This window comes from Salmo salar, chromosome ssa10 (assembly GCF_905237065.1).
Source record: "Salmo salar chromosome ssa10, Ssal_v3.1, whole genome shotgun sequence".
Lineage (NCBI taxonomy): Eukaryota > Metazoa > Chordata > Actinopteri > Salmoniformes > Salmonidae > Salmo > Salmo salar.
This window is the reverse complement of record NC_059451.1, coordinates 35921692-35993780: the sequence shown is the minus strand read 5'-3', so window position 1 is coordinate 35993780 and position 72089 is coordinate 35921692. Positions and strand designations below refer to the sequence as shown.

Below are 72089 nucleotides of genomic sequence, written 5' to 3'. Positions count from 1 at the left end.
GCCAAATCAGGGTTGTGCAACCCTAAATCTGAGCTCACCTATGTGTTAATCATGGGATGTGTGTGTGTGTGTGTGTGTGTGTGTGTGTGTGTGTGTGTGTGTGTGTGTGTGTGTGTGTGTGTGTGTGTGTGTGTGTGTGTGTGTGTGTGTGTGTGTGTGTGTGTGCGTGCGTGTGTGTAAGGTTACGGCTCTGAGCTCTCTGAGGGGTCTCAGTGGGAAAGAAAGGTCTCAGAGGGAAATAGGGGTCTCAGAGGGAAAGAAAGGTCTCAGAGGGAAATAGGGGTCTCAGTGGGAAAGAAAGGTCTCAGAGGGAAATAGGGGTCTCAGTGGGAAAGAAAGGTCTCAGAGGGAAATAGGGGTCTCAGTGGGAAAGAAAGGTCTCAGAGGGAAATAGGGGTCTCAGAGGGAAAGAAAGGTCTCAGTGGGAAAGAAAGGTCTCAGAGGGAAAGAGAGGTCTCAGTGGGAAAGAGAGGTCTCAGAGGGAAAGAGAGGTCTCTGGGGGAAAGAAAGGTCTCAGAGGGAAAGAGAGATCTCTGGGGGAAATAGGGGTCTCAGAGGGAAAGAAAGGTCTCAGAGGGAAATAGGGGTCTCAGAGGGAAAGAAAGGTCTCAGAGGGAAAGAGAGATCTCTGGGGGAAATAGGGGTCTCAGAGGGAAAGAAAGGTCTCAGAGGGAAAGAGAGATCTCTGGGGGAAATAGGGGTCTCAGAGGGAAAGAAAGGTCTCAGAGGGAAATAGGGGTCTCAGAGGGAAAGAAAGGTCTCAGAGGGAAAGAGAGATCTCTGGGGGACAGAGAGGTCTCAAAGGGAAAAAGGGGTCTCAGTGGGAAAGAGAGGTCTCAGTGGGAAAGCTAGTCTAAATACTATCCTAATTTGAAGTTTAACTGAGTTGAACTGAGATCACGGTTGGTCATGATAAAACTCCAAACCTAGACAACCTCCCTTAATGTCAGAGGCCCAAATAGTCCCAAAATAGAACCCCACTCCCTCTGTAGTGCATTACTTTTGGCCAGGGCCCATGGGGAATAGGGTACCATTTGGAACACAAACAGAGACTTCAGAGACCTCTTCAACTGCCCAGCAAACAATTTCCAGTAAGTCTTCCCTTCCTAAAAACTTGTTTATTTATAGGATCTTTCCTTGGTTTTTGTTATGATGGACAGTGAATGTAATGTGTTTAATGGATGGGTTACTATTGTCGAATTTCTCCTTTTATCAGTCTGGCATCTAGGGAAATGGGTTGGGGTCTGTGTGTGTGTGTGTGTGTGTGTGTGCGTGTGTGCGTGCGTGTGTGTAAGGTTACGGCTCTGAGCTCACTTTCAGCCCTGTCAGGACCCATTGTGATGGGAGACAATACAAGCCACCCTCACTTCTTACATCTCTCTCTGGAATTGAGCTGTTGAGACTGATAACACACACACGCACACACACACATAGAAGCCCAAAAACACACACACACATATATTTTGGTAACTTAATTTTTTTCAAAAAATCGCTTGAGATGTCCTTCCACCCAAAACAGCACTGTACTGAGAATCAGTCACAACTCTACTGTAGGCCTAAAGAGAAAATATAATAGATGTAGCCTTGATTTGAACCAGGGACTGCAATGACACCTCTTGCACTGAGATGCAGTGCCTTAGACCACTGAGCTACTCAGGAGTCCCAATGAACTGACATGAACACATATAACATGTCATATAGGATATAAATAAGTAACTGTTGATATGGCATGTGTCCATCACTCAACATATGCCCAGGTAACTAACCATGCAACTCTTGGACGCCCTTTACTGCAGACTGGACAGAGAGAATCCATTCCAGAAGATTTGTCCATCTACAGCGCCCTCTTGTGGTGATATAGGTGACAAAATGCCACAATTACATGATCACAAAAACATCTATGATTTCATGTACACTTCACTACAATGTCTATGAGAGAAAGTAAGAAAGAAAGGAAAAAACGGTTGTTTCTTAGATGAATTATCATTCTGTCATTAGGTGCTTGATAGTATTTAGGTTGAGAGAGTGATCTCTCCTGCAATAGATGAATCACCTCCCATGTTGTATCATATGGAATGAATATGTTTTCTGTTATCCTTAAGAACTCCATGGTCAGCATGATGCAGAACCTCGATGTGTTTAGTCTTCCAAGAGCGACCAAGATCTCTCTCTCTCTCTCTCTCTCTCTCTCTCTCTCTCTCTCTCTCTCTCTCTCTCTCTCTCTCTCTCTCTCTCTCTCTCTCTGTCACTCTCTCAATTATATTCATATAATATAGTGTAAACATTACACTCACAAAAGTTCCAAAATAATAGAGGCATTTCATATATTATGTCTATATACAGTGTTGTAACAATGTGCAAATAGTTAAAGTACAAAATGGAAAATAAATAAACAGAAATATGGGTTGTATTTACAATGGTGTTTGTTCTTCACTGGTTGCCCTTTTCTTGTGGCAACAGGTCACAAATATTGCTGCTGTGATTGCATACTGTGGTATTTTACCAAATAGACAGGGGAGTTTATCAAAATTTGATTTTTTTTCAAATTATTTCTGGGTCTTTGTAATCTGATTGAAATATGGTCATACATTTGGCAGGAGGTTTGGAAGTGCAGCTCAGTTTCCACCTCATTTTGTGGGCAGTGTGCACATAGCCTGTCTTCTCTTGAGAGCCAGGTCTGCCTACGGTGGCTTCTCTCAGTAGCAAGGCTATGCTCACTGAGTCTGTACATAGTCAAAGCTTTCCTTAATGTTGGGTCAGTCACAGCGGTCATGTATTCTGCCACTATGTACTCTCTGTTTAGGGCCAAATAGCGTTCTAGTTTGCTCAGTTTTTTTGTTGATTCTTTCCAATTTGTCAAGTAATTATCTTTTTGTTTTCTCATGATTTGGTTGGGTCTAATTGTGTTGCTGTCCTGGGGCTCTGTGGGGTCTGTTTGTGTTTGTGAACAGAGCCCCAGGACCAGCTTGCTTAGGGAACTCTTCTCCAGGTTCATCTCTCTGTAGGTGATGGCTTTGTTATCGGAGGTTTGGGAATCACTTTCTTTTAGGTGGTTATAGAATTGAATGTCTCTTTTCTGGAGTTTGATAATTAGCTGGTATCGGCCTAATTCTGCTCTGCATGCATTATTAAGTGTTTTATGTTGTACACAAAGGATATTTTTGCAGAATTCTGCTTGCAGAGTCTCAATTTGGGGTTTGTCCCATTTTGTGAATTCTTGGTTGGTGAGCGGACCCCAGACCTCACAACCATAAAGGGCTGATTCAAGTATGATTCAAGTATTTTTTTGCCAGATCCTAATTGGATACTAATTTGCCAGATCCTAATCCTTTTTATGACGTAAAGCCCCTTCTTGTCTCTCTCTTTCTCTCTCTCGCTCTCTCTCTCTCTAAATGCGGATGACACATTTCAGTTGAATGCATTCAGTTGTACAACAATTGGCTTTATTGGCATGGGAAACATATGTTTACAATACCAACCATTTCAATTGTTATATTATTGGCTATGTACAGTGTTGTAACAATGTGCAAATGGTTGAAGTATGAAAGGGGAGATAAATAAACAGATAAATATAGGTTTTATTTACAATGGTGTTTGTGCTCCACTGGTTGGCCTTTTCTTGTGGCATTAGGTACCAAGCTTGCTGCTATGGTGGCACACTGTGATACTTCACCTAGTACATATGGGAGTTTATCAAGATTGATCTTTCTCTCTCTCATCAGAATCTTGGTGGCTCTGTTATTTTTGACTTGCATCACCAGACAAAAACAGGAACACATTTCTGTTGTTGTCTTCAGAATTCAGAGTGCACTCAAGCAATGTACTAAGTAAAAGGGACCTGTATGTACCAGAAGTTATACACTTATCTGTTTACATTTATCTTAGCACGTAACCGAGGCAAATGAAGGATCTGTTTAACAGTTTTGTTATTTTTGTATATTTTTTTCCTTATTTGGAAAATCGATTCTATATGGTGGTCAGCTAGAATTTACTACTGTTGGATCTATTCTCTTCATAAACCAAACAGCTCTTGAGAAGTCTGGTGTGGTGGCGTAAATGTCTCTTGCAGAAGAGTTTTGTAAGAGTGTGTCAGTGTACTCTATCTTCCACTGGCTGAGAGCCCTCCCAGTCCCATCCACTGCTCTGGCATGGTCCACACAGACACTTGGCCAAGCAACTTCCTGAACAACCAGCTGCAGCAGTAAGTGTGCTCTCCTACTCAGGTCTGTAGTGTGCTGCTATGGAAAATGCATAGGAATGCAGACTTTGGCCCGTGGATGCAGTCTGCAGTCGTCTGGACTCCCCCACACGCGCCCCTCACTCAACAGTTGTGTAGTCTGCGTCTGTGGGGTTCAATTCAGTTGAAATGGCTCATATGGTTTTGAGTGTCCTATTTATTCGCAATGGGAGAGGAGACCGTTAGGATAGAAGTACCGTAGCACTTAGTGGACCGTAACCTCGGAAACAAATTTTTCCTAAGTACAGGTCTGCGTGTGGGCCACCTTATTCCACACAGTGTTTTATAATTCAGTTTTACCTGATGTTGTCACTTCATCCATCAATGTTGTAAGGTGTCCTCAAGATGGCTCTGCGACTCTAGGCCTCTCTTCCACTCAGCCCTGCTTATGTAAGCTACGACCGAGGTTCAAACCTGCTTATCCTGCATTCCACAAGGAAAGGTTACTCATCATCACTAGTTTTGGGCAGAGACAACCACACCAAACAATCAAACAAGCACACAAAGACTTCACTACATGACCAAAAGTGGACACCTGCTTGTCGAACATCGCATTCCAAAATCATATGGACTTGGTCCCCCCTTTGCTGCTATTACAGCCACTCTTCTGGGAAGGTTTTCCACTAGAGGTTGGAACATTGCTGCAGGGACTTGCTTCCATTAGGTGGCAAGCGCATTAGTGAGGTTGGGCACTGATTTTGGGCAATTAGGCCTGGCTCGCAGTCGATGTTCCAATTCATCCCAAAGGTGTTCGATGAGGTTGAGGTTATGGCACTGTGCAGGCCAGTCAAGTTCTTCCACACTGATTTCAACAAACCATTTCTGTATGGACCTCGCTTTGTGCACGGGGGCATTGTCATGCTGAAACAGGAAAGGGCCTTCCCCAAACTGTTGCCACAAAGTTGGAAGCAGAATTGTTTAGAATGTCATTGTATGCTGTAGCGTTAACATTTCCCTTCACAGGAACTAAGGGGCCAAACCCCAACCATGAAAAACAGCCCCAGACCATTATTCCTCCTCAACCAAACTTTACAGTTGGCACTATGCATTGGGGCAGATAGCGTTCTCCTGGCATCCTCCAAACCCAGATTCGTCCGTCGGATTGTCAGATGGTGAAGCGTGATTCATCACTCCAGAGAACACGTTTCCACTGCTCCGGAGTCCAATTGCGGCGAGCTTTACACCACTCCAGCCGACGCTTGGCATCGAGCATGGTGATCTTAGGCTTGTGTGCAGCTGCTCGGCCATGTTAACTAATTTCATGAAGTTCCCGACAAACAGTTTTAGAGCTGACGTTGCTTCCAGAGGCAGTTTGGAACTCGGTAGGGAGTGTTGCAACCGAGGACAGACGATTTTGACGCACTACGTGGTTCAGCACTCGGCTGCCCTGTTTTGTGAGATTGTGTGGCCTACCACTTTGCGGCTGAGCCGTTGTTGCTCCTAGACATTTCCACTTCACAATACCAGCACTTACAGTTGACCGGGGAAGCTCTAGCAAGGCAGACATTTACGAACTGACTTGTTGGAAAGGTGGACTTCTATGATGGTGCCACGTTGAAAGTCACTGAGCTCTTCAGTAAGGCCATTCTACTACCAATGTTTGTCTATGGAGATTGCATAGCTGTGTGCTCGATGTTATACACCTGTCAGCAATGGTTGGGGCTGAAATACCCGAATCCACTCATTTGAAGGGGTGTCCAGATACTTTTGTATATACCATATTGTGTATATTGTATGCACTTTGTTATTTAATGGGGTCACATCAGTATTGTGAAGAGGCAAACTGTTGGAGACAGTTGTCTAACTTCTCATCACTGGGGAGTTATTAGCACAGCCCCATTGCATCATGCTTCACTCATGGTGATGTTCTACTGATTCCCCAATCCTTTTCAATTAAAACAAACGCTCTTAACAGGCACAATAGCACAATCTGACTGCACTAAAGCTAACCAAACGTGTTCTATGATTATCAATCAATCATCCTTTTAGTCAAATATTTTCAAGGATATTTTTTAAGATGCCCCAAAAACATACTGTATATCAAAACAAAAATACCATATAATTACTTCAACCCCCTCAGCTCCACCATCTACCAGAGGACTCAATTTATTTGGACTTAACCACACCATTTCATCAGGAATTGGGGCAAAAGTCTTGTTTGCAATTCAGACTGACTGGGGACAGTGGGTCCCTGGTCCCACCGTAGCCTCAGTCCTATCTATCCACAGCCATCTAGTATTCTTTTGTAATGCTGCATTAACTGGAGAATATGGTGGGTCATCCACAATTCTCTTTATAGAGAGCAATGCATGAGACTGAGGCCCAAATGGGCTTATTGAAATAATGAGTGCATGCATCCAACATCTGACACCCACTCTAAAAAACACAAAACAGAATCACAAGATGTTTCTCGCTTTTGAAGAGAACAAACACATCGGTGATATTTAAAGTATTCTGTTTATTTCTCTTCCTCAGATATCCAGTGAAGAAGAAAACAATATTATTGCAGACTTCCAAAGCGGCCCTTGTCTGAAGTGAGTGAAACTAATCAGGCTGCTGCGTTGCCTGCCCAAGGTCTTCCCAATGTGATTAACATTGTTCAGCCCCCCAAGTCAGGCAACATGAAAGGGAGAGAGCGCAGCAGCTCTAAAGAGAGCTCCTTCGTCTTTGCAATTTACTTCAATCCTGTTTGCTTAAACTTGTTTACAGAAAGATAAATTCCCAAACTCCATGGGCCAACATCACGATCTTGTCCATGATGAATAATTTAATTGGGTGATAACCTTAAACTTTATGTTTTGCCTCTCTAATATATCTCCCCAAACAATGCAGGGAAGATCAAAACTGAATCTGTGTGCTCTTGCTTGGGCAGGGCCAAAAGAAGTAGCAAAATATAGTTAATTGCCAATTCTATGTCTCTCAATGTTTGCAGAACTTTCTAAATTTAAAATCGACTGTAACATTCAAGACACATACCATAACCATGGAGACAAAAAAGACAACAGCACTTTGTGTGTTGCTTTCGCAATTGAGAAAAACAAAAATTTGAGAAATACTGTAACTGATATGACCTTTTCATAGTGAAACCAACATGCACCCACATTTAAACTGGTTAATTGACATTATACTGTGATACTGCAGCCTATTTGTTAATGGGTGTCATTATATGTGAGAATGACTTGCCAAATGCGATGTATACCAACTTTCAGTCTGTACAGTATGTGCTCACCTCAACAAAGGCCTAGTACACGCTCAGGTTGTACAACTGATATACAACCCATTTGACACAGCTGTGATACAACAGATATTGTGTACGAGTTTATCTGCACACAAACGTTTACACAAACGTTTACACAAACGTTGGGAAGACAGTTGTCCCTAGAACGATCCCAGACATCCATACCTTAGAACTCTGAGACAGGAAGAAATAGGAGCAGAGATAGTGAGCAAAATAACAAATTGTTTTCTGATTTCTATAACTGAATTGTATTAATGACAGTTTTAAAGCATATAAAATACAGATATGAGTCTATGGTTCTACACCACTCATCAATGAATCATGCCCCTTGGTCTACTTTCCAACGGATACCAGCACCAGACGCAGAGTTTTGCCCAGGCTGTGCGAAATTAAGTAACATCAAAGAAATCTTCTTAAAAGAGCAAGTTTAGAAGAATTAATATTTGATAAAGCTGAATCCCTGCATAAGCACACAGGCAATGAGTGGCTGGTGGTTAATCTCTGAAGAGTATTAAAGACTCTAATATACCATATTTACTGATATTAGGAATTAAAACAGCATATAATATGTATTTAAAAAATCGTTTTACATATTAAAATATGATTTTCATATTGCTGATGTAACAGTGTTTAATAGGTCTAATTTGAGACGGCACCATTCAAAGTGCTACAGGAAGAGATCATATACCACCTTGTGGCTATATCCCTCCACTGCACAGAGAGGAAAAGTTCCTATAAAATATGTAGAAATATTATCTATTATCTATTATTTAATGTATTGTAATTTCACACATGATGCCCTCACGATATAAACAATTGGCAATATGAATCAAGAGGAGAAGAAGAGAATAGAGCTAGATATTCAAGTATATAATGAACAAAGGAAGGTCAGCTCAGCTGATTTGAGAATTAACTCTCTCCTAATAGTTTTTAGTGAGTGGCTGTGGATCCGAATTCTCTGGAACCCTCTTCCTAACAGCTAGAAGTCTGAAGCTTCTGCGCATGTGCCGGATTCTCTACTTTACGCGCAGTCTCTGCTCAGTCTCTGATCTACTTGTTCGGCTGTCCAGAGAACAGGCCACTCTGGCAAATTTCAGTGATGAATGGAGAATGGTGCAGTGCTCGTTTAATAAAATCAGATCAAAGCTGAATGAATGCAAGATCACATAATGATAGAATTCTACATAACAGAACCGAATATAATATCATAATATTACTTTACTGCAAGACTGAAAACAGCACCTAATTTCTTGTGAGATTTAAGAATGATTGCACAAATGGTCACATTTTTCTCTCATGCCAAAACTCAACAGCACGCACCACTTGGCAAAATATGTGCTTTGAGTGAAACAGGTATGCTACTCTTAGAAAAAAGGTTCCTTATAAAAACAAAAAGGGTTCTATTGCTTGCTTCATATATGACATCCCTAAACGTTCTATATACTGTAGAACCCTTTTATAGGGTTCTTTGATCAGCACCCTAGAAGGTTCCTCACTGAACCTAAATGGTTCCATATAGAACCCTGCATGGTGCCATTTATTAATTATGTCTACTACTATTAAATAGCAATATTTCTTAGCTAAGAATATAATTTAATAAACAATTAAATAATGGACAAAACAATACCAGCATAGTTTTTAGAATTTATTGTCATTATATGCAAACATAGATCACGTCAACTCTGGCTGACTTCTTTACAATACAATACAATGCAACGTTGTCCGAACAACAAAAATGTGTCTTCTTGTTCGCAACACCCACAAACATAGAGTTGAGATTAGCACAGGTTCAAGCTGCAGCGCAGCGCCCCTGGATGAAGAACATGCTGTGGGGTTAGGGCCTTACTCAAGGGCCCAACAGTAGGGGAATGTTTTGAGGATGTGAACCCAGCGGCCCTCCAGTTGTCAGATCAATTCCGCCTGTTTTTTTCCCAGCGCCTGGCCCAGGATTCAAACCGTCAACCTTTTGACCACGGGTCTAACTCCCTAGCCTGTCATAATCCGTGAATGTAGGTGGCAGGGAAGTCAGGCGCAGGAGAAACCAAAGTGGTTAAAAAATTGAGTATTTATTAAAAGAACTAACTCCAAAACCAACGTAGAAAAATTCTCCGGGTAAACAATAACCCGTCGCACACCGATACATCAACAACACGTACATAACATAACAAACAATCACCGACAAGGATATGAGGAGAAACAGAGGGTTAAATACACAACATGTAATTACTGGGATAAGAAACAGGTGTGTAAGGAGACCAGACAAAACCAATGGAAAATGAAAAACTGATCAATGGTGGCTAGAAGACCGGTGACGTCGATCGCCGAGCACCACCCGAACAAGGAGGGGCATCAACTTTGGTAGAAGTCGTGACATAGCCGCTGGGCCAGTACAGTATGGGTTGTCGCCTGACTGGTTCCAGAGAAGAACAAAAAAGGAGCAAAAACATGAGTTGATCTTCAGAAATAAGCATGAGTTAATCTTCCAAAATTAAGACAAAATGTTATACAGACATAATTATTATGATGTAGAAGAACAACTTACATGCAGTTGTCATCAGCAGCAGCCGAAAGAGAGATCCTTTTATAGTTTTGGGTTAGCCTACTGCAAGACTGAGAAAAACATACATAGTGTGTTAAAAGTCATGTAATGATTAACTAGGCTATTGAATCACCAAGACTTATTATACATTATGTATTATAAATCATTTATACATACCTCCTCTCAGTCAGCAACAGCCTTCTAATGGCTTCATGACACATAGTCCCCTCAGTTGACACCACTGAAATATAAGTAAAAATTAGCTAATTGCCAATATCAGGCTGGGTCTGTAGCTCTATTTGGCACATACCATAATAAGTTATGTTTATTTGAAAGAGTTAGCTGGCTAGCTTGTAAAGTGGTGAATTAAAGTAGCCTAGATGTTTCCTAGTAGCCTAGCTAGCTTACAAATGTGCTCAAATTCAAATAACATTTCAACTTTGTGGTTAGAGCGTTGGGCCAGTAACCGAAAGGTTGCTAGATCGAATCCCTGAGCTGAAAATCTGTCGTTTTGCCCCTGAACAAGGCAGTTAACCCACTGTTCCTAGGCTGTCATTCTAAATAAGAATTTGTTCTTAACGGACTTGCCTAGTTAAATAAAAAAATCTAAAAATCTAGCTTATAGTTTATCATATGACTTTGGCTTCATACATTCGAATTAAATAATAAACTTTGCTTACCTTTATACATGGAAAAATAACATGCATATTGGTAGGATACTTGCAAATTGGTTCAACCACCATCCTCTGTCTGTCTTGCGTGGTCATGCTGGAATGCCAGTTGGTTTTTGAATTGGAATGGCAGTTACATTATGAATAGACCAAAAGGTTCTACATAGAACCATTTTTTTGAGTGCATGCTTTTATTAAACAGATTATTTCCTCTTGCTTCGAGCTAGCATTTAGTTTCCAACAGCACAGGTTTATATGAACCTTGCCATTTGCCACTCAGACCTTGGCAAAAATGTTGCGAAATATGAATTCGATCTTCCCCCTGCCATATATATATAACCTTTTTTAGTAGGGCTCTTTAATCTCATCCAAAGAATCAAAAGGTTCTTTATAAACTGGGTGGTTTGAGCCCTCAATGCTGATTGGCTGAAAGCTGTGGTATATCAGACCGTATACCACGGTTATGATCCCAAAAATATTTTTACTGTTCTAATTACGTTGGTAACCAGTTTATAATAGCAATAAGGCACCTCTGGGGTTTGTGGTGTACGGCCAATATACCACAGCTAACGGCTGTATCCAGGCACTCCTTGTTGCATCGTGTGGAAGAACAGCCCTTGGCCCTGATATATTGGCCATATACCACACCCCCTCATGACATATTGCTTAAATATAGAACCCCAAAGAACTCTTTTTTCTAAGAGTGTACAGCTTGTTAACACCATCTGCTCGAAAATTCTCTCACTGTATGTCAATTAAACAACACTGTACATAACTCAAGATATTCTCATGAAACTGATTGAGATCAAATTGTTGTCAAAACGTTTCACCGGTAAACCTTGAGGAATTATCATTCACGATTGACAGTAAGAATTGTGAAGGGAGGGTGACCACAATATTTTTTTGTGTAAAGTAGAGGTAAAGAAACGACTGCGCAGAAGGTGACCTGGATCTTCAGCTCCGGAGAAGAGACTTCCAGGGGGGCGTGACGGGGGCAGAACGGGGTGGTTACCTTCGCATCCACAACCTTCTTTTTATTGTTAAAATGTCTATCATGACAATAAAAGTCTACTGTTTCCCCCTTTGGCAGTGTCAGAGGGAAGTCTAGAAATGCTAAAACGGGACAGTAAAGGTGATTTCATTAGGCCAGAGAGATTCAGGCTAACACCTCTATAACACACCAAGGTCACTGTCCAATTAACATGCTAAAACGGCTAGAGGACTCCAGCCTGACTGAAGCTGCTATTGCCAACCTTTCTGAATAAAACATGGACAAAAACACAGGAAAACATGGTGATACCGGAGGGATTCGTCAAATAGATTCTACATTTTGAGCAACAGTCTTTAAGACAGGTGGCTGAACACACAGGTGACCTTGAGTTTATGGTTGATGCGTGTGTTGAGGCCTGAAACAGCTTTCATTAGTGACTCAGAATCCCTGTGCAGCAGGAGAGATAGGGTGTGACCCATATGGCACCCATTTTCCTATTTAGTACACTACTATAGGCCCTAGTCAAAAGTAGTGCAGTATATTGGGAATATGGTGCCATTTGGGATGCAACCCTTCAGTACAGGGGATGAAACACAGGCAAGAGCCTCCTCTCTCCTCTCCATGCTCCACGTTAGAGGCAAATCTCCTCCCTCTTGTCCTCCCTCTCGTCCTCCCTCTCGTCCTCCCTCTCGTCCTCCCTCCCTCCCTCCCTCCCTCCCTCCCTCCCTCCCTCCCTCCCTCCCTCCCTCCCTCCCTCCCTCCCTCCCTCCCTCCCTCCCTCCCTCCCTCCCTCCCTCCCTCCCTCTCATCCTGCCTCACTCACTCTTGTCCTGCCTTCCTCCCTCTCGTCCTCCCTCCCGTCCTACATCCCTCCCTCCCGTCTTCCCTCTCGTCCTACCTCCCTCCAGTCCTGCCTCCCTCCCTCTCATCCTGCCTCCCTCCCTGCTGCCCTCCCATCCTCCGGTGAAATGGTGAACTCTGTAATCTTATGTATTCTATCTCTTGCCCCATGTTTTAGACTGGTTCTCTGCCTCTCTCTTTGTTAACTGGCTTCAGTATAATGGTGTAGTTTTCTGTGATGTTCTGACACCATGGCTGGAGGCAGGAGTCTGCAGCACCCAGGATCACAAAAAAAAGTGAGCCACTGAAAAATTGAGAAAATGGCTCACAGTACCCCAAGGTAGGGAATAAATTGCAGAGGATAACTAGTAGTGTGAGGCACAAACAGCATAATAAATTGTCAGAGGTTTTTGAGCTACTCGTTTTGCAGACCAAAATCAAACTTTGGGAATGTGCGTACACTTGGCAGGCCATTAAAATAATGATTTCATGTTCTGAAAACAGAGGCCTTGTGTCAATTCTGATATCTCTCACAAAGAGACAACACTCTTTGGGAGGGATTACTACAGTACCATTGTGCTCTCTCTTCCATCTGAGTGCATACAATGATACATTATGGGTGGCAGGTAGCCTAGCAGTTAGAGCGTTTGGCCGGTAACCGAAAGGTCCCTTGTTTAAATCCTCAAGGTGAAAAACCTGTTGAGCTCCAGGGTCAGCATTGATCATTTCAGACCCTGGCCATGACCCCACTATCTGAGGGTGTCACAGTGGGAGTTGGGATATGCAAAACACACATTCCTAATACACACTTGTACATGTGTAAGATTTGACATGACCCACCTAATTATTATTGTATGTGGGTAATAGAGAGTCTGAGTCCAAAAAAACCTCTCATCTTATGTGAATGTATCTTTAAATACATACAGTATGATGAATCTCTGAACTCCATTCATCCCTTAAATAAAGAACTGTGCCTAAAAAATAAATTGGTATTGCTTTGCAAATATTCCTCATTTTCAGCATTAATGATTAATGATCCACACATTTAATAATTTAATCAAAATATTTTGCACTTCCTATTAATATTCAATAGGCGAAATACTTTAGACATTTCAGAATCTGTGTCCACACACTGTTATTGGTAGATAATGGCTGTTGCTCCCAATATAATTATCTCCATACTTTACATACAGTACAGAAATGTTGCTCTAAACATTTGCTTCATTTAATTAATATTTCATAATGTAACAAATGCGAGAGATTTAGTGAGCTTGCTATGCCCACCTAAGGGTAAAAGGGTGTACAAGGCTTGAGATGTTTCCATATTTTGGTATTACTTTTTTAAATCAAGGTATAATCTATCAAGGTTGACAATATGATAGATGACAACTACATATTTTTGTGTCAAAGGTCACCTAAGGTCATGTGATATACAGTAGTGTATTCTAAGATTTACCTTGCTTTCATCAGATGGGGAAATTAGTTTTTAAATGGGGCATGCAAGATCCAGTATTAGATTCACATTGGTAGTGCGGCAGGACAGCCATAAAACCTTTAGGGATAAAAACATAATTACTACTGAAGAACAAGCCCCTGATTCATCGATACAAAATGTTCACTATTGTTACCATTGCACAGTTAGCCATTCCTTGATATACATTTAAATGACTAGTATTATTAGATTAGACTAGATTAGAACGAAGGACAGGGATTGGCTAAATCAAGTCTGACCTGAGAGAAGGTGGAAAGAAGAACAAGCAATTTCCCAGGTATTACTGCTATAATTGCTCATGGCAGAGGCTATTATCCAGAAGGTACTGTTTAACTGTAATTGAGGCTCTGTCAGCAATATCATTTGGGAAAAAAATTCAACAAAGGTCTTTAAAATGAAACCATTTATCGCCAGCTTGTCCCTGATAGTGGTATTTATCTTATGATGAAATATAAATGAAGTCTCATGCTGGAGTAAACAAGACCCTAAAGATAAACAATTTAACAGGAAATGAAAATGATCCAGATTGCAGGATAAGAAAAATAAACATTTGAGTCAAAATGGTAGCAATCCATATGGGTTAACCATATGGAGGACTGTGCAGAGGTGCCAATTGGAATATGTGTTATCCATGCTGTACAGTATGTAGTAAAATGGTATATTATGACTCTCATGTGTAGCTTGAAATGCCCAACTTGAACCATATAGTAGCAGTCTACACATTTACTCTGCAACTTTGTCCCTAATATCATTTGAGCAGAGATACACTATAATGTTGCAGATGATCAACAGTAATAATATTGATGTCAAAGAACGTCCACCGTTGGTTCAGTGTGAATCTAACTAGCCTGTTGAAAACCCACTGCCTATCTGACACAAGAGGATTGAAACATATTGAAAAGCTTTATTGTGGAAGCATTTGATATGCTGTTTACTTATACATAACATAACAACAGCAACGGTAATGGGATGGATGGTTGGGGTCATGTGCTCGGTCAAATAAATAATGTAATCACATCAATAATGTACACTCAGTCTGTTATCATCATTATACAATTTAAATGAGGGTTAAAGCTGACTGGTTTACTTGTGTGAGAGCAGCGAGGCATTAAAAATATAATAGTAGCACATTTTCACCAGTAAAATATTTAATATGGAATATTCTAGAATTCACTTATATTCTAGAATGATTATCTCATTAGGCAAATGTAATGTATTCCCCATTTTATCCAACAGCCCAGTGGTTCCCGAACTTTGGGGCACGCCCCAGAGGGGTCGGCAGGGGGTGCTCGGGGTCCCACATTTATATATATATATATATATATATATATATATATATATATATATAAGGAACTCAGTCCGGCTATAAAATTACTATAATAGTAATAGTAGAATACACAAGGTGCAATTTCAAAATTGGGTAGTGCATTATCTGTTCCTCTTGTCATCTAAGTCATTGCATACCTTAAAGAGCTATTTATAACTTGTCAGAAATGTCCAGATCAACTAGCCCATGTCAGCTAACGTTTTTATTTATGTTTTTTACCCCATAGATATTGCTGTACATTTTTTGTCACTCAAATATTATTTGAATACACATTTGACATGGCATAATGTATAGAATTGCAAGAAATTTCATTTTAACACTGCTAAATGTTATTTGCACCCCATGACAAAATGGGTAGAATTGCAAGAAATAAGCTTTAGACCTGCAAAATTCTCTCCACCAACAAGAAGGGTGTGAACAGTTTGTGTCATGAACAGTGCTTGTGCCCATAGAAATAGACATGGTGCGTGCGAGCGCATGCAGTGGGGGTGCAGGATGTTCCCCAATGCTGGAAGGGGGACACTGAGTGAAAAGGTTTGGGAACCCCTGCAACAGCTGGCTTCGACAGCATAGTCATAATCAGGTGATATAACGGCATACATATCAAAGTCATCAGCCTTGTAGTCCCATACAAGATGATTTTATACACTATAATGCTGTGCTGGCTGGCAGCTAACTTTACTGTCTTTTGGATCCCCTTGAACTTAATAGATCAGTCAAGATAGGCTAGAATAGGCCTTCCTGTGCTTTGTCAAGGATTAGCCTGCTAAATTGCAGACCCTGCTGAATCTTGTATGCCACTGCAATAAGGCTGTGGCAACTCACAAATACATTGGTTTGAAAATCTATCTACACTAGCCTTGTTACCAATGACTCTATAAAGAGCTTAATGTATTTTCCTGATTTATATAGTCACGCAGGAATGGATACCTAGAATAGAATAGATTTCAGAACATTTTAGCAGACACTTATCCAGAGAGGCTTACAGGAGCAATTAGGGTTAAGTGCCTTGCTCAAGGGCACATCAACAGATTTTTCACCTAGTTCGCTCTGGGATTCAAACAAGCAACCTTTCGTTTACTGGCCTAACACTCTTAATTACTAGGCTACCTGCCGCCCCAGTCACTTGTAAAGTACTGCATAAAGAAATGGTAGTGTTCAAAGTAAAAATATGCTACTACAATAAAACAATATAGTATGATGTCACATTTCAATTTGAGAGGAGAAGGGGTAGAATCAGGAAGCTAAAGGTGTGTGTATACAGTAATGTCATTTCCCCCACCCTTCCAATAAAATATTGAGTGAAATCCATGTACAGCACAATTAATTTAACATTTGATGGTGTCTGGCTACAATGTAACATTCCACTGTCTAGCAAACATTTGACCGTGTGTGTTGGACAACATTATCACTCTACCCCTACAGTTTTTGCCATCTTCCAAGCTCCATTTAACCCAACGACTTTTCTACAGTGGGTCTGGGATGGTCCATATTTTGAATAGGGGACCGTTAGTTTTGTCGTGAAGACCATTGCCATAAATCGAACATGAATGGAATAAAATACCGTTTCTATTACATTATGTTCATTGCCTTTTGCAGTATCGGCGAAAGAGAAGAAGTCCTATGCGCTGTGCTATTCAGCTAACGTTAGCATGTATTTCCCTTCGCTGCAAACATCCCTCTCAGAATTATAGTTTAACCTGCAGATTTTTAAGCAAAATGGCGACACTGTAATGGATGGAGGACGAAAAACGTACAGTGTCAAGTGTAATGACAAACTTGCTAATTGTTATTGTTTCCTGCATTGGGAAGGTAGGTCTCATGCTTCGATACACGCGTCTATAGACAATATATTATTATTTGGGGAATCTTGTGTTGACATGTTTAGAGGTTCGTGGTAGCCCTTGGTTTTATTGAGCACGGAACACAGCGGACACACTGGCACCATACTGGCATAGAGATGAGATAACGCAAGACGTTGGCTCGACATGCATAATGGTCAGTATGGACTGATGGACTTGACTTCCATTCACCAATTTGTGCACTGTCAAGTTACCCGATACTCACTAAGCACTCCATTGTCCTGTATGTTGTAGTTAAGCACCGTTCCAAAAGTTCTTAGCTTTCAGCTACTCAATAGACTCTTTGTTGTTTCTTTAGCTACGCAATGGGGCTGTAGCCTACCTGTACCAAATAACTTAACACAGAGGGCTATACCTTTTAAAAGGGGTGATGTCAAACTCCAGACAGAGCTATACGTGTCACATCTGTAGCCAGTCTGAGACTTGAGTCATTTGACACTTCAAGTATTCAAACGAGCATTGAGCAATGCATTCCTCAACTAATTAGGTCAGATTTGTAGCCACTACCCTCGGCTACCTCCTCAACTTTTTAGAAGACTTACACGAATCATGCACTTGACCTATTTCAAACTTAGACCAATTGTTTCAAAGTATTAAGTACTATTAGAATCTATTCCTACATTTATTGGGGGGGTTCTGCTGTCATGGAATGCCTTTCCCATACTAAAGATAGACTCATAGAATCAAGTGCTATTTGCGTGTATAAATATCACTTTGCTCCATTCCATTCAAACATGAAAATAATATGTGAAATGCATTATATGGGTACCATGTCTCTGCATTCCCTACTGTTAACTGTAAACCATTGTTCTAGAAACAGATTCCTGCAGTAGCCTACTTTAAAGGCAATGGGATCTTTGCACTTTGAAGGTAATCTGCCACAACAACTGCTAATGAAGTATGCCCACATTAATAGAACATTAATAACACCTTTCAGTTATGGGAGTCACTCACCCCAGTTACACTGTACCTGGAATTCATGCAAACTCCGAAGCAATTATAACATATTATGATCATCTATGATTATGACCTAACTCAAATAATATTGACCTTATATGAAAGTTGATCTACAGTTGAAGTTGGAAGTTTACATACACTTAGGTTGGAGTCATTAAAACTTGTTTTTCAACCACTCTACAAATTTCTTGTTAACAATCTATAGTTTTGTCAAGTCAGTTAGTGTATGACACAAGTAATTTTTCCAACAATTGTTTACAGACAGATTATTTCACTTATAATTCACTGTATCACAATTCCAGTGGGTCAGAAGTTTACATACGCTAAGTTGACTGTGCCTTTAAACAGCTTGGAAAATTCAATTGGAGGTATACCTGTGGATGTATTTCAAGGCCTACCTTCAAACTCAGTGCCTCTTTGCTTGACATCATGGGAAAATCAAAAGAAATCAGCCAAGACATCAGAAAAAAATGGTCCACAGGTCTGGTTCATCCTTGGGAGCAATTTCCAAACGCCTGAAGGTACCACGTTCGTCTGTACAAACAATAGTACGCAAGTATAAACACCATGGGACCACGCAGCCGTCATACCACTCAGGAAGGAGACGCGTTCTGTCTCCTAGAGATGAATGTACTTTGGAGTGAAAAGTGCAAATCAATCCCAGAACAATAGCAAAGGACCTTGTGAAGATGTTGGAGGAAACAGGTACAAAAGTATCTATATCCACAGTAAAACGAGTCATATATCGACATAACCTGAAAGGCAGCTCAGCAAGGAAGAAGCCACTGCTCCAAAACCGCCATAAAACAGCCAGACTACGGTTTGAAACTGCACATGGGGACAAAGATCGTACTTTTTGGAGAAATATCCTCTGGTCTGATTAAACAAAAATAAAACTGTTTGGCCATAATAACCATCGTTATGTTTGGAGGAAAAAGGGGGAGGCTTGCAAGCCGAAGAACACCATCCCAACCGTGAAGCATGGGGGTGGCAGCATCATGTTGTGGGGATGCTTTGCTGCAGGAGGGACTGGTGCACTTCACAAAATCGATGGCATCATGAGGTAGGAAAATTATGTGGATATATTGAAGCAACATCTCAAGACATCAGTCAGGAAGTTAAAGCTTGGTCACAAATGGGTGTTACAAATGGACAATGACCCCAAGCATACTTCCAAAGTTGTGACAAAATGGCTTAAGGACAACAAAGTCAAGGTATTGGAGTGGCCATCACAAAGACTTGACCTCAATCCCATAGAAAATCTGTGGGTAGAACTGAAAACGCGTGTTTGAGCAAGGAGGCCTACAAACCTGACTCAGTTGCACCAGCTCTGTCAGGAGGAATGGGCCAAAATTCACCCAACTTATTGTGGGAAGCTTGTGGAAGGATACCCGGAACGTTTGACCCAAGTTAAACAATTTAAAGGCAATGCTACCAAATCCTAATTTAGTGTATGTAAACTTCTGACCCACTGGTGAATGTGATGAAAGAAATGAAAGTTGAAATAAATAATTCTCTCTACTATTATTCTGACATTTCACATTCTTAAAATAAAGTGGTGATCCTAACTGATCTACGACAGGACATTTTTTATGAGGATTAAATGTCAGGAATTGTGAAAAACAGAGTTTAAATGTATTTGACTAAGGTGTATGTTAACTTCCAACTTCAACTGTACACTCTGGCTTCACGGACACGCACGCACGCACACACACACACACACACACACACACACACACACACACACACACACACACACACACACACACACACACACACACACACACACACACGCACACACACACACACACACACACACACACAGAGTAAATTCCTTGTAAACCGATTTCCAAGTTTGACTTAATAAATGAGATGGACTAGGCAAGTTATCCTCAAATTGATTATATGTAACTTGACAAGGTCAAATATAAGATGCCAGAATTCGCAGAATGCACCGCATAGCAAAACATCATGTGTACAGCATTGCCTCCCAAATGGCACCCTATTCCCTATATAGTGCACTACTCTTGGCCAGGGCCCATAGGGCGCTCTGGTCAAATGTAGTGTACTATGTAGGGAATAGGGTGCCATTTGGAATACAACTTGAGTCTGCTGTCTTGACTCGCTCATACTGCTATAAATGAAGACGCCAGGGACTACTGTAACGGGAGTACACTGCCCTGAATTATCAACTCAGATGAGCAGCTGCAGAGAGAGATGAGATATTTTAGTAATCCTTAGGAAGGATATAGTACCAAGGACCACATATCTTTTAGTCAAAAGGAAATAAGGGCAGAATGATCGGATGATGTGGCATACATTGACATTATCCTCTTAGTATAAACCATTGAATCTATAGGAAATGTCCTATTGAAGCTACTTCGGTAGCCAACACTGCCATTGGACCATTGCCATTGAAGGGAACATTTGTGTATCACTTTTAAAACTCAAGTTTTGATACTGTATGCTACACTATACTAACGTGTGGATACATAAAGACCATTTTTATTTCTTTATTACAGGTGGGTTTTCAGAAGACCATAGAGTGGAACCAATGGTTTGGAACAGATTGGTAAGGAATGACTGCTTTGGAATCATCTATTAGTAAACCACAAGCATTAGTAACATGTCTACAATTGTATTTTGTGCTGAACCATATTAACCATAACCTTTTACTGCAGTGTGCTAAATCAGGGTTTTGGTAAGTCTTAAACAAATCTAATTTGAAACCAAAGTATACACTTCACACACATGGTTATGGGCTTAAGAAAAATACACCTGTACCATGTCAGATATGTCATATGTATGTTGAAATGTATTCAATTTTGAGTTTGCGTCCCAATATTACACTTTATATCACAAAAGACTGAAATATAACAAAACCATTTGACAAAGAAACACAAGATTTTAAGCTGTTTTAAAAAATATGTATGTTTATTAATTATGAAATTATAAAAATATTAACAACATTCCACCCATGAGGCGGCTAGTCATTTGACTGCAGGAAAGGGCTACCTAACTTTGTATACTTCAATAAATGTATTTTAAATTCAATATTTAAGAAGATGTCATGCATGACTGATAATATTTTTCAGGTTATATTGAAGGAAAGGGATTTCAACGCACAATAATGTGAATGTATGTTGTTGAGGTGTGATGATTGTGAGACGCAGTTGTGTTTCTCCATACATACTGCCATAACACCTGAAACTGTAGCTCAGAGCTGTGATCTGCTTTGAAACTATAGCTAGGTGTGATTAGATTAAGCAGAGTCAAATTCAATCTCAGATGTCACTTCCGTGGCTGCATACCAAATTGCACCCTATTCCCTACAGTATATAGTCCACTAATTTTGACCAAGAGCCACAGGGAATAGGGTACCATTTGGGATGCACACCATTTGTCACTGCCTTCTCCAACACTACATTACACTACACTTGGCAGGTCATAGGCAGTGTTAGGTCTATTTCCTTTTACTCTGATTATACCTCCAGTCATACACAGACCAAGAAGAGATTGACGCAAAACAATATGAGTGTGATTTTAAGTGTTGTTATGTGATCTAGTAATATTGTAATATTGAAATTAATATTCTATTTTCTTGAATGACATACTTTTATGGTACATTTGATCTATATCCCAGGTAACAGGGGACGTCCTCAAGACAATCACAACGTTCACTGTTGGTCCCTTACTGGGACTATATAGTGCATCATGTGTAGAGAGAGTGAGAGGGTTCTAGCCCCTTGCAGGTCTCCTGGGGTTTTGACCCCTAAACACATTGGGCACTCCAGTAACACAGGCTTGTTGAAGTGGCTCTACAGTGTCAGTCAATCTGTCTGTTCTCCTCAAACATGTCTGTCAGGTTACAGAGCATTCCCACCACTAAGGGGCACGATATAATCACTAATGCCTTAACCCCCCCATTCAGGAGTTGAGTTACAGGTCTAGATGAACAATGGCACATAACAATAGGCAATCATTACAGTGATTAATTACTATTTTTGATTTGTCATTGCAGTCTATAATTTTTAAAGAAGTATTTGTAGTCTGACAACAGTGAAGGCAGTCGTTATAAGACAATCACAAAAAAAAAGCAATATTTCAGGGGAAGAAAAGGATTGAAACGTTTTCATTGTGTTCCATACTAAATTAAACTACATTTCTAAGATGCTAACTGTATACAAGATTTACTTATGACTGAAATAGATACGTCCACACCAAGTCTACAGTATGTTGAATGCACATATAAATACAGGTACGTTTAGTGATATTCAAAAGAAATAGAAAGTATTTGTATTTCCATTCTGTAGCTCTGTAGTAATAATATAATCATCCTAATGTGACCACATAATGTCATCCAAATTAACCACATGCTAGACCACAGACAAGAAGGCCCAATCGGAAAAGACGTTTGAAAATTCTTGTGCAGATTCCAGGATCAATACAACCAAGGCCGGAAGAATGTTCTATTGATGTGGAAGCTATTCACTCATTGAGCGCCAGTTAACCAAAAATGTAAGCCCTGTGTTTGTATTGATTGAGAGGGTAACAGCAGAAGTTTGCCACTACATTAGTAACAAGGCAGCTGGACCTTTCTGTGATATCTATCAAGGTTGTGGCCATCCTAATTAAATTTCCCATTTATTCTCAGAGTTGGATGTGACATTTGCACAGGCTAGACTTGGCGCTCCGGTACCGCTTGCCGTGTGGTAGCAGAGAGAACAGTCTATAACTAGGGTAGGTGGAGTCTTTGACAATTTGTAGAGCCTTCCTCTGACACCGCCTGGTATAGAGGTCCTGGATGGCAGGAAGCTTGGCCATTCACACTACCCTCTGTAGTGCCTTGCGGTCGGAGGCTGAGCAGTTGCTATACCAGGCAGTGATGCAACCAGTCAGGATGCTCTCGATGGTGCAGCTGTAGAACCTTTTGAGGATCTGAGGACCCATGCAAAATCTTTTCAGTCTCCTGAGGGGAATAAGTTTTGTCGTGCCCTCTTCACGACTGTCTTGGTGTGCTTGGACATGTTCGTTTGTTGGTGATGTGGACACCAAAGAACTTGAAGCTCTCAACCTGCTTCACTGCAGCCCCGTCGATGAGAATGGGGGCGTGCTCGGTCCTCTTTTTCCTGTAGTCCACAATCATCTCCTTTGTCTGGATCACGTTGAGGGAGAGGTTGTTGCCCTGGCACCACATGGCCAGGTCTCTAACCTCCTCTCGTGTCTTTGGGCATCATTAAAACCGAAGACTTATTTTTATCAAATAACTCTCTGTAATTATTATTACGCGATTAACTGATTAATCATGTAACTGTAATTAACTAGGAGGTCGGGGCACCAAGGAAAATATTCAGATTACACAGTTATAATTTTCCTAATATAACTTTCAGATATTATATCTGATCAATGAGTCTTCTGATTTAATGACTTATTTTTACCTCGCGTCAGTCTCATTCCAAACGTCGTAAATTGTTGTTATCTGCACGAACCCAGTCTTCACTAAGTCATCCATACATCAATTGTCTTAAAATCATTTATTTACTAAACTAAGTAATTCACAGAAAGCATACAAAACAGTAGGTATCGTTACAAAGCAATGGTAGAGGAATGTGCCCTAGTGGGCTAAACCGGCATGGCGGCTTGTTAAACAAAGGGTGATAAGGGTCAGCTGAAAAGACCCTACAGAGTTGATAAATATGAACAATTGATATGCTAATCCTTTGCACATGAACGCTCACTCATTCGGGACGAATTGCAATCAATATATATTTATGCTCAGTGTGTCGTCGGGATCCTTGTTGGAGAGTTTGGTGCTGTTGGAGAGTTTTGTCCGCGTTCTCTCTCTCTCGGTTAGAATGGATCTTTCAAAGCGACATTCGTTCATGTCGTTATAGAATGGATGTTTCGTCGGTCTTCGCGTTCAATGATACCGAATTTCTAGCTGCAGACTAGTAATTAATATCAAAGACTTGTTATTATTCTGTATTGATAGTTTAACCACGTGGTATGGTTAAAATTCAGTAGAGGAATGCATGGTCAAACCTTGGCTCTCTCTTCTCGAGGTAAGCTGGTCTAAAGAAAGAAACCCTGGGTGGGGGTTCATATACTGAACGTAGAAAAGGCTGTCACATGATGCCTTGTCCTGTCTGTGTCCCTGGGGGCGTGCCGGTGACTTAGTTAAGCTTTGAACAGAAATACAATTCTCTCACATTAACATCAGTACATAGCATCTCAACATATTCCAATAGGTTTATCCTTATTCATTAATTGTATACATCCATTTAGATGTAAGTCTCATAGCTGAGGCTATTATATAAACATTATTATGGCAATATTGTCTCTCATGAGTTGTCATAAAATTGTACCAAGCAGACCAATTCGTAGCTGGATTCTTCACCAATCTTTTATACCTTCTCCAGAACATAAATGTCGTTCGGTTCCCCCGTCTTGTGAGTTGGAAGAATTCCTTTGTCTCTCTATGAAACCATTCTGTCTCAAAACTGTGGCTTGTGTGGCAGGACATTCCCTTTGGAATTTACGACCGCCTTCTGACCACAGCAGCCTGGGTTGGGGGAGGTAGTAGGGGGATGGTGCATGGGAGGGGGTTCAACTGTGCTCGCTGTACCCAGAGAGAGGGCAACGTCATGACACTCCTCCCTAAAGGCTGTCTCGTCGTTGTCGGTGATCAAGCCTACCACTGTTGTATCATTGGCAAACTTAATGATGGTGTTGGAGTCGTGCCTGGCCGTGCAGTCATGAGTGAACAGGTAGTACATCAGGGGACTCTGCACGCACCCCTGAGGGGGCCCTGTGTTGAGGATAAGCGTGGCAGATGTGTTGTTACCTACCCTTACCACCCGGGGGCGGCCCGCCAGGAAGTCCAGGATCCAGTTGCAGAGGGAGGTGTTTAGTCCCAGGGTCCTTAGCTTAGTGATGAGCTTTGTGGGCACTATGGTGTTGAACGCTGAGCTGTAGTCAATGAATAGCATTCTCACATAGGTGTTCCTTTTGGCCTGGTGGGAAAGGGCAATGTGGAGTGCAACAGAGATTGCACCATCTGTGGATCTGTTGGGGTGGTATGCAAATTGGAGTGGGTCTAGGGTTTCTGGGATAATGGTGTTGTTGTGAGCCATGACCAGCCTTTCAAAGCACTTCATGGCAACAGACGTGAGTGCTACGGGTGGGTAGTCATTTAGGCAGGTTACCTTAGTGTTTTTGGGCACAGACACTATGGTGGCTCCTTGAAAACGGCAGCTCTACCCTTTAGCTCAGTGCGGATGTTGCCTGTAATCCATGGCTTCTGGTTGGGGTATGTACATACGGTCACTGTGGGGACGACGTCATCGATGCACTTATTGATGAAGCCAATGACTGATGTGGTGTACTCCTCAATGCTATTGGAGGAATTAGTCCTGTAGTTTAGCATCTGTTTCATCTGACCACTTTTTAATTGATCTAGTCACTGGTGCTTCCTGCTTTTCTGAGCCTACCATTATACTTACGGTTAGTCCCGTGTGGCTCAGTTGGTAGAGCATGGTGTTTGCAAGGCCAGGGTTGTGGGTTTGATTCCCACGGGGGACCAGTACGGGGGAAAAAAGTATGAAATGTATGCATTCACTACTGTAAGTCGCTCTGGATAAGAGCGTCTGCTAAATGACAAAAATGTTAGTTGTTACATAGTGATGAACCTTCCTTTCTCTCCTCTCAACCATCTCAGGGAGACAAATCCTCATTTAATCAGCTCCTTCTAGACACATTCCTGCCAGCTTGATTTATAAATGACCTTCAAAAGGATAGATCAGGGACATTTTTTCATATTATGTTTTTGAAGGATTTGTATATCATTTTTAGGGCTTTGCAAATGCTCCCGTAAACTAAGTCCTGTTCTGATTTGAGTATTATTCACTTCTTAAGAGGGGTAAGATCGCTGCATGGTCAGCTATCCATACTAATGCCGCTGTACTAAACTGCTGGGAATCTCATTATTCTGACTGCAGAGGTTATATTATAAATCTTTAAAAAATTGCTTTGAAGGACTGTTACCTGGTAAATTACAGTATCCTACTCAGATATTTGGAATACGTGTTTGATATTATGAAGATAGGAGTCAAACACTATATTTTTTTATCATTGGTACAGTTATTCTTCTAATCAAATCAATGTTTATTGTTCACGTACACAGATTAGTAGATGTTATCGCAGATGCAACGAAATGCTTGTTTCTAGCTCCAACAGTGCAGTAATAACTAGCAAAAAAAACAATACTCACATAATCTAAAAATAACGAAATTGAGAAATATCAGAACGAGCAATGTCAGAGTGCAGAATATAAATAAATATATATAGTGGTGTGAATAGACAGTATGAACAATATATGAATAGATAAGGTGTGTACAGCAGTAGTTATATAGGATGAGCCATGACTAGAATACAGTATATCCATATAAAGTGGCTCATATATAACGTCATGAAGTACACAGTATCTTGCCTTTCATAGTTCATTCTTCTAGTGTTGTGTTGTGTGTTGAGTTTCTGCTGGTGAAGTGTTGTGTCCAGTCCACCTGTGTGTACAGGACAGGAAGGCTGCAGCAGGGCCATCTGTTGGTCACTGTTGGTATTGGAAGAGGTCCAGTTATACACATGATCAGGTTACAGTAATATACCTCTCATGATACAAATCTGACAAGTACCTCCATGTGAGTATGACAATCATAGATTAATGTTAGCTCAAACCAGTACTCAGTTATCTGATAGATAACTTGTTGGGGTAATTGAGGATTTGGTCAATCTCTACTTTATTACTCATATCTTGCTCTATTGATGTAAAGATATAAAAATACATATTTAAACAGAAAGTGATTAAGGGAGTGTCTCTTACAGATACACATGTTCAGCTGGTTGAGAGTAATGATTGATAGTCATAAACTGAATCGTTAGAGATTCAAATATTTTGAACGAGCTATGTTATAGTTTCAGACTCTCACTCTGCATGTTTGACTGATTGATAGTGATTAATAGTATTTAACTGTAATAAACTGAATCGTTAGAGATTCAAATATTTTTAGGGCTTTCAAATCAGGTTTTCAATGTGAGTAAATCTGATGAAAGCACTGCCTGGCGAACATTTGACTGAGAGTCTTTGAAGAGTCAACTTGAAATGAATCCCACAGCATCGGTTAATAAAACAGAAAGTTAGTGAGAAGAAAAGAACAAACTAACAAATTAAATAAAAGGAATGAAAGATTAAATCATCCTTCACGAAAACAGTATTCTATGGATATTTTTTCTGATCTCTCACAAACTGATGCAATCACGCTTACAGCAGCATAATACATGAAGTTATATCATGTTATAGTCATATCATGCATTAGCAATAGATGCCATAAGCTCTGTCTATAATTCATGAATCTATATTTAAAATCACAGATAGCAGGTGGAAGAAGACTACTTACAATGGTATTTAGTACAGTTGTAATGTTGCTACATCCTTACAATAAAATAAAAGATCTCAGAACAATGGGGGGGTCAGTCAGTCGTCAAAAAAGGGACATTTGTGAACCTCTTTGATTTAGTCTGATTTCTTTTGATCTGGAAATGAGAGGGAGGGAGGTTTTTAAAATCTCCTTAAAACCCCCCAGGCCTGACCAGCCTCCCATAGGGTTAATGACCGGGGCCTAGTCTGTGTTGATTAATACACATACTCAGAGGATGGACGTGGGGAGTGTATGTGTGTAGAGAGTGTATGTGTGTGTGTGTGTGTGTGTGTGTGTGTGTGTGTGTGTGTGTGTGTGTGTGTGTGTGTGTGTGTGTGTGTGTGTGTGTGTGTGTGTGTGTGTGTGTGTGTGTGTGTGTGTGTGTGTGTGTGTGTGTGTGTGTGTGTGTGTGTGTGTGTGTGTGTCAAACCCTCGCCTGTGATCAGTGGCTAAGGGTTAGACGGTAGACGCCAGCCCACCCCACCTCTCCACGGTGTACCTCCATTGATAAGAATATATTAATTGGTATGAATAGAGAGGGCTTTCTCCTCCTACTCCACCTCTCCTTGTATACGTTTACCATTATACTCATTAGCTACCCCAGTGCGGTGCCTCCCAGCCAGCTTTCCTTGTCCTCCACATCCCCCTGGGGTCTCCTGGGAGGCAATTTGCATCTCTCCATGGAGCCTCTCTGGGGTTATTGAGGAAATATTAGCCTCTTTACTTCCCCGGCCGACCCTTTGATTTATTTGGAGGCTGGGCTGGTAGAGTGGCAGGCCCATGTTAATGACTGGTCCTGGTGCAGGACCCCTGGTGCAAGCCACTCTTTGATCCACGCTGGAAAGGTGCAATTGACAAGCACCACTGAATAATCATGTTATGTGTGTGTGTGTGTGTGTGTGTGTGTGTGTGTGTGTGTGGGGAAGAGGTCTGTGTGTGAGTCTCGGTGTATATGTGTGTGTACTGTATGCACAGCTTAGATAGGTGGACCTTGAGAAATGACAAGAGGGAATCCCATTGCAGTCAGGGTCAGTGCGTTCAAGTTGCTCAGTGTCTCTGATCACCCAGAGTGCATTGTGGGTTAGATTATAAAGGTTAATAAATAACCTTTATAATAAATAATTATGTTTGATTGGAAAGGTTTGTGTTTGCTTACTTGTATCCCTAGCTATATCTATGTCTTTTTTATTATTTTATTGCTTGCATTGAAGGGGAAATTTTCCTTCCTTTAAACCAGGAACAGTTCATGGGCAGTTGTTATTATTATTGTTAGACTTTTCAGATAATTTATTTCTTGTTTATGGGCCTAGGACTAAGGACCACATCCCCACTTCTGGCCAGCCATATAGTTCAGCTCAGCTGCCACACAGTAGGTGTAGCAATCTAACAACACTCTAACGGCCTGCTAGATGACACGTTCTTTGCCTGGAGAACACACTAATTGCCGAGAGTATTTTAAAACAGAATAATATTATCGGAGAACACACAGATTTAAAAGTATAAAGTACTTTAAATGGGGGACAATGCTCTGTTCTACTGATGATGAATAATGCTGAATCAATTGAGTTTGAGTTGCTTTGTACTGTAGCTAGCTAGTGAGAGGTCCTTGTTATACCCCCTTTTGCCTGATCCATCCTTGCCATGTACTCTGTATGACTGACGGAGCCAGATATCCATATTATGTTTTTAAAGAAAGGTAATGAGAGGTTTTTCATCCTGATGTGTGCGATGCTTGACATTCCTCCAGATGTAAGCGTGCTGATGCCTGCTCACTCGGCAGAGAGAGGAGCCTGTCCTCCGTTTGGAGAGGAGTTTGACACTGACATCTCTTTCATGTGATTGGTCACGTGTCTGACTACAGAAAAGTGGCAGTGACAAAGTGTTATAGGCCTATATTTTATATAATTCCATCTCAACAAAAAGACAGGGTGCAATCTGAGCATGCCCGATCATGATCATAGCAATTGCTTGTATCATGCATATAGCCCCGAAGTATTTATATATGGTGAGCTCTGGAGTCTATGGTAATCATCACATTTATTAAAAGCCAACATCCATACAACTAATAAATAAATAAAATAAATAAATAAAAATAGCAAAGCTACCAATGCATTCTACATCTAGGCCTACATCACATATTCGAAACAGATGAGAAGATATGAATCAACAGCTCATGTCATGAAGGATGCAACAAACACAGTAGTACATGGAAATGTGCCATTTTCAACAGGCATGAACAGCACTGCACAGCTTGCCAGAACCAGCCGAGTAGATGAGTGTGGCGGCGATATGCTTTGGTTAGTGTGTGTCCCAAATGGCAACTTATTCCCCATTTAGAGCCATAGGGCTCTGGTCAAAAGTAGTGCACTACTGTATATAGGGAATACAGTGCCATTTGGGACTTAACCAGTGAGTGTTTTCTTCTCAGTATTTGTGTGTATCTAAACAGAACAGATATGATGTTCATGAACCATCTGTCTGCTGTAGTATTCACAGTGACTGTGTCCCAAATGGCACCCTACTCCCTATATAGAACACTGCCTTTGACCAGAGCCCATAGGGAAAGTAGCTGCTCCTCTGTGGCCACTGGCCCTGGTCTCCTCCTCATTGTGAGAGAGAGAGAACTCACTAAAACGGTCACATGAATGCTTGAAAAAAACCTCAGACCTAAGATTTTTTTTCCTCCTTAAAAAGGAGAGAAGTTTAAAACTAACAAAGCCCAGGGAAATCCCCATCAGACATCCCTCCCTTAATCCATTTAATTTTGAAAGGTATTGTTTAAAGCTTCAAAGTTTATATAGTTTAATCCCCTCTCTAACACTACGGGCAGAAAATGAGGCCATGTCAGCACTTTGAACAGATATAATCTACTCCACACAACAGAAAAGCCTCGTGCTAGACAAGGTTGCATAGGTTCCCTGTGAACTCAAGCGTTTGATGTTGCTACCTGCTATTGAACATGACTTCTGTCTTAACCCAACTGTCACTCGCTCCCTGTCCTCTTTTATCACTCCCAATGTTCTCTCTACACCTTTTTTTCATCAGTAAATCTACCATCACAGCCATTTCATTTTTTTCTTTCTGTTTCTTAGAGAAAAGGGCATGAAAAGGTTTGGGGGTTTGGTGCGAGGTGTATTTTTTTTACATGCTCTTTAGTCTTAACTCTGTGAAAGGAAACTAGCCCACTTGGTTTTTACTGATAGGATGTATTATTCTTTTGTTTAGTGAAATTCGGGGCTTGCTTTCAGAGCACGTTTCTGGCTAGTTGAATTTGAGTCCACTCCACATTGCCACAACTTTACATCACTATTGCCTTCATGGTGTGTAATCAGCGTTTTTTTTCTCTCTGTTTTTGTTATTGTTCCATAGAATAGAAAGAAAGCTCAAGGCATGTTCTATTATTCTTACATTCTTCTGAACCTTTGTTTACTGAGTCCAAATATACACACCACAACCTATTTTAGATCATAAGCTATTAATATATAATTTTAATCTATAACAGTGTCTGTGTCCCAAATGGTTCCCTATTCCCTATATAGTACACTACTTTTGACCATAGCCCTGTCAGTCCTGGTCAAATGTAGTGCACTTGTGACTAATGCATTTCATCTCATTAGAACTGTTTGAGTCAAATACATGTCTTTTTATTCTAGCAGTGGATGACATTGTTTGGTTATCAAAGGCTTTGTGTAATTACATTACCATGATTCAGGCTGACAAGACTGAGTGCGTCTGCTCAGGATACAGGCATACATAATCACACCCCGAATCAGGATACAGACATACATAATCACACCCCAAAATCCCTCTAGAGAAAGTGGATGCTATTATGATGTAGATTACCTTTTGTTGACAAGCTATCTGGATGATAAAAATGAACTTAATCAAGCCAAACGTTATGTCATGTACAAACATCATGCACCAAGTCTGGAACCAGCAGGACCCAGCACAGCTTCTCCCCTCAAGCCATACGACTGCTAAATAGTTAGTTAAATAGTTAACCAAATACCCCCCTTTGCACTAACTCTTTTGACTCATCACACTGCTTCTACTGCTTATTATCTATCCTGTTGCTTAGTCCCTTTACCCCTACCTACAGTATATGCACAGATCTACCTCAATTGCCTCGTGCCCCTGCACATCGACTCTGTACTGGTACCCCGTGTATACAGTATAGTCAAGTTAGTGTTACTCATTGTGTTTTTATTCCTTGTGTTATTATCTTTCTATTATTTTCAATTTTTCTCTGCATTGTTGGGAAGGACCCTTAAGCAAACATGTCACTGTTTGTCTACACCTGTTTACCAAGCATGTGACACATAACATTTGATTTGATGTATGAAACTGACCACTTTATTCTCTTTATGAATACAAGCACCATTGGATTTATTGTAAATTCATCATTGTGAGCTCTAAATTCACAGTAGTTGCTGAATAGCTGTGTTATTATTACTGTGTTATTGTGAGGGTTGTAGGCTACATTAATCTTTTTGGGCCTGTTTCTCTTGTGTCTCTGCATGGGTCTGTCTGGGTAAAGGTGCAGTCTGTGATATTAACTATCATTTTTAAAGTATATAACTTCTAAATGCCACAAAAGCTTACCCCATCCTAAGCAAAAATATCTGGTGTCGCTGGGTCTATGTGGTTATTGGTTAACTGTAGGCTTTATACCACACTGCAGAAAATGAACTGAACCAAGACTTTCCTATTCACTGTGACATTGAGGAGAACAGTGCTGTGCTCTCCTCTCATTGGGACTGCTGAAGAGTCAGACTGAATCTCTGCCTGTTTATTTTGATCCGTGGGTTTTGATACTCACACTTGAGAGGCAGCTTCATAAATTCACTATGTGTCAAATAAATCAATAGTTCCCATTAGCTGAGGAAGTTGTGGAGCTGCTACAGTACTTGAGGGGCAGCCCCCCCCCCCACCCGCCCCCCCTTGTTGTTTAGATGTGTGTTTTCTCTCCCAGTGAAGGCAGAGGCAGAGACATACTACATGGGGATGGGTGGCTGTCTGTTGATCCATCCAGACAGCTCCAGCGGTTGAACTGGTCTGGTTGACTGGTCCTGGTTGGGAAGAGGGAATTCCTTTGGACACTAGTCCCAAACTCAAAAGCCTTTAGCACTGATTCTCTACTGATGTTAAGACTGGCTAGCCTGGCACTCTTTGTTTTGTGATGTTTTCAGGCTGTTCACATGATATTTTAGCCATTTCCTGGACATTATGATAAATATGGGGATGAATGGAGCAACAAAGATATTTTCGTTATTTTTCTATTTGTAACACAAAATTGCAATAAAAAAATGTAATATTGTTTTTGCAGGTTTTGGTGAGGGTCAAGAATAAGACGTTTAAAGTTTTAAATGCTTTTCTACAATGCTTTTAAAGATAATGGGTCGTTGAGACAAGCTGGTTATTAAATATCTCAGAAAGGTTTATGTATCTTCAGGGAATCCAGAATAATAATGATAATATGCAATTATCGCCTCCCTTTTTCTTCTGTAGTAACCTCAAGATGAGGTGCTATATGAGTGTTCCTGAAAGTGCTGATAGACCTGTAAAAAAAAATATTCAAAGAAAGAAAGAAAAAGCCAAGTAACATATTATACATATCTGGGAGGTGTTTCAGTAAGAGCTCTTGTTATTCCTTCAGTAGAATTTGGGTGAACATAAACGTTCCATTTCAGAGAATTCTAGAACATAATGATTACTGAACATTCTCTCATATAAGATGTCTTGGGGAATGATGCAGAGCTGGATTAATGGTAATACATCTCATTGATAAGATCGATCTATGCATACGGCTTAAATGTATTTAAGCTTATAATCCTTGCAAATAGCTTCCAGAAAGGCAAAGTCAGCCTTTTAACATTGACTAAATGAAGTAAATAGAAGCAAAAAAAATGTTTTCAATCGCATCCCTGTTGAACCCTGAATGTTTGCTTGTGGTTGTTATATATGGAGCAGAGAGAGAGAGAGAGAGAGAGAGAGAGAGAGAGAGTCATATCGCATGCTAGTAGCCCCACTAATGAGCCTTTAAAACTGAAATCATATTCTGATGGCTTTGCCACCCTGCTGTTCGGGGGGTAGCAGTGAAGTTAGCTTTAAATGCAGAGCGTCTGTTCTGCCTCTCCCTCCCTGCTAACCCAAGCCCCTACAGTAACACCACAGCAGACGGAGGGAATAGGGAGCTCGGAAGGTTTTACCTCAGAGGTGGTAACAGTGAAGCCACTCATTAACACTGAATTTACCACTTTGTTAGCGACGTAGCTTCCTGCAGAGAGCAGCCAACACTGGATCATGTCAAATCCACTGAGCATACATTGTAGACTACACAATAGTTCCATCCCAAATGGCACCCTTTTCCCTATAAAGTGCACTACCTTTGACCAGAGCCCTTATCGGTCTTGGTCAAAAGTAGTGCAGTAAATAGGGAATAGGGTGCCATTTGGGATGCAGGCTATGTCTATCAGCTTGGGTTACAACAACCCTGCCTGGACACTTCACATTGTACCAAGCTGTAAAATACATCACCTCGCCTCTCAGTCTCACAGCTTGGCTATTACAAGGCTGAGAAGAGTGTTAAATATTAGAAGATTTTATTCATGTATTTTCACTCTTTTAAGTGGCTTGTTTAACGATTAACATGTTCAACAGTTGAGTCTATATTACATTTAGAAATCTGTGGACTGTTGATTGCTGTTTATATGTTTGTTAGTGATGGGGGTAAAATAATCCAGACAGTAACATGTTGTGATATTATTTTTTATTATATCGGTATTTGACTCAAAGTATCGATTTGTTGGCTGCACCTGTGGCAAAACTCTTGCATCCTATAGCTTGGTGTCCATCTTCTTAAATAGTTTGCCAACATGTTTTCAGCATTTTATTTTTCTGACTGATGAAAACTTGTTTTCTCATAAACCTATAGTGAGCAATATGTTTGGAGCATCAAATCGCAATACATATAGAATCATGAGAATCGTGAGAATAGCAATACATACCTTATCAGCACCTAAGTATTGTGATAATATCGTATCGTGAGGTCCCTGGCAATTCCCAACCCTAATGTTTGTGTGTGTGTGTGTTCATGGGTGTGTGTGTGTGTTTATAGATGTGTGTGTGTTTATATCTCTCTATGTATGTGTATGTCTGTGTGTGTGTGTGTGTGTATGTGTGAGTGAGTGTTTCTATGCGTGTGTTTGTGTGAGTGTATGTGAGACAGACAGATTGTGTAGCCCGACGCATGCCAATTTGTCAGGATTGGAGCAACAACAGTGTCGTGCTGGGACCCGTGTTAGCACCATCACAGAGTGCTACGACTGAGTATGATCTCATTGGAAGTCTACTTTGTTCACATGGAAATTGGTCAATTTTAGCAAGCGTCTGGGAGCGTTCGGGGGAGGAACAGGAAGGTTGTATCCCAGAGGTGTGCTATGGTAATTAAGAGCCCTCGCCGGGGTATCTGGGGCTAACAGCAGGGTTTGTTGTGAAGAGAAGTGGCGGACGAGGGTGTTAGGAAAATCATAATGCAGTACCAGAGAGCCGATCAGAAGAGTACTGTGGATGAAACTCTCATTGTGTGGAACAATTGGAGAGAAAGTAGGCAGAGCTGACACTGAACACTGACTGATTTTCTGTGTGTATAAGGAATAATAATAGTTTGTTATTCAACATAATATTAGCCTGCATTTTGACTTTGAACCAATACAAGTGTTATGTGTTGGGCTGTATATATTTCCATTTGCCACATTTAGACTTGTTTTAATCATCCATTTTTCATCGCCTTTAGCCCTCAAAACACAATATAAATTATTGAGTATGTTTTAAGCTGATTTGGTGTTTTTTCTCTGTTTCTCTCTTCTCAGAACATACTGGGGAGATGGCTGATATAAAGCCAAATGCACAAGAGGACAAAGAAGGAGATGTGGTGGAACCAGTGTGTGACAGCTCCGTTGCCACTCAGGAGCCATTACAGTGTCACACGTCCTCCCTTAAGAACAATGCTGCAAGGTTGTCAGAGCAGCTGTCCTTTGACAGACTCCCAAACCCTTTAAATGGAGCACAGCCCAGTCCATTTGTACCCAGCAGTGTCCCTGCTGTTCCCCACACAGCCCAAGCAGCCCATTCACTACCTTTCGTAGCACTTGTTAATGGACCTGCTTCACACCCTAACTCAGAGGAGAGCTGTGGCCTGAACAAAGACAGCACAACGCCCAACACTGACCTGGTGGAGGCCCAGGACGCCCAACTATGGCAAGCAGGGAGGGACACAAGCTCTCAGGTGTTACCACCACCCAGTGAGCTTCAATCAGACGCCCTGAAGAACCCAGCAGGGCCAGGGCCTGTTCTGAAAACACTAGCCACCACGCAGCCAGAGGCCAACAACACGTCACCATCTGACTCTGGGGAGAGTGAGGCTGAACTGCCCTACCAGGCCCGTGACGCCACCTTGTCAGACCACAGTCCACAGCCTCACCAAACGCCAATTAACCAAATATGGACGGCTGAGGGAGTCAAGGCTAGAGCTAGATCTATATGGGACTTAAACACCACAGAGTCCTCTGAGAGCTCGTCGGACGGTTCTGACGGGGCTGACTCACTACACTGGGATTCTCAGAAAGAGCTCATACGTGTGTTGTGGAACAATCGTAACGTTGACAGCAGCTTAGAGGAAAAGGCTGCGGGAGTGGGAGTGATGCCTCAGCTTACCAGCCAAAGACAGAGGAAGCGTAAAATACACCTGGTGGGTACGTCAGGCTCTCCTGAAAAAGTTTACAACAGCAGCTCGAACCATACCTACAAAAAGTGGCATATTGAAGAGGAGGAAGATGATGATGAGGATTTTGACATCGCCAACATAAATGATGAGGATTTCCCTTGTAAAAAGGCTGTACAGTCTTCTGTGAATTCATGTCAAGAGCATCCCAGTGACAGTCCTGTAATCATCAAGAAGCTGATTATAAGAGCAGATTGCCACGAAGACAATCACTCCGACTCCCTCTTTAGTAGAAAGCCCAAGCAGCTAAAGACAGAGCAATCCGAACAAGAACCATCATTCTTCCCATGCACAAAGTGCAATGTTAATTTCAAGGAGAAAAGGCATTTGCATAGACATATGATGTATCATTTAGATGGGCATAATCATCAGATACGCCACCACGAGAACGTTCCACGGCCTTTTATATGCAGGGAGTGTGGGCGTTCGTTCCGCGACCGCAACTCCCTCCTCAAGCACATGATTATCCACCAGGAGAGACGGGAGAAACTTATGGAGGAGATCCAGGGACTCAACAAACTCCGAGACGAAGGCAGGAACGCTAAGCTGCAGTGCCCGCAGTGTGTGTTCGGGACCAACTGCCCCAAGACGTTCGTCCAGCACGCCAAGACACACGAGAAGGACAAACGTTATTACTGTTGCGAGGAGTGCAACCACATGGCCCTGACAGAACGGGAGCTTGAAGCACACCTGTACGCGGTGCACTGTGACACACTGCAGTACAAATACAAGAACATGATCAAAGATGAGGAGTCAGAGTTTCCTACAGATAACAATGAAGATAATGAATCAAGATCTGTTCTGTTTCACTGTAAAGTGTGCCCTTTCAGCACCCAGAATCAAAATGACCTGAAGAGCCATTGTGACCTAATACACCAGTTTTGTGAGGAAGAATGTGAAAGTCCACCGTTTAACAAAGCATCTGACCATCAAGATCAATATAGGCTAGCTGACCCGTCCAAAAAATCAGATTTAAAACTCCTACAGCTGAAGCAAAAGTTCTGTATTAAAAAGCCTGCTTTCTGGAAAAGAGCAGATTTGCCCTTTTGGTCTGGTAGTGTAGCTGACTTTTACACGAGAAACAAAGCAGACGCACAGAAGTATTACAAAGATCTTACCGCCTCCCAGTTCAAATGCAGTCTTGGCAGCTCAACAAACAAGCTGTCACCATCTATGTGGAGGAGCGACAAGCCAAGCAAATTATCTCCAAAACCAATAGAGAAAATAGACGTGACAACAGGTCTCCCTTATGTTGAGGAAGACAATCAACAATACGACCATGTCATTTCAGGAATCTCAGAAAGGACAAAATATCCCTCAAATGTTGATGTGTTGGTTACATCCAAGATGGCTAAAACAGGCCAGATGCTAAATCATAGCTTTGACTCTGACAAGAGTCAGGGAGATAGCAACGACTTGACCTGCAGGAAGTCAGAGCCCCAAGCTGTTACCCGAAAGTCTCCATCCAAACGAAAAATGTCCACACCCTTCCGCAACACTGTGGACAAGGTGGTTGATAATGTTTTTCCAAAACTGAACCCAAAGTTAAAAGAGACTACCACTCCTGAAGACACAGAAGATGATGATTATGAGGACACGTATGACTTTAGTGCCTACACCAGTGAGGCTACAGCCAACTTCCTGGATAGTAGTGAGAATGAGAGGAACCCCTATGCCCGTAGCTACTTCATACGCAGACAGAGGGGTTCTTTTGTTAAAGAAGATCCTGAACCTGCTGCTGATGTCGGCCATTTTGAAAAGAACGCTACTCAGCCTGACCACCATTTTGAAAAGACTGAAGTCAAGGAGGGGGAGTATGACAGCGATGACATACAGAAGCTTATTATCAAAGAGGAGTGTATAGAAAGCTCAGTGTGTGACGATTCTCCGGAGTCACCCACCACCACCAAAACACACAACCAAAGTCTCTCCTATGAGTATGACGTCTCCCCTCCATTTGGGTCAGAAAGAAAGTCCTGCCCCTATTGTCCTGCTGTGTTTGAGTCTGGGGTGGGCTTGTCCAATCACGTGCGAGGGCACCTGCACAGGGTGGGGCTGAGTTATGATGCTCGCCACGTGGTGTCACCTGAGCAGGTAGCTTCGCAGGACCGACAGCCACGCATACGCAGGAAGATCCCTTCTGTGGCACGGAGGATCAAAAAAGGTGAGCAAATTATTATATTTTCCCTGTCTTTATTCAATTACTTATTGTTTCCTATTGTACTGTAATAGGGTAATCTGTAATAAAAGTAATCTGTAATCACATCTAACAATATGTGTGACTGCTTCTTTCACAGTCAAGTGTGTCATGATATTCTTTTATAGATAGTGTGTAATATTCAAAGTTACCACAAAGTTGCATAGTAATTTACCTAGATCGCTCTGGATAAAAGCGTCTGCTAAATGACTAAAATGTTAATGTAAATATAGATATTGTGTTAAAACCTTTTTTTAATCTTCATGTTACAGCTGAGAAGCCGGAGTCTCAGGCGGAGCACACCTGTCCCTTGTGCTGTGGCTGGTTCGACACCAACACGGGCCTCTCCAATCATGTGAGGGGCCATCTAAAGCGGATAGGGAAGACCAGCACCAGCACCAGCACCAGTAAGAGTCCAGTGTGTATCCTTAACGAGCTGCTACAGGATGAGCAGGAACACCAGAACATCCTCCAGACCCTCAACAGGTACTGTAAAAAATTCCTCCACAAGTTACTGTTTACACCTTTTAGGGAAGTAATATAATATTCTATCTTATATCAGCTATATATTTATTTTCAATTTCTCTTCATTTTAATGTATTTTTCATTTTGTCTACTTTTATGTCATTGTACTTTTTCATGTACCTCTCTGGCTATATGTTGTGACTAGTGTATCCTATATCATTGTTGTGTTTCATTTGAAATCTGAACAGGAAGCAGTTCCTCTCTCGACCAATCATCTCCCAAAAGTTCATCGGAAGTGATGGGCTCTTCCTGACACCCACAGGGTTCCCAGTGAAGATCCAACATGGCTGCCAGCCAGGCCAGGATGGCAATTCCACTTCATGGGGGCCCAGTGCAACTACACCCAGGCAGGAGGAAGTTAAGGGAGAGGAGTTATTTTCTGAAAGGAAGAGTATAGAGGTACAGTTGTTGTGTTGTATTTTGGTGCTATGTTCTTTTGTGTGATGTACTTTTACTCTTAGTTGTGTTGCTTATAATTGCATCTTTTTTTTATTTTGTAAGTGTCCTTTGGTATTTTGAAAGGCGCAAGTAAAATGTATTATTGTAATTAATATTATTATTATTACAGATACGAGTGGTCAGGGAACCTTCCCAGGGCACTTTAGTAGAGCTGCTGAGGAAGAGGAAGTTGGACAAGGAGCAGGAGCAGCTGAGGAATAACAGCAGATCGTATGATGCAGATAGGAATCACCTTACTGTGACCAACGAGAAGTTTGAGGAGAGACAGAACCAACAGGCCAGCAACCTGGAACCACACTGGGCCCAAGGTAAGCAGATTCACAACTAATTTCTATACAAATCAGAATATCAGCATTTTAGAGCACTTTCAGAACTGTTATGAGACAGAGGTTGAGATTGTAACATTTCAAAATTGGTGACATCATGGTAAGGTTGAAAATGACTTTTTACTTGTCTTTTTAGCGACCAGAAAAAATATGACTTGTGGATAAAAGGACCTAGATAGCCCAAATATGACATTTTTTTTGTTTTCTGTGAAGTAACAGAGTGGAAAACTATACAGTTAAAAACTACAGAGTTACTTGATCTGCCAAATATACTTTATTTAATGGTACTGATTATTGTAGTGCAACAAGGCCCCTCTTTGTGACAGCAAAACACATATGACATATGATCAGTCTGTTTCAAGTGATGTAGAATCAAAGAAGACAAGAAAGCCAGTTAAGCCAGATAGATGATGGATAGAAGTGACAGACAGCTTTATTAGCTTAATTGGGTCGTCAGTCTGTTCTTTTCACAGTGTTCTATCATTATTCATAGGCTTGATCAGTTTAGTCCTTTGCAGATAGGTATGATTATTTTAGGTGATCTTTAGAATAGTTTTATTGAGTGCAATGATACAGAGTTAAGATAGTAGTTTACCCTCCAATTACAGTAGCTCAGCTTGCCATAATGAAACACAAACTTGTCTTGTTCCGCAGCTGTTTTGTGTGTTTTATTACCTGTACAGATTTTCATTATTTACAGGCGCTCATGTTAAATCACAAAATGTCATTCAAATTGAGCTTCATTAAATATGTATGTGAGACGCATCATCATACCCCAGTACTCTGTCTGCTCTTCTGTCAGCAACCTTGAAGTCACCAGGAAACATTATTATTGTAACGCACACACAAATAATAAATTGGCTTTGAAATTGAAATTAAAACCTGTCACGTCCTTTTGATGTGGTTCTGGGGGCTCATCAGCTATGTTTACACACCTTTGTTTAATCTCTGTCCAAATAAAAGTTTACGTCCGTTACGCAGAAAGATGAGTAAAGATGTCTATATCAGATATGGGAGCCTCCCGAGTGGCGCAGTGGTCTAAGGCATCACTACAGACCCGGGTTCGATCCCAGACTGTGTCACAACTGGCTGTAACCGGGAGTCCCATAGGGCGTAGCACAATTGGCCCAGCGTCATCCGGGTTAGGGGAGGGTTTGACCGGGGGGTCCGGCTCTGTAGTTGGCTCATTGCACTCTATCAACTCCTTGTGGCGGGCCGGGCACCTGCAGGCTGACCCCGGTCGTCAGTTGAACGGTGTTTCCTCCAACACATTGGTGTAGCTGGCGGGCGAGTGTTAAGGAGCGCGGTTGGGTGGTCATGTTTTGGAGGACGCATAACTCGACCTTCGCGTCTCCCGAGCCTGTTGGGGAGTTGCAGCGATTAGACAAGATCGCAATTGAAATTGGGAGGGAAAAGGAGGTAAAATACAACAACAAAAAATACAACAACAAAAAAAAGATTTTTTTTAGATGTCCATCTCAATTCTACTGATTGGCCGTTCTGTGGCTGACATTGTTGAATGTCATAGTTACTTTTTACATTATAGCTGAATGCTGAAACCTTAAAGGGAGAATAGACTGACTCATGCATTCAGATTTAATCATCTAACTAAGGCTTTTACACCATTTAGGTGTAATCAGTGTTATGTTAAATGGAGATTTAACACATACAGTGGGGAGAATACTGTATAATATATACTTAAGCTTTTTTAAGGACATTAGTTAATTAACCAAGAAGAGATTCATTTTGCACATGCAATTGTTGCAAACGATTTGCAGGTAATTTAAATAACCTTTAGTGGCTTGTCATGGTTAAAAACACCTCCGTAGCAGATGTTTTCCCCCCTATTAGGTGTGAAATGAATGGGAAGCTGTCGCTATAATTTTCACACCACTGCCAGTAGCTTCAGGACAGCCTGCATAGAAACCTGGTGTGGGCTTGTCATCCAATCAAATCTGCTCTAAAGGGTGTACAGAGAGACCTTTCCTAATCAAACGTTTTTACGATTTAACATGCTCTAGATGTAGCCTGTAGTGACATGCCAAACCATTGTAATTCATGTGCAATATTGACACAATCAGCACAGTATGAATTTCTTATCATAGCCTAAATCAAATTCTAAACCCAGGTGAAAATAGGCACCCTGGAGTCCTTAGATTGTGATAAACATTACTGTCAACAATACATCTCCAACTGCAGAGTGCAAAACAGATCTTTCCAATATGAAAACAGATGGAGGGAGAGGTGATGGCACTCAGGGAATAGCAGTTTTACTTCATGTTCATTTCTATGTGCTCTGTAGTCACTTTTAGCCATATTTCTTCAGATTTTTCCTTACAGTCACCTCAACTCACCTCCAGATTATATTTGTAAAAGACGCTCATCAAAGACCCTGAAACCAAACAATTTATTTAGATGTAATGTGTGTAGAAGTTGAACAAACAAAATGTCTCTAATGGAAGATAACTGTTAATGAAGTAAAAAAATAATGGAGCGAGGTAATCCGGAGGTTTAGGGGCATTTGAATAAAATGCTATACTCTTGACACTATTTCAAAGGCATTCCCTTGCAAGAAAAGTGTTGTTAAGGAGTGTTTGGAACATATTTTACATTTTGACCTGAACTTGTGTGTGCTTTGCTTTCTTTTGAAATGTCTCTCTTTCCCTTTCCCATGTCTCACTTTCCAGAGAGAAATGAATCTAATAAGAAGATGTGCATTCACTGTAACACAACCTTCCCCAGTGCTGTTAGCCTGTCCAATCATCTTCGCGCTTATGCACGCAGGAAGAGGGTTGCCATGTTGGAAGGAACAAGTAAGTTCTCTAAGCCTGGTCAGAAAAATCAAGAAAATAAATTACAGTGAAATTACAGTATTGAATGTTCCTTGTAGAAAATGTACAGAACATTGCGTCCTATTATCTATATAGTGGACTACTTTTGACCAGAGCCCCATAGTGCTTTGGTCAAAATTAGTCCACTATATAGGTAGTGCTCTGGTCAAAAGTAGTCCAGTATATAGGTAGGGCTCTGGTCAGAAGTAGTCCACTATATAGGTAGGGCTCTGGTCAGAAGTAGTCCATTATGTAGGTAGGGCTGTGGTCAGAAGTAGTCCATTATGTAGGTAGGGCTGTGGTCAGAAGTAGTCCACTATATAGGTAGTGCTCTGGTCAAAAGTAGTCCATTATGTAGGTAGGGCTCTGGTCAGAAGTAGTCCACTATATAGGTAGGGCTGTGGTCAGAAGTAGTCCATTATGTAGGTAGGGCTGTGGTCAGAAGTAGTCCACTATATAGGTAGTGCTCTGGTCAAAAGTAGTCCATTATGTAGGTAGGGCTCTGGTCAGAAGTAGTCCACTATATACAGTTGAAGTCGGAAGTTTACATACACTTAGGTTGGAGTCATTAAAACTAGTTTTTCAACCACTCCACAAATTTCTTGTTAACAAACTATAGTTTTGGCAAGTCGGTTAGGACATCTACTTTGTACATGACACAAGTAATGTTTCCAACAATTGTTTACAGACCGATTATTTCACTTATAATTCACTGTATCACAATTCCAGTGGCTCAGAAGTTGACATACACTAAGTTGACTGTGCGTTTAACCAACTTGGACAATTCCAGAAAATTATGTCATGGCTTTAGAAGCTTCTGATAGGCTAATTGACATCATTTGAGTCAATTGGAGGTGTACCTGTGGATGTATTTCAAGGCCTACCTTCAAACTCAGTGCCTCTTTGCTTGATATCATGGGAAAATCAAAAGAAATCAGCCAAGACCTCAGAAAAAAATGTGTAGACCTCCACAAGTCTGGTTCATCCTTGGGAGCAATTTATCAACTCCTGAAGGTACCACGTTCATCTGTACAAGCAATAGTACGCAAGAATAAACACCATGGGACCACGCAGCCGTCATACCGCTCAGGCAGGAGACGCGTTCCATCTCCTAGAGATGATGTACTTTAGTGCGAAAAGTGCAAATCAATCCCAGAACAACAGCAAAGGACCTTGTGAAGATGTTGGAGGAAACAGGTACAAAAGTATCTATAGCCACAGTAAAACAAGTCCTACATCGACATAACCTGAAAGGCCACTCAGCAAGGAAGAAGACACTGCTCCAAAACCACCATAAAAAAAGCCAGACATTCGGTTTGCAACTGCACATGGGGACAAAGATCGTACTTTTTGGAGAAATGTCCTCTGGTCTAATAAAACAAAAATAGAACTGTTTGGCCATAATGACCATCATTATGTTTGGAGGAAAAGGGAGAGGCTTGCAAGCCGAAGAACACCATCCCAACCGTGAAGCACGGGGGTGGCAGCATTATGTTGTGGGGGTGCTTTGCTGCAGGAGGGTCTGATGCACTTCACAAAATAGATGGCATCATGAGGAGGGGAAAATGATGTGGATATATTGAAGCAACATCTCAGACATCAGTCAGGAAGTTAAAGCTTGGTCGCAAATGGGTCTACCAAATGGAAAATGACCTCAAGCATACTTCCAAAGTTGTGGCAAAATGGCTTAAGGACAACAAAGTCAAGGTATTGGAGTGGCCATCACAAAGCCCTGACCTCAATCCTATAGAAAATGTGTGGGCAGAACTGAAAAAGCGTGTGCGAGCAAGGAGGCCTACAAACCTGACTCAGTTGCACCAAATCTGTCAGGAGGAATGGGCCAAAATTCACCCAACTTATTGTGGGAAGCTTGTGGAAGGCTACCTGAAACATTTGACCCAAGTTAAACAATTTAAAGGCAATGCTACCAAATACTAATTGAGTGTATGTAAACTTTTAACCCACTGGGAATGTGATGAAAGAAATTAAAGCTGAAATAAATAATTCTCTCTATTATTATTCTGACATTTCACATTCTTAAAATAAAGTGGTGATCCTAACTGACCTAAAACAGGGAATTTGTACTAGGATTAAATGTTAACAATTGTGAAAAACTGAGTTTAAATGTAGTTGGCTAAAGTGTATGTAAACTTCCGACTTCAACTGTAGGTAGTGCTCTGGTCAAAAGTAGTCCATTATGTAGGTAGGGCTCTGGTCAGAAGTAGTCTACTATATAGGTAGGGCTCTGGTCAGAAGTAGTCCACTATATAGGGAATAGGGTGCCATTTGGGACACAACCTGTGACTCTCTCTGTCCTGGTGTCAATCAGTCTTCAGAGTTGTACGGAGTAAGTCTGTAGTAAGTTGGTCTGTAATGAGTTGGTCTGTACTGACTTGGCCTGTACTGAGATGGTCTGTGTTTTCCAGCCTATTCCTGTATACAGAAGAAGCCTAGGTTGAGGGCTGGACCAAAGAAGAAACTATTCTCAGCTCTCCCACCTGCTGTTGAGGAGATGTACAGACTCACCTGCAGGTATGTAGGACCACAACAAGCTTCTCTGACACTTGTCGGTTTTGTTGGCGTCTTGATCTGTTGTGCGTTTCATCCTGCGGCCACAAGGCCGCACAAATATATCCTGGATTACCCTTTTAATACTGTGAAATGGTCATGTATCGGTTCTAAAATATACACTACATGGCCAAAGGTATGTGGACACCCCTTCAAATTAGTGGATTCAGCTATTTCAGCCACACCCGTTGCTGACAGGTGTATAAAATCGAGCACACAGCCATGCAATCTCTATAGACAAACAGTAGCAGTAGAATGGCCTTACTGGAGAGCTCGGTGGCACTGTCATAGGATGCCACCTTTCCAACAAATCAAATCAAATTTATTTATAAAGCCCTTCTTACATCAGCTGATATCTCAAAGTGCTGTACAGAAACCCAACCTAAAACCCCAAACAGCAAGCAATGCAGGTGTAGAAGCATGTTGGCTAGGAAAAACTCCCTAGAAAGGCCAGAACTTAGGAAGAAACCTAGAGAGGAACCAGGCTATGAGGGGTGGCCAGTCCTCTTCTGGCTGTGCCGGGTGGAGATTATAACAGAACATGGCCAAGATGTTCAAACGTTCATAGATGACCAGCAGGGTCAAATAATAATAATCACAGTGGTTGTCGAGGGTGCAACAGGTCAGCACCGCATGAGTAAATGTCAGTTGGCTTTTCATAGCCAATCATTCAGAGTATCTCTACCGCTCCTGCTGTCTCTAGAGAGTTGAAAACAGCAGGTCTGGGACAGGTAGCACGTCCGGTGAACAGGTCAGGGTTCTATTGCCGCTTGCAGAACAGTTGAAACTGGAGCAGCAGCACGGCCAGGTGGACTGGGGACAGCAAGGAGTCATCAGGCCAGGTAGTCCTGAGGCATGGTCCTAGGGCTCAGGTCCTCCGAAAGAAAGAAAGAAAGAAAGAAAGAAAGAAAGAAAGAAAGAAAGAAAGAAAGAAAGAAAGAAAGAAAAAAAGAGACAGAGAATTAGAGAGAGCATACTAAAATTCACACAGGACACCGGATAAGACAGGAGAAATACTCCAGGTATAACAGACTGGCCCTAGCCCCCAACACATAAACTACTACAGCATAAATATTGGAGGCTGAGACAGGAGGGGTCAGGAGACACTGTGGCCCCATCCGACGATACCCCCGGACAGGGCCAAACAGGCAGAATATAACCCCACCCACTTTGCCAAAGCACAGCCCCCACACCACTAGAGGGATATCTTCAAACACCAACTTACCATCCTGAGACAAGGCCGAGTATAGCCCACAAAGATCACTGCCACGGCACAACCCAAGGGGGGGCGCCAACCCAGACAGGAAGATCACATCAGTGACTCAACCCACTCAGGTGACGCACCCATCGTAGGGACGGCATGGAAGAGCACCAGTAAGCCAGTGACTCAGCCCCTGTAATAGGGTTAGAGGCAGAGAATCCCAGTGGAGAGAGGGGAACCGGCCAGGCAGAGACAGCAAGGGCGGTTCGTTGCTCCAGTGCCTTTCCGTTCACCTTCACACTCCTGGGCCAGACTACACTCAATCATAGGACCTACTGAAGAGATGAGTCTTCAATAAAGACTTAAAGGTTGAGACCGAGTCTGCCTCTCTCACATGGGTAGGCAGACCATTCCATAAAAATGGAGCTCTATAGGAGAAAGCCCTGCCTCCAGCTGTTTGCTTAGAAATTCTAGGGACAGTAAGGAGGCCTGCGTCTTGTGACCGTAACGTACGTGTAGGTATGTACGGCAGGACCAAATTGGAAAGATAGGTAGGAGCAAGCCCATGTAATGCTTTGTAGGTTAGCAGTAAAACCTTGAAATCAGCCCTTGCCTTAACAGGAAGCCAGTGTAGAGAGGTTAGCACAGGAGTAATATGATCAGATTTTTTGGTTTTAGTCAAGATTCCAGCAGCCATGTTTAGCACTAACTGAAGTTTATTTTGTGCTTTATCTGGGTAGCCATAAAGTAGAGCATTGCAGTAGTCTAACCTCACAGAACGAGACCCCCCGAGTGCTGAAGCGTGTAGCACGTACAAATCGTCTGTCCACGGTTGCAACACTCACTACCGAGTCCCAAACGGCCTCTGGAAGCAACGTCAGCACAATAACTCTTCGCTTGGGAGCTTCATGAAATGGGTTTCCAAGGCCGAGCAGCCGCACACAAGCCTAAGATCACCATGCGCAATGCCAAGCGACGGCTGGTGTCGTGTAAAGCTCACCACTCTTGAGGGATGAATCATGCTTCACCATCTGGCAGTCCGAGGACGAATCTGGGTTTGGCCAGGATAACGCTACCTGTTTGGTGGAGGAGGAATAATGGTGTGGGGCTGTTATTCATGGTTTGGGCTAGGCCCCTTAGTTCCAGTGAAGGGAAATCTTAACACTGGATCATACATTGACATTCTTGGCGATTCTGTACTTCCAACTTTGTGTCAACAGTTTGGGGAACTGTTTCAGCATGACAATGCCCCATGCACAAAGCGATGTCCATACAGAAATGGTTTGTCGAGATCAGTGTGGAAGAACTTGACTGGCCTGCACAGAAGCCAGCGGCACCAATGTGTCAGAGGAAACACCGTTCAACTGGCAACCGTGTCAATGTGCATGCGCCTGGCCCACCACAGGAGTTGCTAGAGCGTGATGGGACAAGGACATCCCGGCCGGCCAAACCCTCCCCTAACCCGGACGACGCTGGGCCAATTGTGCGACGCCTCATGGGTCTCCCGGTCATCCTGGGATCGAACCCGGATCTGTAGTGATGCCTCAAGCACTGCAGTGCCTTAGACCGCTGCACCACTCGGGAGGCCCCAAAACTCCATATTAATGTCCATGATTCTGGATTGAGATGTTTGACGAGCATGTGACCACATATTGTATTGTATGAACAGTGTTGCCTCCTCAGATACTAAGTAGTAGGGGTTTAACTGTACATACCAAACCATTCGGTACCAGGACCTCGGTTCGGTCTGCCCTGTGAACCCTAATGAATACATAAAAAACTATATTTACGCAATAAAAACACTAGGCCTATAGGCCTCTGCCTCTTGAGTAAATCAAAAAACATTTTAGGCTATTCTGTTAAAACAACTAGAGCCTATGCGCATGTTGTAATCAAAATTCTAATCTTAATTGGCGCATTTCATACTGTCCTTTTGTGAGGAACTAGTTCTGTATGATGGCGAGTGGTTGGGTCGATAAACCAGAATTGGAGTATCCTCCATCATCGTTTAAATCTCCAGTTTGGGAACATTTTGGCTTCCCAGTAGATTACAATGGCAATGGACATAGAGTTGTGGATGCAACGTTAACAGTATGTTGCCACACTCAACGAGAATAGCCTATGCAGCTGCCAACACCTCAGAAATGTTGACACATTTACACCGATATTACCCCGGTATACCGGAGCAAGACGGAAACGCAAATAAACAATAACTCAACATCATCTCCCCTTTGCATTCAAGCTGATTCTGACCGGACCAAAGCTGATTCTGACCGGGCTAAAGAAATTACAAGAGCGATAGGTAGGCTATGTTTATATTTTTTACAGCCTTTGATTTATAGCTGCGCATATGCACCCATTCTCGGAGGTTGAGAATAGGGGGTTTCAGCACCTTGTGAAAGTGCTCGAACCACGTTATGAACTTTCCTCTTGCATCGCACCCATTTCAGAAAACAGGTAGTACCCGCTCTATATAAGCAAACCAAAGCCTAAGTTTACAATGAATTGCACGCATTGACCACCTATCACATTACCCCAGAGTGGTAGATGTACCGTGCTAAAGACACAGCCTCATTATGAGATTCACAAGTGCATATCTGGTACTGAAGGAGGCAGTTGCATGGTGCGTTTGAACCAAGTGGGAAGTGGGAATTTACCACATACGAATGGGGGGAAAAATTTACTTTAACGCCCCTCCAACTGGTATATACTAGTGGGAAACTCGTCTATCATCCTGAGCACCCACTTCTCCCACATGGTAACCTCTGATGTCACCTACTAAGGAAATGGCTTCTATAACAGCATTTTCAGCAGTTATATGCAACAACAAAACATTTATAAAAAGCAATCTATTAATGTGGTTTTTGAACTCTATCATTTGTTTACAAGCATGATAGCTGTACTTTTAGTGTATGGTTGACACAGCTTGTTGGCCATTAGCCAATCAGCATTTCTCAACAAGTTCAATCACACGAATGCATCCAACTGGTATTTATGACTTCACAACTGGTAAATTCCCACCTCCTACATGGTTACAAATGCAGCATCAGAGTGAAAACTTGAGAGCCCTAACATAACAATCCGGTCTCAACAAACAATGCAAGTAACATTGTGAATGGCATTTCATTTTACCACTGTACCGAAACCAAATCGCAATACGCACCGAACCGTGGGTTTGGTGAACCGTTACACCCCTACTAAATAGTATCCATATGTCTGCAAACCTAACCTAGCCTAGCCTACCCTACCTTAACCAAACCTAACCTAGCGCTCTCTCCCATGCAGATTCTGTGACCTGGTCTTCCAGGGTCCTCTGTCCGTCCAGGAGGATTGGATCAAGCACTTACAAAGACACCTCATGCACACCAGTGTCCCTCATACAGGGGCTGGCATGGTAGAGGTCCTGGGACTACACAAAGAGATGTCCTCCTTTCCCCCCCAGCAGCACCCCTGTCTGGAGCACCCAATGTCCAAATTGCACCCCACAGCCCACGAGCCACTGGAGCACCATGAGCACCCCTGCTTGGAACACCCCTCTCATCATGATCACCCCTCTCCCCAGCAGGAACCCCCCTTGCCCAATGAGCACCCCGAAACCCACGAGCACCCTGAGCCACATGATGAGCACTCCTTGCATTATGCATATCCCTCATCCAATGAGCACCCCAGCCTGGAGCAGCACACGGCCACGCCCCCTCCGGAGCTTCTTCCAGTGGCTTCCTGAGCTAAGGGGTTGTTTACAACATTTTCACTTTAGATCTTTATCCTGCACATGTAAATATGGATAGATACATAGAAATATATATAGAGATAAATACAAATATTCTAAAGCTATATATATATATATATATATATATATATATATATATATATATATATATATTGTTTTTCTTAATATGCACATGGACCTACTAGCCCTTCTCTCTATTTTATAAGACCTGTATCTATACTATATTGTAGATGATAGATCTTGTTACTTAGACGTACAGAACCGTTACTGAATTTACAGTTACAGAGAATTCTACTTGAGATGCAAAAAGGCCAACAACATTCGCTGAAGCTTGAACAGCCGTCAGTTCAGAACATTGTATCTCAACTTTTTTTTACCTAATGTATGCAGTGCTGTTACCTCTTCTACTCTACTACGTTTAAGTGAAGTTTTACTTACAGATAATCTTGCCATATTGCAACATGGACGCATGTTAAATGTGTCTTCTTGTTTCTTTCTTTACACTGTTTAGCAGTCAGTCAGAACTTTGAACCCAATACCAATGGGGTGGCAGGTAGCCTAGTGGTTAGAGCGTTGGGCCAGTAACCAAAAGGTTGCTAGATTGAATCCCTGAGCTGACAAGGTAAAAATCTGTCGTTCTGCCCCTGAACAAGGCAGTTAAACCAATGTTCCCAGTCAGTCATTGTAAATAAGAATTTGTTCTTAACTGACTTGCCTAGTTAAATAAAAATAAACCAAAAGAGACAACTCACACCTCAGCATTGTGATAATGGTAAATGCTTTGCCCATTACTTTGAGGCTATTCTCATTGACAAACATTTAAGGAGACAGCGTGATGAGATTTAAATTTACACAATATGTACAGTACCAGTAAGTTTGGACACACCTACTCATTCAAGGGTTTTTATTTTTTACTATTTTCTACATTGTAGAATAACAATGAAGACATCAAAACTATGAAATAACACAAATGGAATCACATAGTAACCAAAAAAAGTGTTAAACAAATCAAAATATATTTTATATTTGAGATTCTTCAAAGTAGCCACCCTTTGCCTTGATGACAGCTTTGCACACTCTTGGCATTCTCTTGACCAGCTTCACCAGGAAATATTTTCTAACAGTCTTGAATGAGTTGCCACATATGCTGAGCACTCGTTGGCTGCTTTTTCTTCACTCTGCGGTCCAAATGATCCTAAACCATCTCGATTGGGTTGAGGTCGGGTGATTGTGGAGGCCAGGTCATATGATGCTGCAGTCCATCACTCTCCTTCTTGGTCAAATAGCCATTACACAGCCTGGAGGTGTGTTGGGTCATTGTCCTGTTAAAAAACAAATGATAGTCCCACTATGCGCAAACCAGATGGGAGGGCGTATCGCTGCAGAATGCTGTGGTAGCCATGCTGGTTGTGTGCCTTGAATTCTAAATTAATCACTGACAGTGTCACCAGCAAAGCACCCCCACACCATCAAACCTCCTCCATGCTTCACAGTGGGAGCCACTCAAATCAAATCAAATTGTATTGGTCACATAGAGGTGCGGGTATAGCGAAATGCATGTGCTTCTAGCTCAAACAGTGCAGTAATATCTAACAAGTAATATCTAACAAATTACACAACATATACCCAATACACACAAATATAAGTAGGAATGAATTAAGACTATATACATATTGACTAGCGATGTCAGAGTGGAACGGACTAAGATACAGTAGAATAGTATAGAAAACAGTATATACATATGAGATGAGTAATGCAAGATATGTAAACATTTAAGTGAATGAGATACCGTAGAATAGTATAGAAAACAGTACATACAGTTGAAGTTGGAAGTTACATACACCTTAGCCAAATATATTTAAACTCAGTTTCACAATTCCTGACATTTAATCCTAGTAAAAATTCCATGTCTTAGGTCAGTTAGGATCACCACTTTATTTTAAGAATGTGAAATGTCAGAATAATAGTAGAGAGAATGATTTAGTTCAGCTTTAATTTCTTTCATCACATTCCCAGTGGGTCAGAAGTTTACATACACTCAATTAGTATTTGGTAGCATTGCCTTTACATTGTTTAACTTGGGTCAAACATTTCAGTAGCCTTCCACAAGCTTCCCACAATAAGTTGGGTGAATTTTGGCCCATTCCTCCTGACAGAGCTGGTGTAACTGAGTCAGGTTTGTAGGCCTCTTTGCTCGCACACGCTTTTTCAGTTCTGCCCACACATTTTCTATAGGATTGAGGTTAGGGCTTCGTGATGGCCACTCCAATACCTTGACTTTGTTGTCCTTAAGCCATTTTGCCACAACTTTGGAAGTATGCTTGGGGTCATTGTCCATTTGGAACACCCATTTGCGACCAAGCTTTAACTTCCTGACTGATGTCTTGAGATGTTGCTTTAATATATCCACATAATTTTGTGAAGTGCACCAGTCCCTCCTGCAGCAAAGCACCCACACAACATGATGCTGCCACCCCCGTGCTTCACAGTTGGGATGGTGTTCTTCGGCTTGCAAGCCTCCCCCTTTTTCCTCCAAATATAACGATGGTCATTATGGCCAAACAGTTCTATTTTGTTTCATCAGACCAGAGGATATTTCTCCAAAAAGTACGATCTTTGTCCCCATGTGCAGTTGCAAACCGTAGTCTGGCTTTTTTATGGCGGTTTTGGAGCAGTGACTTCTTCCTTGCTGAGTGGCCTTTCAGGTTATGTCGATATTGGTCTCGTTTTACTGTGGATATAGATACTTTTGTACCTGTAACCGCCAGCATCTTCACAAGGTCCTTTGCTGTTGTTCTGGGATTGATTTGCACTTTTCGCACCAAAGTAAGTTCATCTCTAGGAGATGGAACGCTTCTTCTTCCTGAGCGGTATGATGGATGCGTGGTCCCATGGTGTTTATACTTGTGTACTATTGTTTGTACAGATGAACGTGGTACCTTCAGTTGTTTGGAAATTGCTCCCAAGGATGAACAAGACTTGTGGAGGTCTACAATTTTTTTTTTTTAGGTCTTGGCTGATTTCTTTTGATTTTCCCATGATGTCAAACAAAGAGGCACTGAGTTTGAAGGTAGGCCTTGAAATACATCCACATGTACACATCCAATTGACTCAAATGTCAATTAGCCTATCAGAAGCTTCTAAAGCCATGACATACTATTCTGGAATTTTCCAAATGTTTAAAGGCACAGTCAACTTAGTGTATGTAAACTTCTGACCCACTGGAATTGTGATACAGTGAATTATAAGTGAAAGTATCTGTAAACAATTGTTGGGAAAATGACTTGTGTCATGCACAAAGTAGATGTCCTAACCGACTTGCCAAAACTATAGTTTGTTAACAAGAAATTTGTGGAGTGGTTGAAAAATGAGTTTTAATGACTCCAACCTAAGTGTATGTAAACTTCTGACTTTAACTGTACATATGAGATGAGTAATTCCAGATATGTAAACATTATTAAAGTGACTAGTGTTCCATTCCTTAAAGTGGCCAGTGATTCCTAGTCTATGCCTATTGGCAGCAGCCTCTAATGTTCTAGTGATAGTTGTTTCACAGTCTGATGGCCTTGAGATAAAAGCTGTTTTTCAGTCTCTCTGTCCCAGCTTTGATACACCTGTACTGACCTTGCCTTCTGGATGATAGCGGGGTGAACAGGCAGTGGCTCGGGTGGTTGATGTCCTAGATGATATTTTTGACCTTCCTGTGACATAGGTGTCCTGGAGGGCGGGTTGTTTGCACCCGTGTGGAGATAATCCGTTCACCTACTTTGCGTCTCACAAAGACACGGCGGTTGAAACCAAAAATCGCAAATTTGGACTCATCAGACCAAAGGACAGATTTCCACCAGTCTAATGTCCATTGCTCATGTTTCTTGGCCCAAGCAAGACTCTTCTTATTATTGGTGTCCTTTAGTAGTGGTTTCTTTGCAGCAATTCAACCATTAAGGCCTGATTCACACAGTCTCCTCTGAACAGTGAATGTTGATGTGACTGTTACTTGAACTCTGTGAAGCATTTATTTGGGCTGCTATCTGAGGTGCAGTTAATTCTAATGAACTTATACTCTGCAGCAGAGGTACCTCTGGGTCTTCCTTTCCTGTGGCAGTTTCAGCATAGCGCTTGATGGGTTTTGCGACTGCATTTGAAATAAACTTACAAAGCTCTTGAAATTTTCCACATTGACTGACCTTCATGTCTTAAAGTAATGATGGCCTGTCATTTCTCTTGCTTATTTGAGCTGTTCTTGCAATAATATGGCCTTGGTCTTTTACCAAATAGGGGTGGTATACAGAAAAATGCCCTAACTTGTCACAACACAACTGATTGGCTCAAACTTGTACTTTAAACAAGGCACACCTGTTAATTGAAATGCATTCCAGGTGACTACTTCATGAAGCTGGTTGGAGAATGCCAAGAACGTGAAAAGCTGTCAAGGCAAAGGGTGGCTACTTTTAAGAATCTCAAATATTATATTTTGATTTGTTTAACACTTTAGTTACAAAATGATTCCATATGTGGTATTTCATAATTTTGATGTCTTCACTATTATTTAACAATGTAGAAAATAGTAAAAAATAATTAAAACCTTTGAATGAGTAGGTATGTCCAAACTTTTGACTGGTACTGTATATTCACTTTCTGGATCTGCAGCTCCAAATTTACCGTAAAAATCAGTATCACAGTTATCACTAACCTTGTAACATTGCATACTGTTCGACAATGCAAACAACTTTTCCTCTAAAACATATTAACTACACTTGAATAATGCAACGATTCACAAGTATATAGACAATTAAGGGGTTTATTTTCATGTTCGTACACGCATTAAATGTAGCTTGCAAGACACTACACAGATAGCATGTTAGCATATCAAACATGAACAATTCCCCTCTCATTCGAATATGAAAGTACAGTTTCAGCACATTAAAGTTACCTTAGAACAAACCAGGCTTCATTTGATCAGTATCATGGAAGTCATTATATGAGGTCAATGCAAAATTGCGACTGAAAACGTTTTTCCTGGTGAGTTGATCAGCTTCATGCTGCATGCTTCTTGACTGGATTGTGACTCTGAGCAGCCAAAGCAGGAAAACACAGTTCAGCTTCCCTTTCTTAAAGCTACGGTGACAATTTCAGAACGTAACCGGCTGTTACTGCAATTTCAGGTGAAAGCTCAATAAAACAAGTCTACAAATATAATGAACATGTCTTTACATTTCAGCTGTATCAAAAACATTGCTCTGCTATTACTATTTTAACTGTTTGAATGTTGGGCTCAACGAGACAATTCTGTTTACACTGTCCTGCTCAGTGGGAGGAAACTGTCGGGCGAGTGTCATGTGCGAGCTCCGGAGGTAGCGTTCGAGACGTGAGAAATAAGCAAGTTTACATTACAGTTATGTCTCAAGAATCGATACCTCTCAAGAATCTCTCGAAATGATCCTTAAAGGGATATTTCGGGATTTTGGCAATTGCCCCTTATCTATTTCCCCAGAATCAGATGAAATATTGGATACCTTGTTTATGTCTCTGTGACAAGTATGAAGGAAGTTAGAGGTAGTTTTGCAATTCAATGCTAACTAGCATTAGCGCAATGGCTGGAAGTCTATGGGTATCTGCTAGCAATGACTGGAAGTCTATGGGTATTTACCCATAGACTTCCAGCCATTGCGTTAACGCTAGTTACTGTAGAAATTGCGCTAGCACAAGTTAGCAACTTCCTTCATACTGTATACAAATGGTATCCACAAGTTCATCTGACTCTGGGGAAGTAGATAAAATCACGAATTATCCCTTTAATTCTCATCAATGAGAATAGACCCTTTAACTGTAGCCATAGGAGCCATAATCAGAATACAGGGTCAATCATTCATATCACAAATTATATGCATTGCTAAATCTGTCCTTATTGTATGGACACAATATCTGCTTTCTCTCCAACGTTTATGCTGATTATTTACTATTTGTCTTGTTCTGACTTTAACAGTAGGCTAACTGTAATTACGATATGTTCTAATTTTATGTTAATCAAGCAAAGATCTCTAAAGATCAATATTAGATTTTATTTACTGAAATATTCTAAACAAGTTTGAATGTTGGGTTACTGGATTTGTGTAGAGTGTAAGCTGAGTCGCTATCAATATCATGCAATGCAATCTTGCATCTGAAGTGTTTCATGGGTATGGATTTGCTTCAAACCACTGCTGCATTATTTTAACTAGCAACCTTTGCTAATTTGCTAACGTTGTCAAATAAGCATACAGAAGCAGTGGATTGAAGCTACCTACTGCGCACACACTGGTTGAATCAACGTTGTTTCAATGTATTTCGTCAACATATTGTGACGTGGACTCAACGTGGAAAATACATTGGATTTGAAAGAAGTCACAAACCAGTAGTGTTTTCATCTAATTTCAGCCAGTGTTGTAAACATTGAAATTAGGGTAAAACTTCAACTTAAATACATTCACTTAACCTGACTAACAAGTTGTTAAACAAATTTAATTTCTACATAATCATAAAAGCTATGTATATGTTGAAATTCTGTTGAAAATGTAATAGAAATGTATAAAAATATATTCAATATGCACTGAGTGTACCAAACATTAGGAACACCTTCCTAATATTGACTTGCACTCCCCCATTTACCCTCAGAACAGCCTCAATTCGTCTGGGCATGGACTCAACAAGGTGTCGAAAATGTTCCACATGGATGCTGGCCCATGTTGATTCCAATGCATCCCACAGTTGTGTCAAGTTTGCTGGATGTCCTTTGGGTGTTGGACCATTCTTGATACACACAGGAAACTGTTGAGTGTGAAAAACGCAGCAGCGTTGCAGTTCTTGACACAAACTGGTGCTCCTGGCACCTTCAAAGGCACTTAAATATTTTGTCTTGCCCATTCACCCTCTGAATGGCACACATACACAATCCATGTCTCAATTGTCTCAAGGCTTAGAAATCCTTCTTTAACCTATCTCCTTCCCTTCATCTACACAGATTGAAGTGGATTTAACAAGTGACATCAATAAGGGATCATAGCGTACTGGTATATGAGGAGTAATGCATTTCAGTGAGAAATAATCTACTTTGCCAGATGCATGCATACCTCTTTGCACCCCGCTTAGTTTTGGAAACAAGCTATGTTTGTTTCAGCTGAGCTACCATGTCAACACATTTAGACATTGATCAGCTTCCAAACTCATTTGCGTAGATTACCTAAATAACATTTAATATTTGAAAGTAACTCCTCTTCACAAGCAGTATGTGAAAGCAAATTCATAGTGAGGTGGGTTTATGTAGGCTACATGTGATTTGCCCAAAGGACACGATAATTTCAATGTGAAGCTAGGTATACTATCATTCATCCATGGTTGATTGGATCTTTGGAAGTTTGGAAGTAGTTACCATTAGCCCTATAAATAGGATGCCAAATTTATGATATTAATAATACAGTTTTAGTGTATTATGGATATTGTTTTGGATATTGTTTTGTATATGAAGGATGATTGGTTGATTTCAAATGTAATCTACAAGTTATTAATATGTTTGATTCACGTCTCCATGTCAACCAAAAATCTAAGTTGAAAAATACGAAACTTTATTTGAAGTGCATTTAAAGTTTGGTTTGATTTAGTCCTTTTACTCAGATTTTCAGGTTTACATGGAGATGTGAATCCAACATATTAATAAGTAATTTGAAGATAAACTGGATGTTGAATTGTGAACGCAACCAAATATCAATTATCAACATTTGAAGGAGCACTTGCACACCCTGAACCAACACTTGCACTTGACTCTCCCCCCTCCCTCTTTCTAGCTCTGACTTTGCTGATAGCTACTTAATTGAGGAAAAGTGTCCCTTAATGCACTAACTGTAAATTGCTCTGGATAAGAGTGTCTGCTAAATTACTAAAATGTAAAAAAGTATATATTATGAACAACGTATATAAAACACAATATCCAAAGGTAAAAGTGTATTATTAATATATATATATTTTTTTTATTTAACTAGGCAAGTCAGTTAAAAACAAATTCTTATTCACAATGACAGCCTACCCCAGCCAACTGTGCGCCACCCTATGGGACTCCCAATCACGACCAGATGTGATACAGCCTGGATTCGATCCAGGGACTGTAGTGATGCCTCTTGCACTGCGATGCAGTGCCTTATACCGCTGCGCCACTCGGGAATATCATGAATTTGGCATGCTATTTATAGGGCTAATGGTAACTACTTCTAAACTTCCAAAGATGCAATCAACCTTGGACGAATGATAGAATACCTAGCTTCACGTTGAAATTATGGTGTCCTTTGGGCAAATCAAATGTTAATGTAGCCTACGTAAACCCAACCTCACTCCAAATTTACTTTCACAATCAGCTTGTGTGAGAAAAGTTAGAGGAGTTATTTAGTTATTTGGGCCTAGGTTGTCTACACAAATTAGTATGGAATCAATGTCTAAATGTCTTGACATAATAGCTCAGCTGAGTCAAACACATCTTGTTTCTGAAGCTAAGCAGAGTACATAGTGTTAGGTATCTGGCTGGTAGACTTGTTCTCACTGAAGTGCATTACCCTTTATATAACAGTAGGAGTCAATGTTAAGGCAGGAATTGTTGGACGGTAGCTTCACATTTTATTTCAATATACCTCTTTATTTATGTCGATAGCATGACGTTGAAACAATGACGTTGATTCCAACATACCATTTTACCATTAAGTTCAAATAAACAATTTTAACATTTACATAGTTCTGATGATTTTGTTGAAATTAGATTGATGTAACAACCTGTTAGTCAGGTTAAGTCAATGTATTTAAGTTGAATTTTTATCCTAATTTCAATGTTTAAGTTAAGACGCTGGTTAAAATTAGATGAAAACAGCACTGGATGATGACATTCTTCAAATGGATTTTCAATGTTGATTCCATGTCACAATACATTGTCGAATTACATTGATTCAACCAGTTTGGGCCCAGTGGGTAGTCTCTCTTCCATAAAAACATTAAGATGTAAGACAAAAGATTAAGCAAGGCTGAGATAGTGGTGAAATATTGCTTTAAGGCATTTATTAGGCCTAGTTAATGAAGCACATTTTTCTGTACCGTTCTTTGATGATTCAACACCGCCAAGCACTACTTTCTAATATTATGGAGAACTTAACTTTCCCTTCCGAAATTGATTTTACAGACCAATAAAAGGACTAGGAGCATTTTAATCTAAGTCAAGTTACAATGTAAATCACATTTTCATGGTGCTTAAACTTCCAGATATATATTATATTATGCTAAGTAAAATACATAAGCTTAATGTTTTATTCATCTGGACAGCACTAGATGATGTCTGAGAGATGTGAATGTACTGCAATAAGGTCTGGTTGGTTTAACATCCATACCTCATTTTGGATGTATTAAGAAAGAAGGCTCTATATACCATGTATTCATTCAGCTTTCTGTAGTAAATATAGCAAGAACTTGCTGAAATAAAATACTGAAATAAAATACTTGAATTGGCCTTTTTACTTGTTAATTTGCTTCATATATTTTAACTTGTTCAAGTACATCAAGTACATTTCCCCCCCAATTTTTGTTTTGTTATGTGCTTTTTATAATTATTGGTCTCTCACCCCCTAACAAATCCTGCTGACTTGGTCTATACAGTTGTTGATCTACAGAAGAAATATACACTGATTTTATATAACCTGCCATTCACCTTTTGTTTTTAGCTTTTGTGAGTAGAATGTTTGGTTGGTGTGACTCCTGTTTTATCATAACCATTTCTGGGTTCCTCGTAGGGCTCTGATCAAAAGTATTGCATTATATAGGGAATAGCAGGCCATTTGGGATGCACCCCACATCTGCTAGAAACCCAACCCATGGCACAGGGGGCCAACCCTGCAGTTTATCCTGGACGATCAAAGCTGTACAAACCAATTGTCATCATGTTCCTCCGGAGGGGATTCTCAAGTACATTAATGCTCCTTCTCAGGGAAATAATTGTGCCACTCTGCGACTTCATTAGGTCTCCTGGCTGTTTCAAAAGATGATCTCTGCGGAGGTTGGGAGCCACGTCGCGGGCAGACAGCGTCCCAAGGGGCCCCATGAATAAAAAACAGAGAGAGATTATAATGAGATTGTGCCAGCCATGACCAGGAGTGGGGGTTTTATTATTTCACTGGCAACCAGGAGAGAGAGAGAGAAAGATAGAGTGGGAGAGAGGAGGAGAGGAACATAAATGTGTTATGGTGGAAGGAGCCACAATGGCCATCTGCCATAGTGGTGCGGTGATAGCTAGTAGCAGACCATGCTTCTGCCATAGTGGTCCGGTGGTAGCTAGTAGCAAACCAGAGCACTAGGGCCTGAGAATCAACATCATCCCCTTATTCCCCTGATTGAATAAAGAGAAAACATGTAACATATATGCAGCGAGTCAGGAAGCAGGTGCAGAAGGTGAGTTTAATAATAATAAACATGAAGATAACACAAAATAGGAGAAGCTTACTGAACGTAACCAAAACCAATACTGCCTGATGACTGAGGCTACTGAGGGCTATATTAAAGGAGAGTAATCAGGGTGGTGATGAAGTTCAGGGGAGCAGGTGTGCGCAATGATGGTTGGCAGGTGTGCGCAATGTGGGTTGTCAGGACCGGTGGTTAGTAGACCGGAGACGATGAGCGCTGGAGGGAGGGAACAGGAGTAGGTGTGACAGTACCCCCCGACGCACGGCTCCAGCCGCAGGACGACGACAGCCAAGAGAACAGCCTCGAGGGCGAGGAGCGGACCGGTCCGGACGTCGGAGATGGAAATCCCGGATGATGTTAGGGTCCAGGATGTCCGCCACTGGGACCCAAGTGTGCTCTTCAGGACCGTACCCTTCCCAGTCTACCAGGTACTGGAACCGACCCCCACAACATTGAGATTCCAGGAGGGACCTAACAGCATAGGCGGGGGTCCCCTCGATGTCCAGGGGAGGCGGAGGGGTGTCGCGGGGCATCATCCAGGGGACCAGGAACCAACAGCCTGAGGGAAACTTGACAGGAGGGTGAGATTCGGTAGTTAGTGGGGAGTTGTAATCTGTGGGTTACCTCATTGACCCTCCGGAGGACTTTGAAGGGCCCAACAAACCGGGTCAGCCCGGTGGAGGAGTGATGCAGTGAATTCTGGGTGTACTCTGCCCAGGGAAGGAACCGGGCCCATTCCTCCTGACGGTCCTGGCAGGGACTCCTAAGGAACCTCCCCAGGTCTTGGTTCATTCTCTCCACCTGCCTGTTGGACTGAGGCCGGTACCCAGAAGTGAGGCTGACCGTCAGCTTCTCCATTAGGGCTCTCCATACCCGTGATGTGAATTAGGGGCCACGGTCGGAGACAATGTCCTCCTAAAGGCACAGTGCCGGAAGACCTGCTACAGCAGTGCCTCAGCGACCTGGAGAGTGGTAGTGAGACCAGAGAGAGGGATAAAACAGCTGGATTTAGAGAATCTGTCCACAACAACCATAATAGTAGTGAAACCATCAGAAGAGGGGAGATAAGTGACAAAGTAAATAGACAGATGAGACCAAGTAAATAGACAGATGAGACCAAGGGAAGGGAAAGGAGTTTACCTGCTGGGGCGTGCCAGGGTGTTTTAGTTCGGGCACATACGGAGCATGAGTTGAAATAGCGAGCAACGTCCTGAACCAAGGTGGGCCACCAGTACTTTACGGAGATAGATTGAATAGTGTGTGTGATACCTGGGTATCCAGCGACAGGAGATGTGTGCACCCAGGTCAACAGCCGATCCCTTACCTTCGTGGGAACGTGGTGCGCTCTGGAGGGCAGACTGACTGAGCTCCACAAGTTGTCTGTATTGTGGTACTTTAGGACATTACATATCCACCTGTCCAGTAAAAGACCAGGCTCATCCGTAGGTACGAGTACGCTGTTGGGCCATACAGGGAGTCTCCCACCTCCCATTACTCGTACTCCTCTCCATGCTGTCATGCTGTGGGGTGACCAGTCTAAATCTCTCCAGGTGCTCATGGACTCTTGGGCCGATGGGAGCTTGGACGCTACCCTGGTGTTGGAGCTGGGTATCTCCACACAACCCCTCTCCAATTCAATGGATGCCAGAGCATTGGACAGATGCTCTGTTGGCAGGGTCACTCACAGTACGGTTCCCATCAACCTGTGGGTGTCAGGTAACCACAGTCCATGCAGTTTCTGCTCATTGAGTCTCCTCATGTAACTGTGGTTTTAGGATTGTCATGGCTCCAGAGGCACAACCCCTTGATCGACTGGGCTACGGGTTCTATCCTGGGTTGGAGCCCGTTCTGTCATGCGCATTGTCTCAAGGCGGCGCAGCCTGCCCCTGGACGTCCTCCTGCGGTCTTGGGAAAAGCCTCAGATCTCTCAGCTGTTCACGTGGAGTACCAGGACCTCTGGGAGGTTTTCAACAAGGCCTGCACATCATCTCTTCCTTCACATCAACCCTACAACTGCGCCATTGACCTCCTCTCAGGCACTACACCGCCTCGGGGGTGGCTTTATTCCCTGTCTGGTCCGGAGACCATGACCATGGAAGGGTACATTGAGGACTCTCTGGCTGCAGGGTTCATTCATCCTTCCTCCTCCCTGGCCGGTGCCAGGGAGAAGAAGGTGGAGAAGAAGGACAAAACCCTGACCCGTGTATCAACTACCGGGGCCTTAATTACACCACTCCTCTCCTCGGCTTTTGAGTTTCTCCAGGGAGTGACCATTTTCTCGAAGCTGGACCTTCGGAACGCCTACCATCTGGTTTTGATACGAGAAGGAGACGAATGGAAGATAGCCTTTAACACGGCTATCGGGCACTATGAGTACCTGGTTATGCCATTCGGACTGAACAACGCACCCGGAGTGTTCCATGCCCTGGCCAACGACGTGCTCTGTGACATCGTGACATGTTGAACCAGTTCGTGTTTGTCTACCTCGACGACATCCTTGTCTTTTCCCGTTCGGCTCAAGAGCATGTTCTCCATGTCCGACAAGTCCTGCAGCACCTCCTGGAGAACCAATTCTTTGTTAAAGCTGGTCGGAAGTTTACATACACTTAGGTTGGAGTTATTACAACTTGTTTTTCAACCACTCCACAAATGTATTGTTAACAAACAACTTTGTGCATAACGCAAGTAATTTTTCCAACAATTGTTTACAGACAGATTATTTCACTTATAATTCACTGTATCACAATTCCAGTGGGTCAGAAGTTTACATACACTAAGTTGACTGTGCCTTTAAACATCTTGGAAAATTCCAGAAAATTATGCCATGGCTTTAGAAGCTTCTCATAGGCTAATTGACATCATTTGAGTCAATTGGAGATGTACCTGTGGATGTATTTCAAGGCCTACCTTCAAACTCAGTGCCTCTTTGCTTGACATCATGGGAAAATCAGAAGAAATCAGCCCTAGACCTCCACAAGTCTGGTTCATCCTTGGGAGCAATTTCCAAACACCTGAAGGTACCACGTTCATCTGTACAAACAATAGTACGCAAGTATAAACACCATGGGACCACGCAGCCGTCATACTGCTTAGGAAGGAGACATGTTCTGTCTCCTAGAGATGAACGTACTTTAGTGTGAAAAGTGCAAATCAATCCCAGAGGACCTTGTGAAGATGCTGGAGGAAACAGGTACAAAAGTATCTGTATCCACAGTAAAACGAGTCCTATATCGGCATAACCTGAAAGGCCGCTCAGAAAGGAAGAAGTCACTGCTCCAAAACCGCCATAAAAAAGCCAGACTTTTAAAAGGACAACAAAATCAAGGTATTGGAGCGGCCATCACAAAGCCCTGACCTCAATCCTATATAAAATGTGTGGGCAGAACTTAAAAAGCGTGTGCAAGCAAGGAGGCCTAAAAACCTGACTCAGTTACACCAGCTCTGTCAGGAGGAATGGTCCAAAATTCACCCAACTTATTGTGGGAAGCTTGTGGAAGGCTACTGAAACGTTTGACCCAAGTTAAACAATTTAAAGGCAATGCTACCAAATACTAATTGAGTTTATGTAAACTTCTGACCCACTGGGAATGTGATGAAAGAAATAAAAGCTGAAATAAATTATTCTCTCTACTACTATTCTGACATTTCACATTCTTAAAATAAAGTGGTGATCCTAACTGACGCTAAGACAGGACATTTTTACTAGGATTAAATGTCAGGAATTGTGGAAAAACTGAGTTTAAATGTATTTGGCTAAGGTGTATGTAAACTTCCGACTTCAACTGTACATCATCACTGCAGGGAACATTCAGATGGATCCTAACAAGGTGAGAGTGGTGGTGGAGTGGCCCCAACCCCCATCCAGAGTCCAGCTTCAACATTTTCTGAGATTTGTTATTTCTACCGCCGCTTCAGCTGGGGCTAGAGTACCCTGGCTTCCCCCCTCTCTGCACTCTCCTCACCCAAGTTCCGTTCACATGGTCCCGAGCTGCTAATCGGGCATTTTCGGATGTCAAGCATCGATTCACTACAGCCCCCATTTTAAGCCATCTGAACCCATTCCATCAGTTTGTGGTGGAGGTTGATGCCTCGGACGTTGAAGTGGGAACTGTCCTGTCCCAGCGTTCTGCCTAGGACCAAAAGCTGCGTCCCTGAGCTTTCCTGTCCCATCGTCTTAATCCCGCTGAGAGGAACTACGATGTGAGAAATCGGGAACTTCTTGCGGTCAAGATGGCACTAGAGGAGTGGAGACTGGCTAGAAGGGGTGGAACATCCATTCTTAGTGTGGACTGACCATATGAATCTGGAATATCCCCGAACCGCCAAGAGCCTCAACTCAAGGCAGGCTCGTTGGGCTCTGTTATTCATTCGTTTTAATTTTACAATCTCCTTTCGCCCTGATTCCAAGAATATGAAGCCTGATGCCCTTTCTCACTTGAATAGCTCCGCAGCTACACCATCTGACCTTGAGACCATCCTCCCTACCTCCTGTCTGGCAGCTACACTCGTCTGGGTTATAGAGAACCTGGTCCACAAGGCGCAGCGCACCAAGCCGGTCCCACTTTCTGCCCGGTCCCCGGTCCTGGAATGGGCTCATTCCTCTAACCTTAACTGCCATCCCGGCTCCCACCGGACCCTGGCTTTCCTCCGACAACGGTTTTGGTGGTCCACCATGGTTCCTGATGTCTCCACGTCCGTCAGCACCTGCACTGTGTGTACGCAGAATAAGACTCTGCGACAAGCTGCGGCAGGCCTCCTTCAACCACTCCATGTTCCTCACCGCCCCTGGTCCCAAATATCCCTGGATTTTGTCATTGGTCTCCCTCCGTCAGATGGCAGCACCACTATCCTTAGAGTAATGGATAGGTTTTCCAAAGCCTCCCATTTCATTCCCCTTCCCAAGTTACCCTCAGCAAATAAGACGGCCCAGCTCATGGTATAGCACGGATCCATGGACTTCCGGGCGACATGGTCTCCGATCGTGGTCCTCAGTTCTCGTCCCAATTCTGGAAGGCGCTCTGCACCCTCCTGGGTCATTGGCCAGCCTGTCCTCCGAGTTTCATCCCCAATCTAACGGCCAGTCGGAGCGAGCCAATCAGGACCTGGAGACGACACATTGTTGCCTTGTCTCTGCCAACCCCACCACCTGGAGCCAGCAACTTGTGTGGGTGGAGTAAGACCGCAACACCCTTCCCTGCTCATCCACTGGTCTCTCGCCCTTTGTGTGTTCCTTGGGTTACCAGCCTCTGCTCTTCCCTGAGCAAGAGGAAGAAGTCAGCAAACATTCAGCCCAGATGTTCGTCCGCTGATGTCGGCGTACCTGGAAGACAGCCCGGTCCACTCTTCTTAAGACCACCTCCAGGTATCGGCGACAGGCGGACCACCACCGGACCCCGGCTCCCAGCTATTGTCTCGGGCAGAGGTTATGGCTCTCCACTCAGGATCTGCACTCCGGGTGGAGTCCCATAAACTTTCCCTCCGCTTCATCTCTAAAATCCTTAGCCCCACTGCTGTTCGTCTTCTGTTGCCCCGCACCCTCCGTATACATACCACTTTCCATGTGTCTAAGATTTAACCTCTGTCTCACAGCCCTTTGTCTCTTGTTTCCTGGGTCTTATCCTGAGTCGTGACAGCCAGAGAGGCAATCCAGTCGTTCAGTCTTTTTGTTCTGTATCTATGGACGCGACCCAGTCATTCGTTCTAAATGTTCCATTGCCATACTGGCTGGCAACATTCTTATCCCTTGCTTGCTAGCTAGCCAACTATGGCTAACTTACAGTCACGTCAAACAGTGCAGACAGAAAAAAAACATTAGCTGCATTTGCATTTGTTTAATCTCTAGAGGATAAAATCCCGTTAACGGGATTGGATAGGACAACAACCAGTGAGATAGCACGGCACGAAATAAAAAAAATAATAATCTCAAAATTAAAATTCAAGTATTATACGGCATTTTAAAGATACTCTACTCGTTAATCCAATCACATTGTCCGATTTCAAAAAGGCTTTACGGTGAAAGCAAAACATTAGATTATTTTAGTATAGCACATTAGCAACAAACAAAAAAATAGCAATTTTCCAAGCACGGATAGCCGTCACAAAACCAGATATACAGCTAAAATTAAGCACTAACCTTTGACAATCTTCATCAGATGACACTCCTAGGACATCATGTTAGACAATACATGCATTTTTTGTTCGATCAAGTTTATATTTATGTCCAAAAAAACAATTTTTACATTTGCGCGTGACGTTCAGAAAATGTTTTCTCCCCATAACCTTCGGTGAATAGGCACATACATTTACAGAAGAACTCATAAACGTTGACAAAATTTATAACAATTATTTAAAGAATTAGAGATAATCTACTCCTTTATGCAACCACTTTGTCAGATTTCAAAATAACTTTACGGAAAAAGCACATTGTTCAATATTCTGAGTACAGAACTTAGCCTTCAATGCTAAGCTATACAGTTAGCCTACAACCACGACGTCGAGAAATCTCTAAAAATGTGTTTGAAATATTTACTTACCTTTGCTGATCTTCGGCGGAATGCACTTGGATGGGCACCCACTTCCACAAGAAATGTTCATTTGTTCTGCAAAGTCCATAATTTATGTCCAAATAAGTCCGTTTTGTTGACCCATCCAGAACACTTTACAATGCCATGTGGTTTGGATGCAAATCCATAGACGAAATGTTAAAAGTTCCATTACCGTTTGTAGAAACACGTAAAATTGCGATCATTTTACAACCGGGCAATAGGTATTCATCCCAGAAGAAAAATAAAAAACAACGAAGTCACATGCACGCGCGTCATAAGACAACTGTCCTCAGACTGGCCAGTGATTGACTGAGCCATAATTTTCGACGGATGAAACCAGTTCCTAAAGATTGTTGACAGCCAATGGAAGAGTTAGGAGGTGCAACGTAAATCCTATGTCACTGTAGTTTTTCAAGGGATTCGAAAGAAAAACGACATTTCTAATTTCCCCCACTTCCTGATTCAATTTTTCTCCATTTTTTGCCTGCCATATGAGTTCTGTTATACTCACAGACACCATTCAAACAGTTTTAGAACCTTCAGTGTGTTTTCTATCCAAATCTACTAATAATATGCATATTGTATTTTCTGGGCCAGAGTAGTAACCTGTTAAAATTGGGTATGTTTTTCATCCGGCCGTGAAAATACTGCCCCTTAGCCTCAACAGGTTTTAAGCTGTTTTCTAATGACATTTACAGCACATTCGGATAGTATTCAGACACCTTGATTTTTTCCCACATTTTGTTATGTTACAGCCTTATTCTAAGATGGATGAAATAGATTTTTTTCTTCTCATCAATCTACACAGAATACCCCATAATGACAAAGCAAAAACGTTTTTTTTTTTTTTTGCAAATGTCTAAAAAATGTAAAACTGAAATATCCCCTTTACTCAGTACATTGTTGAAGCACCTTTGGCAGCCTCAAGGTTTCTTGGGTATGATGCTACAAGCTTGGCACACCTGTATTTGGGGAGTTTCTCCCATTCTTCTCTGCAGATCCTCTCAAGCTCTGTCAGGTTGGATGGGGAGAGTCATTATTTTCAGGTCTCTCCAGAGATGTTCGATCGGGTTCATGTCCGGGCTCTGCTGGGCCACTCAAGGACTTGTCCCGAAGTCACTCCTGCGTTGTCTTGGTTTTGTGCTTAGGGTCATTGTCCTGTTGGAATGTGAACCCTCGCCCCAGTCTTAGGTCCTGAGCACTCTGGGGAAGGTTTCTATCAAGGATCTCTCTGTACTTTGCTCCATTCATCTTTCCCTCGATCCTGACTGGTCTCCCAGTCCCTACCAGTTTCTGAAAAACATCCCCCCAGCGACGGTCTGCAGCCCAGAGCCTCTAGCGACGGTCTGCAGCCCAGAGTCTCCAGCGACGGTCTGCAGTCCAGAGCCTCTAGCGACGGTCTGCAGTTCAGAGCCTCCAGCGACGGTCGGCGATTCGGAGCCTCCAGCGACGGTCTGCGGTCCAGAGCCTCCAGCGACAGTCTGCAGTCTAGAGCCTCCAGCGGGGGTTCCCAGTCCAGAGCCTCCTGCGAGGGTTCCTGGTTCGATTCGTCCGGCGATGATTCATGGTCCGGAGCTTCCGGCGATGATTCACGGTCCGGAGCTTCCGGCGACGATCCCTGCACCAGAGGCGCCACTGAGGTTGGCGGAGCCACGAGCGGAGCGGGGTCTGCATCCCGCACCGGAGCCGCCACCAAGGGTAGATGCCCACCCGGACCCTCCCCTATAGGTTCAGGTTTGCGGCCGGGAGTCCGCACCTTTGGGGGGGTACTGTCACGCTCTGACCTTAGAGATCCTTTTAATTCTCTATTTGGTTAGGTCAGGGTGTGACTAGGGTGGGCAATCTAGTTTTTCTATTTCTTTGTTGGGCCGGGTATGGTTCCCAATCAGAGGCATCTGTCTATCTGATTGGGGATCATACTTAGGCAGCCTTTTTCCACTTTTAGTTTGTGGGATCTTGTTTTTTGTTTAGCTGCCTGTGAGCTTTTTTGTATTGTTTTGGTGAGTTTCATATTTATTAAATCATGTGGAACTCTAAGTACGCTGCGCCTTGGTCCATTCATTCAGATGAGCGTGACAGTAAGGTTCTATTCGGCACTTGTCAAATAAAATTTGATTTGATTTGATTCTGGAAAGTTATCCTATCTTCACAGAGGAACTTCGGAGCTGTCAAAGTGAACATCGGATTCTTGGTCACGTCCCTGACCAACGCCTTTCTACGCCGATTGCTCATTTTTGCCGGGCGGCTAGCTCTAGGAAGAGTCTTGGTGGTTCCAAACTTCTTCCATTTAAGAATGATGGAGGCCACTGTGTTCTTGGCGACCTTCAATGCTGCAGAAATTCTTTAGTACCCTTCCGCAGATCTGAATTTCGAATCTCATAGCAAAGGGTCTGAATACTTATGTTAATAAGGTATTCCTGTTTTTTATTTTTAAAACATTTGCAAACATTTCTGAAAACCTTTTTTCGCTTTGTCGTTATGGGGTATTGTGTTTTGTATGATGAGGGAAAAAATTAAGGCTGTAACGTAATAGAATGTGGAAAAAGGGAAGGGGTCGGAATACTTTCCGTATGCACTGTATTTGGATACGTCCATAACAATTCGCTAAAGAGGTGCTATTTTGCCTGGCATAGAAAATGTGCTCTCTAGTCAGGACACAGAGGAGCTAGCCAACAAAACAACAAACACAATCACTTCAAACTGAAGCTGTAAAGACTGCAAACTAGCTGCACTTCATTTCATTTACCATTTCCTTGTATATATCCATTAAAATGATGCCAGCTGATTCATGATTTCGACTGGCACAGAAACACTGCCAGCCTGTCTGTCTTGTCCTGACTTCAACCCCTACATGTTCATGGGACAGCTGGAGATTGAATTTGAATATTGAAACAATGTTGCAAATGTTGGAGAGACAGACAGCAAGGTTTATACAAATCTCTGCTGTTGAAAACTAAATGTTACTCTAAAAGAAATGTGAGATAACGTCTAAATGCTTTTTATAGTGGAGATCAGGTTCATAACTTGCCTGGCTGGGCTGATGAGACAGTGGATTGCGGAGTCAGATGGAACAGAGTAAATAGTCATTTTAACGTCATAGATTTATCCGGCGGTAATTTGTGGAATAGACAACGGCTGGAATGCGGTTTTATACAATCAGCATTCAGGATTAGACCCACCAGTTGTATAACATTAGCTAAAGCAGACACAAGCCAAACAAGCTACTGCCACCTTGTGGCCTGGAGTATTTAAACGAAGCAAATCGGTTCTATGTGAACAACAAAAACTTAACTGCCGCCACTCTGGGCAGAGGTACTTAGTAGGCATACCTATCGGCTGTTAGATTTCTCGGTGTGTCTGACCCTTTAGGGTGTTTCAGGTGGACTAGTAGACTATGGATATGTCCTAAATGGATGGGTATGTCCTTATTCCCTATATAGTGCACTACTTTTGACCAGAGCCGGAACCCTATGGGTGTAGGGAATAGGGTGTATTTTGAAATGCAGCTGCACCTTAACAAACTGGATTGACTGATAGCCCTTCCCTGTCTGTTGGCCTGGCTTTTTTCACCCACCTTTCCGTCTGTGGCAGTGGAGCTCCAGAGTTCAAGTCCATTGATCACGTCCTTCTCTCTCTTTCTTTTCTGGCTGGTTATTCTGACGTGCCAACCTAGCCATCGCTGTCCGCCGGCTTCCTGTACAAAAAAAGAAGAGAAAATCAATAGGTTTCCATTATCCATTTGGGCAGTGTCACTGGCCTGTCAATGATCCTGTTACAGGAGAGGTACAGAGGTGAGATGGCATGTGTGGCACCCTATTCCCTACATACGGCACTACTTTTGTCCAGAGCCCTATGGTTCATATGGGTCAAAAGTAGTCCATTATATTGGGAATAGGGTGCCATTTGGGACAACATCCATTGCCCTACTCCGCTGACAAGAGAAAAACATGCTGACAGACACCAGGAACAAGTTGGAACACAGATTTGCACTTCAAGCGGTCGTCAGAAGAGGCCGGGTGTGAGAGGCCACCACATGACAAGGGGGCAAGTTCAGAGGGGGTGGGGATAGAGAGGTGATAGGGGGATAGTCAGGGAGGGAAGAGGGTGGGGGTGAGGATGGAGGGGTGATGGGGAGCAGTCAGGGAGGGAGAAGGGTAAGGATGGGCAGAGAGGGATGGAAGGGTGTGTGTGTGTGTGTGTGGGGGGGGGGGGCACTGCCTCTTGCCTGTCTGTCTGACTGTCTCCATCCCCCAACACTCACACTTTTATCCTCCCATTAATAATTTACTTCTGGATGCACCAAAGGAAAGGAAACCCAGGTGCCCTGATTGTGGCTGAAGGAAATTAATCAAATACATTGCCCTTTGGTCTCCTCTCTATACTTATACCCCTAGCCTGTCCTGACACTTTACTACAGCCACAGCATACACCAGTGGGTTAAATAGTATATTAATTGGATGTTTTCATATGTTTGAATGGGTCTTATTATTTATGAAAACATACAAATTATGGAAAGTTTTGCTATTGAGGACAGGCCTGGTTAAAATGAGAACTCAAAAAGTGTTCCAAAATGCATTATTAGTAGCCTATATTATTAATTATTTAATAGACTAAGTGCTGTTATACATTTTAATAATAATGTTTTAATAATAAAGAGTGAGGAGTAGAATTGTATATGTTTTATTTAGACTATGGCTGAACATGTGCACAGTGTATTATTGACCTGGAACAAATCTAAAACACTTCGAAAATAGGTTACAATGTATTCAATGTTGGACTCATGGGACCAATCTATGGTGTATAATCAGTGAACTTCATAATTTCCCCACATCAT

At 42.1% G+C, this 72089-nt stretch overlaps 1 protein-coding gene and 1 long non-coding RNA gene across 5 annotated transcripts; one reads left to right on the top strand and one right to left on the bottom strand.

The window, feature by feature from the left end:
- Nucleotides 1-9852: 9852 nt before the first annotated feature.
- Nucleotides 9853-10782, bottom strand: LOC106560361 (uncharacterized). The gene is made up of 4 exons (XR_001318582.2): nucleotides 10695-10782; nucleotides 10192-10255; nucleotides 10018-10085; nucleotides 9853-9885 (listed from the first exon to the last, which is right to left on the bottom strand). It is a non-coding gene; the product is annotated as an uncharacterized lncRNA (long non-coding RNA).
- Nucleotides 10783-16859: 6077 nt separating this feature from the next.
- LOC106560308 (zinc finger protein 644) lies at nucleotides 16860-51013 on the top strand. Of its 4 annotated transcripts, none has more exons than XM_045687703.1 (9): nucleotides 16860-17147; nucleotides 20677-20726; nucleotides 35499-38573; nucleotides 38879-39092; nucleotides 39320-39530; nucleotides 39700-39898; nucleotides 42604-42729; nucleotides 45174-45279; nucleotides 48759-48795. In XM_045687703.1, exons 3-9 carry the CDS (start codon nucleotides 35513-35515, stop codon nucleotides 48760-48762), a joined length of 3921 nt encoding a protein of 1306 aa, XP_045543659.1. In that variant the 5' UTR covers nucleotides 16860-17147; nucleotides 20677-20726; nucleotides 35499-35512; the 3' UTR covers nucleotides 48763-48795. The 4 variants fall into 4 exon arrangements, with proteins under 4 accessions (XP_045543659.1, XP_013978547.1, XP_013978548.1 ...); XM_014123072.2 differs by lacking the exon at nucleotides 48759-48795 and adding an exon at nucleotides 49802-51013 and having other exon boundaries at nucleotides 16861-17147; XM_014123073.2 differs by lacking the exon at nucleotides 48759-48795 and adding an exon at nucleotides 49802-51013 and having other exon boundaries at nucleotides 16861-17333.
- Nucleotides 51014-72089: the final 21076 nt, after the last annotated feature.

What these genes read in the sequence shown, in the direction of transcription:
- LOC106560308 (XM_014123072.2), top strand. Translation starts at nt 35,513, where the DNA reads ATGGCTGATATAAAGCCAAATGCACAAGAGGACAAAGAAGGAGATGTG. An exon ending in CTGAAAGGAAGAGTATAGAG is followed by an intron (nt 39,531 to 39,699) that starts GTACAGTTGTTG and finishes TTATTATTACAG; the next exon opens with ATACGAGTGGTCAGGGAACC. An exon ending in GGAACCACACTGGGCCCAAG is followed by an intron (nt 39,899 to 42,603) that starts GTAAGCAGATTC and finishes CTCACTTTCCAG; the next exon opens with AGAGAAATGAATCTAATAAG.